Source organism: Dipteris shenzhenensis, chromosome 18 (genome assembly GCF_047967505.1).
Source record: "Dipteris shenzhenensis isolate YYH24624 ecotype China chromosome 18, Dip_SZ_1.0, whole genome shotgun sequence".
Classification (NCBI taxonomy): domain Eukaryota; kingdom Viridiplantae; phylum Streptophyta; class Polypodiopsida; order Gleicheniales; family Dipteridaceae; genus Dipteris; species Dipteris shenzhenensis.
The window spans coordinates 26,996,679-27,068,767 of record NC_141613.1 but is presented as its reverse complement, the minus strand read 5'-3'; the positions used below and the strand labels follow the sequence as shown (position 1 = coordinate 27,068,767).

General features: G+C 42.6%; 1 protein-coding gene across 2 annotated transcripts; it reads left to right on the top strand.

The window, feature by feature from the left end:
* Nucleotides 1-31,050: 31,050 nt before the first annotated feature.
* Nucleotides 31,051-60,966, top strand: LOC147891028 (uncharacterized). 2 transcript variants are annotated; one of them, XM_087389580.1, is made up of 9 exons: nt 31,051-31,108; nt 42,368-42,544; nt 42,628-42,746; nt 42,937-43,012; nt 50,547-50,575; nt 56,959-57,052; nt 59,584-59,691; nt 60,056-60,242; nt 60,363-60,966. In XM_087389580.1, exons 2-9 carry the CDS (start codon nt 42,401-42,403, stop codon nt 60,890-60,892), a joined length of 1,287 nt encoding a protein of 428 aa, XP_087245706.1. In that variant the 5' UTR covers nt 31,051-31,108; nt 42,368-42,400; the 3' UTR covers nt 60,893-60,966. The 2 variants fall into 2 exon arrangements, with proteins under 2 accessions (XP_087245706.1, XP_087245705.1); XM_087389579.1 differs by lacking the exon at nt 31,051-31,108 and adding an exon at nt 31,349-31,427.
* Nucleotides 60,967-72,089: the final 11,123 nt, after the last annotated feature.

The window sequence follows — 72,089 nt, the reverse complement described above, 5'->3', positions numbered from 1 at the left end:
AGTGTTAAGTTAGCACTGACAACAACCATGCAAGGATTGTCCTCTATACCGAGGTTGAGTTCTTGTGTTGACTCAGGAACTAATTGGTTAGTATCAAGTCGAGTGAGGGCAATGGGTGTTTTGGTAATTTCCCTTTCACCCACATTATCTTCCATGAAATGACTTGGATACATATCCTTCTGTATTGCTAACTATTTAGCCTTCATTTTACCATGACACTTGGAATGGTTTGCTTTTTCACCTTAACAACGATCATAGGAACCTCTTCATCTACCATAGATGTGTCAATGATAGGCATAGTGACCGAAGCATCCACATCCTTTTGTTTATTCTCAGATTCTTTGAGCTGTTTATGAAAAACTCTCAATAATATTGTGCAAGTCATATTAACTCAACAAAATTCAATGTTACCTTCATATTTCTAAAGGTTTCCCATGCTCGGGCTAGCTCTGTGCTAGTAACTGCATCATTTTTCATCTTCTCTACTTGCTTCTGAGACTTTGAAGATTCACCTATCTCGGTGATAGTAATTGGTTGCTGGGGTGACTACTCAATTGTTAGAGCTTTAGCCTTCAACTCGAGAGTAATTTTAGTTGCAGTGTCTTTTTGTGCCTTCCAATCCAAATCAATGGGCATTGTTTCATCTTTGAAAGAAATTGTAGGCCCATTTGGCCAAGTAAATACTTGAGCATCCATTGTGTCAGGAAAATCTACTTCAATGCCCTACATGCACATGTTATTTTTTAGAAATTTAACATGCTCAGCCCATATGGGTCAATCATTCTTGTAATGATTTCCTCCACAGCAATAGCATTTAACCTTTGAAGGATCAATCTTTTCCTTTCCATCTTTCCCTTTACCTTTGTTATCAGGTCAAGGTGGCTTTCCACTAGTAGTTTTTGCATCAGTGGTCACTTGATGTGCAGGTACTATGCAATTCTTTACATTGAACAAACATTCAGAGTCATCATGCCCATATTTGGTACAAGTGTTGCAGTACTTTGTTTCACACTGATCTTTCGTGTGACCAATTCTGCAATACTTACCACACCATTTCTCATCAGAACCCGGCTTTCCTTGAATGCCCAATTCATTCAAGGATTTCTTTACACCCTTCATGACTTCATCTTCATTATCACTATCAGCATCCTTTTTATTAGTATCCATTTTCTTTGATTTACCCTTGAGACCTTCACACTTCTCCAGGGCAGCTGGATCAAGAAATTCTTCATAAGTTTAAGTTGGATTTACAATTTCTAGCTTCCTCAAGTCAATCTGAGTACATCCAGTGATCAATCATGCTTACATATATTTATCATCAGGTATAGTTGACAACTGATTGATGAGAGCTCGCATTTGTAAAACAAACTCTTGGACAGATTCTCCCTTATTTTATTTTAACTTGCTTAATCGAGTTCAAAAATCTTCCTCATTGATTTCTCGTCGGAGCCTTCGTAAAATGGCTTCAGACATAGCATCCCAATCAGCAAAGTATCCAATGGGAAATCGATTAAACCACCTCCGTCCACCCTTAATCAAAGTACAAGGGAAATAATCCATTTTGTAGTAGCACCATTAATATGACAGACTCATAAAAAGATTTGTAAATGGCTGTACAAGTCTTCATCATCTATACCCTTGTAATTTTGAAGCTTCACCTTGATGTTTTGAAATTTGAGCCTTCCCACTCACTCTGTAGTTTTGCTACTCAGTTTGCTCTATACCCCGGGTAAGCAGATCATCCACTTGCTAGCATGAAGTCAGTACCAACTTTGTGGCCTGAATGTACACAACAATCACCATCTTGATGCACTACATGAGGACGCCGTCCGAGGACGTTCAATAGGTACATCCTCAAGAGTATCATGCAACTCGTCCTCATCCCGAGTCCCCATCCACTCGGTATGTAGAGGAACTCGACTGAACCGCCTCAACTGCTCCATATCAACTTTAGAAATTCGGCATCTTTCTCCATCCAAAGCTCACCGGTCTTCTTTCAAAATTCCTCTTTGACCATCTCCTATAGTAGCTGGCCGCCTTTGATTATGATTTGCTCAACGATTCCTATCTAGAAACATTGAGACTGAGACAATCTCTCATTTAGTTCACTTTCATTATGTTGGCTTGCAAAAGAGAACGCATCTACTCCAATTCCAAGCTCTCAGTAATAGTCAACTATTACCCCTGGGGTAGTGAGGTCAAGTCTCTCATCTCGTGCGCAGGTCGCTCCTATTAGGTAGTCAAATGCTCTACTAGTCTCCTTTGAAATTCCATCTCGGGTTATGAAACCGCTCAGGGCACATCCTGATTGAAAATATGCCGGAGCAGTTACCTCTCAAGTATAGGTTCTGACAGTCACCAAAACAAAAGGACCAATTCAAGAGAAGACACAAGCTAAGAAAGAAGTGAAGCAGAAAGGGCTGAAATGGAAGGACCACGAAAAGGTTTGGATAGCATCAGTGAGAGAAATGTAGAAGGCACAAACCAAAGAGACAAAGAATAACATTTTGGCAATTGATTGACCCACAAGGAAGGATCAATCCAACAAACAATCTAACAAATTCAAAAACCAATCCTCTTTGATAGTAACCCAATCTACTATGCACTATCACAATGGGTGACACCTAGTCCACACGCTCTATCTCACAAATGAATCCCGCATCTATGAGTTTTTGTATTTCCTCCCTCACTATGAGCACATATTTGGGATTCAAGGATAGGGTCATTGCCGCACTGGCCTAATATCATCTACCATGCATATAGTGTGCTACGTAGGCACACCCTTCATGTCTATATACTTCTAGGCCATGCAATCCTTGTACTCTTGAAGGAGAGCAATTAAGGCTTGCTCCTCATTGGGGGTGAGTTCGTCTGCTATGTATATCGGCTGTGGCTCCAGCCCCTTCTAGCCATGGTCACTTCGGTAACTTTGGCCGAGCCATCGTATCCTTGGAAGCAACATTCTTCTTGGGTTCTCTTGGCCTGCTACTAGTAGAGGATTTTATGGTCCTCTATCATGTAGGCCTTATAATGGGGAGGGACCTATCATAAGTCCTCCTCTTCCTCCATGTTGGGGGTTAACTTCTCTTTGCTTTTGGTGGAGGCTTTCGTGCTTTTGGATCTTCGGAGCTTTAGTATAGAGCCTAATGGAGTAGTAACCCTACTCAACCAGGATCCCTTGTTGGAGGAGAACTCATGGTGAGAAGTGGTTGCTCCTACATATGTCAGCCAATGGAGTTCTAACTTGACTTTAACTTTTCCCTTGCTCACCTTGTGGGGTTTGAGCATGTTAAAGATAGGGGTACTACCGCTTTTAATTCTTCACGTTCGGGGGTTATTTTCTAGAACCCTATTCTTTTTGGGACGTCAATAGTCACCGGAATGTGTATTCAATTTTGAGTGAGCTCAAGCATGGGGAGATGGGCATACCAAAACTCATCTACCTCCTTCCTGTCACACTCTCACAAGCTTGAAACAGTTTCAAGGATTTTGTCATGTCCATTGTGTCAAATTCCATAGCAAATAGTTGTCTTGATAGTGGGTGGGCCTTGTAGGTGCGCAAGTACTTGCTCCTCATGGTGTACATAAATGTTGTTTGTGTGCCAATCGTGCACCAATCCTAACATTCATAGGAATGGCCTACCTAGGATGACTTTGTATCCGAGCTACTGAGTGAATTCCATCACCACAAATCGGACGGGGTATGTGAAGACAAACGCCTTGATGTTAATTCCCTTGAGACCTCCTAGGGGTTCAATAATTCCGTCATCGACTAGATTCACTACAAGATGGGTTCGCTCGAGGGAAGGTTTCCCCCATTTTTCCCAACATTCTTTGGTGCATACACTTACGCTTGCTCCCCCATCCACCTTTTGATCCTAGTAGGTTATGGGATAGCTGCGTTGGTGTCATCACCTTCTAAGTTTTGGTCTAATTTATTGATGGAACCTTAGGTAGGTTCTGGACCTCTTCTTACAGTTACTTTTCTTCAGGATTGGTAGGCTCTTGTGCTAGGATTTTCCCATTCATCCAGTTTGAGAGGTCTCTCTAGAGGGTGAAATTCCCTTGTAGCAAGGATGCAATCAGCATCTTGACCTCTGTGGGGAGCAAAGTTGCTAACCCAGCAATATCATGTGGTTCCTGGGAGGGTTCCTGACCAACCAATAGTGGCTCTTCAAAGCCATAGAGGGTTAGTTCATCCTCCTCTCTTAGGTTTTGCAACACTTAAGTCCTCATGAAACATTTGTTGCATCAGATCGGGACCCTTTGTGTTAGCTGGTTTAAGTGGTTCCTCTTCTTCCACTCTCCCTTGGATAATGTTAATCATCTTATAGTTATAGGTCTTTACTGGTTTTACACTTTCATTATAGACTGATCTAGGTATATTAACAGAGAGTTTCTAGATGTATGTACCATAGAATGGGTCATGACCCAGAGGGGTGATTGGTTTTCCTTGTGGGAACGCTATATTATCGATGTGGGAATGACTACAAAGTAGGTTCTCAATCTTATTATATTATACATTGTGCAAGACGGAACAAGGCATAGGAAATGAAATGATGCTAAAAGTTTGTAGTGCTTACGTGACTACAACTTCCAATTGCCTTATGAAACGTTGGTAGTCTGTAGCATGAGGGAGTGAGCATGGCTCTTCTGTTTGTTTTGTAGTTTGGCTATGCAATAGAGTGCAAGAATTCGATGTTTTTCACCTTCTAAGTTCCACCGATTGCCTTGCCTACTACTTACCTTACTTTCACAAACGAGTTTTTCACCTTCTAAGTTCCACTAATCACCTTGTCTACTACTTACCTTACTTTCACAAACGAGTTTGAGTCATTGCCAGTTCAAGCTCTGCTAGGTCGTTGCCAGTTCATGCTTGTTCTACTAGATCGTTGTGCCAATCACAATTATAGTTTTGGGTTCCTTGATTGGGGACCCTTGTTCCTTTAAATAGCAGCCCATTGCTTCCCTTCCCTAGATCCTATACGAGATTTGATAGCTCAAAAACCGTATTGACAATAGATGTATGCTCATCTACCCTTGAAAATTGTTTGGTGGGATTGAAACTTTGGACATAGGACAAGACCATATAGTTTCACATAGCAATATACCTCTATGGGCATATGCTAGATGAATGACCAAGGCTTTGGAGACTCAATGTGGGAATTCACTTGGGAGACTTGTGGGCATCATTTGGAAGCTACCCATTCATAGAAGAAACCACTAGTTTGGGAGATTTCCATCCCCCTTATGAAAAGGGGAAATTGTCTAAAAATTGCCAAAGTTTACATATGGGAAGATTTCTTTTACCTTGAGTAAAAAAAGAGATTTCTTTTACCTTGATAGAGAGGAGATTTACATTGGAGTTTGTTTAATTTCTTTAGATGGGGAAAGCTCTCTTTAACTTTTTGGAATTTTATACACATTCCCGTTATTTAATTGGAATGCTCATATACATACATACAACATACATACATACATACATGCATGCATGCATATATATATATATATATGTTTATAAAGAAGAAAAGCTACTTCTATATGGGCACAAGGTTGGTTAAAGGTTTCACCAACCTTTTATTTGGATTTCTGGGCTCAATGAAGGTAGCAAAGATTCTTGTGCTCATGCACTTATGGACTTGGATTATACCTCTATAACAAGTGCTTTAAATCATGTAGAATATATAGTATACTCCCTTCCATTGGTGACTTTCCTTGATATATAATATAAACCCTATCTTCTATCTTCATGGTATAGAATTTGTATATTCATTTCCTTATCCTTGGAGAAAGCTCTACATGGAATAGTCCTCCAACCATGATTACAATGAAACACCCTAGGAAAAGGAGGAGGGAAGAAAAAGCAATTTTATTTTTGGAATTGTATGGAATTCTTTCCTCTTGGTTTTTATTTGGATCTATTCTTTCCTCTTGGTTTTTATATCAGATCTATTTACGTAGGCTATTCCGGATTTATGAGATGGGATGGAATTCTTTGGGACTATGGTTAAGGTTATGACTTGGCATGATGCCATGGCTTAGTATGATAAGGCTAATTGTCCAAGGAGATTATATATTTGGACTCCTAGGGGCAATGGTTTGACAAAAATATAGAAAATTAGAATACATTATTTTGAAATTTGTATCTTAATTTGCTAAAAGGGAATTTCAGGCACAAGGAGAAAGAGTAATATCTTGGATGGGTATTATTATTGAAAGATTTATTTTTGGTATTATTTATAGTAAAATTTCCTTTATGGAAAATGGTATTTATGCTTTAATGTCTCACTCTTCTTGCTTCGATAATTTTTGCCATCCTCCTAGCCTTGATTGGGTAAGGATAACCACCCATGAAGATTCCCTTAGGGATGTTAAAAGAGAGAGATTTTATTGGTTGTGAGATTGTATGGGAACTAATTAGAGAATCTCTTTTCTAAAAGGTTTATGAGATCTCTCTATACTTTGGAGTATCTACATTAGGGATACATTTTATGGTTGAATGGAGATACTAGAGAATTTTTATTATGAAGGATCGATTTAGGTGTGGGGTAGAGAGACTAGAGCATTATCATTTTAAAGATTTGTTAGAATTATGGAAGGAAGGAAGGATAACTATGAATTATATTAGAACTAAGAAGGATTATTGGCAAGAGTTGGAGTAAAAGAGGAAGGAACTTCCTTGGAAATTTATTAAATATGATTTGGTACCTTGAGTTTTCTTTTACATCTCACTTTTTGAAAGCATTGACACCCACGGTTCCAACTTCAGGAGTATTTCTTCACCCTCGTTTTATTGAACACTTCACTTGTTGTATTCTACCTTTCTGCTTACTGCAACTTACTAGAACTTTTGACATTTTTTGCCAACCTATGTTTTATAAGAATACCGAGATTTGATGCTAATCTAGATAGAGTGACAAGGATAACAACTGTGTGCCAGCATTGAAGCTTGGCTTCCACAACTGAAATGGATTGTTCTAACTTTCATTTGGTTGTGATGGTGCCAGGTGAGTTGGCATACCTCTCCATCAAATTTGCATTATAAAATATTTGGTGTGATTTGATGAACCCTTATGAACTTTCCCAAGTAAGGCATGCATTGGTCAACCCAAAAGGCATCACTCTATAAGCAAAAACTCCCCAATATGTGACAAATGACGTCTTCTTTTGATCTTTCTCCCAAATGCGAATTTGAAAAACCCAGAATACCCATCACATATGGAATACATCTCATGCCCTATTACTTGGTCTAGTATTTCATCTTGGAATGGAAAAGGAAAATGATCCCTCTTAGTGCATGCATCTCATGCCCTACTACTTGGTCTAGTATTTCATCTTGGAATGGAAAAGGAAAATGATCCCTCTTAGTGCATGCATTCAAAGGATGAAAGTCCACACAAACCCGCCACTTATTTCCTTTCTTTGATGTGACAACTACAAGAGATATCCATTTTGAATCATCAAGAGGAAAGATGAATCCAACCTCAAGTAGTTGTGTTACCACTTTCTTTAGTGCCTCAGCTTGGATCACCCCCAGTCACCTTAAGCGTTGCACAGTTGGCTTCCTTTCTGGCTTCAACTCAATCTTGTGCTCCATAAGAGAGTCGAAGGGTAATCCCAAGAAAAAGGAAAGTCCTAGCAGTGGTGGGCATGATTTTTTGGCGAGCATGTACAAAAATGGTGAGCTCGCTCTCTCTCCTCTCTCCTCTCCTCCATGACACGCCCATCTCCTCTCTCTCTCTCTCTCTCTTGCCCATTCATCCATGAAGTTTCCTTTTTCTGCCTTTGTGTGTGTGTGGATGTGCACGCATAGGCACGCCGCGCGTGTATGCATGCTTGTGCATGTGTGTGTGCCCTACCAAACAATCTAGCCTATTACACTACTGGACTGACTTTCAATGTTTAAATAAACCAAATGCAACCATTTATCATTGCCCTTTTTAAACCACAAGTAGGGGTAATCCATTATTAGTCAATCCCTTCAGATAGAGTATCAAAGTGGGAGTTAACATAAATACTCACATTCGGAGTCAAAGTGGGAGTCAGATAGAGTATCAGAGTGGGAGTAAAATATCCAAAATACAAAGAGAGTCAAGAATATTCTCCAACAATTAATTCAATCCTATTTTACAATAGTTGGAGATAATCTGCCAAAAAGTACTCCTCGAAGTTGACAAGATTATTTTTGCATTTATTCTCAGCACATAAATCACATGGAGAAGTCAAAGATAGCCTTAGCCAAGATTGATGAAGCAAAAGGGTGTCTAAATGCTAGCAAGTGTCATTTGTCTCAAACAAAAGTAGTCTTATTAGGGCATATTGTGTCTAAAGAAGGCTTGCAAATGGATCTTAACAAGTCAAAATCCTAACAGTGTGACTGGTGTCATCAAAAAATACTTATTACACCCAAGTGCAAACACTAGTAACACTAGAGACATTAGTATTAACATGAATCACCCACCATCTTTTTTTGTTGGGAGCAAAAAATGTATATTTTTATATTAGTTTGTCAAAAGATACATAGTTTTGAGCCATTACATTCAAACCTCTACAAAGATAAAGGGAACACAGTGCAGCATCTAACAAATATATAAATAGCAGCTTTGGATAGATCCTTTGTGTTGGCATTCTCTATGGTGTTTCAGCTGCTGCTGATAACCTACTTCATGATCCTATATTTCTTTGAGCAGATGGTCATGGTCCTTCTTGAAGGTTCTAATGGCTTGAGCCAATCTTTGATGATCCTGATAGCTAGTCCACAAAGAAAGTGTTAGGATTAGTAACAATTTTACTAAATTGGAAAGCATTTTTGGAAATCCAAATAGACCAAAGTGCATGAGCTCTGACAAGCGTCAAGACATAGTATTTAACTTTAGTGGACTCTCCTAGAAGGATAGACTTCCAGTTCAGAGGTCCACCCAGTTGTATTTGAGCTATTTTCCACACAGTGTTTTTCTCTTCTTTCTATTCCTGGCATGTGATCTCCACCATTTCATCCCCGGTTCTTTCTATTTTGGGCCTGGCTAGGCCTCATGAATGATTTTGATCATTCACCTTGTTTTCAAAAGTGTCCCTCCACTTGTTTTAGGCCATGTTGGCGGCCACTTTCTATTCTAGTGCATTCTCTCTCTCTCTCTCTCATTCCTCTCTCTTCCCAAATCAACTTCTCCCCCCCCCTCTCTCTCTCTCTCTCTCTCACCCTCTCTTCCCAAATCAACTCGTCTCTCTAAAGGCAGTGCTCACTACTCGCTTGTTATTGTACTATGTCCAAAATTTGTGAAACTTAACAGGAGCTTTGACTCTTGAGCCTACTGTTTAGGGAACTCATTATTGTGAGTGACTAGCTCCCTTGCCACAGAAATGTACTTAGCCATACCACAATCTCCAAAGAACCTATCAACATCTCACACAGTGCCTCTCCGAGCGGCTTCAACATTACAGGATTTCTATTTTCACTAGTCTGTTTCACCATCAAACTCTATTGAAGCATCTTCAACATCTCTTTTCGTCTGTCCGTCGGGGTCCTTGGTCGTTTGTTTGCCAAGCCATTTATCATTTGCAATTGGTGAGTATACTAAGAGACTCAACTGTCAGCACTACCCTTGCTAGTGCAATGATAGACAGATTATTGCCTAAAGATATGGTGTATGATCGCCTCTCAGTTTCCAATTCAAACGAGTAACCTGACCCGTCTACGACGGGCTAGTGACCCGCTCCGCCGGGTCTCAAGATGTCAATTGCCACCCAAGAAAGTCTCAAGAGGGCTTGAAAGAGCAATGTCATACTCCTAGGCTCTTGCTGTTGCCAATTGCAAAACTTCCTTGTACACAGCATTTGTGGTAGAAGTATTATCCATCTCCTCGCCCCTGGCATCAGACGCACTCTGCAAAATGAAAACCTTAAGTAACAACGTTTGATGCTCGGATATGTGAAAATGCCACGTATAGTTGGCCATGATTGAATACCGGTGTCACCAAGTACAGCCCCAAAACAAACAATGTTTGGCCCTGTGGCTTATGGATTGTCATGCCAAATGCCAATCGGATAGGAAATTACTGTCTCCTCATGTCGAATGGGAGTTTAAGGTTGGTCGGAATGAATGTTATCCTTGGAATAAACGTTCTATCACCAGCATTGGTACCAGTAATGATTTCAGCTTCTAACACTTTCGTGTGAAACTCTTTCCAAATACATATCCGCAAACAAAGTCATAACTGAACATACAAAATCTACAATAGACACACAAACATCTCTAAAGGGAAAAGTCTGCGGCCATGTACTATAGGGAAAAAAGCCTGCGCTGACCATGTACTCCACATCTGCCATGTCCAAAAAAAATTTCTCTATGACAGAGTACTTCAAAAATATCACATCCAAAAGTGCAATCACATGTCTGAACATGCAATAGCTACATCAAACAACTGATTGATATATATCCAGATACACAGCCGCAAATAAAGTCATAACTGAACATACAAAATCTACAACAGACACACAAACATCCCTGAGGGAAAAGTCTGCGGCCATGTACTGTAGGGAAAAGCCTGCGACGTTCGCCACATCCACCGCGGCTATGAAAATACAACGGGGTACCAACAATCGTATCTGGGCTAGCATCACACAGAAAGATAATTTGGGAACTATAATTATTGATCCGACAATCTAGGACAGTGTAATATCCCAAATGGACTCGTCCATCCAAACGATTATGGGCGTGGAGATTCATTAGAAACCTTGAATCAGGAACAGTCCTAAAAGACAAACAATAGCATGTTTTCCCGCTCAAATAAAAACTTTTGTTTTAACAAAAATAAAGCAACAAACAATGTATACAGTTCTTACCCAAGGTAGCTCTCCAGCTCAAGCAAAACCAACAACAGTTGCGTGCTCTCCAGAGATCCCGAGTGTTTGATGCTCAGATATGTGAAAATGCCACGCATTGATGGCCATGACTAAATACCGGTGTCGCCAAGTACAGCCCCCAACTCATTGATATGTCCAAATACACATCTGTATACAAAGTCATAACTGAACATACAAAATCTACAATAGACACACAAACATCCCTAAAGGAAAAAGTATGCGGCCATGTACTATAGGGAAAAGCCTAAAGAACTGATTGATATATCCAAATACATAGCTGCAAAATAAAGTCATAACCAAACATACAAAATCTACAATAGACACACAAACATCCCTAAGGGAAAAGTCTGCGGCCATGTACTGCACGGAAAAGCCTGCGACGGCCATTCACTCCACGTCCACTGCATCCGGCGCATCCACCATGGCTACGAACATACAATGGAGTACCAACAATCGTATCTGGACCAGCATCACATAGAAAGATAATTGAGGAACATTAATTATTGAGCCATAAAGCTTTTATACATGTATGTTGGTAAAACCCAACTCATTCTTTAGAGTACTTACTCAGACGCAAAGGGCTGTCAACAATGCTCACATAGGTGTACGTGTAGTCCCCATTTTGCCCTCGATATAAAATTCGTGTCCCCATACATTCATAGTATCCCAGCCAGCAAACAGTGATGGTCTGTGGTCCATCATCCCTATGAAGCCAGCAAGCTAGGACAGCGTAATATCCCAAATCGACTCGTCCATCCAAAGGATTGTGGATGTGCAGATTCATTAAAAACCTTGAATCACGAACAGTCCTAAAAGACAAACAATACCATGTTTTCCCACTCACATATAATCGAAAAAAAACCTTTTGTTTTAACAAAAAAATAAAGCAACAAACAATGTACATGATTCTTACCCAAGGTAGCTCTCGAGCTCAAGCAAATCCAACAACAGTTGCGTGCTCTCCAGAGATCCCCAGCCTGCAAGATCTGCAATTTTCTAAAAGTGAGTGACTATACCATTAAACATGTCAACATAAAACATGGTTGTCAAGCAACTATGTACCGTGCACCTGCGCTCCTGTCGTCTCCTCATGTCGAATGGAAGTTTAAGGTTGGTCGGAATGAATGTTATCCTTCGAATAAACATTGTATCACCAGCATTGGTACCAATAATGATTTCAGCTTCTAACACTTTCGTGTGAAACTCTTTCGAGTAACCTGACCCGTCTACGACGGGCTAGCGACCCGCTCTGCTGGGTCTTAAGATGCTAAAATGTCTAAAGCCAGCAACATATTCTAACCAAAAAAAATATCTATGACATAGTACTTCAAAATATTACATCCAAAAGTGAAACCAGAGAACTCATTGATATGTCCAAATACACATCCGCATACAAAATCTATAGTAGACACACAAACATCCCTAAAGGGAAAAGTCTGTGGCCATGCACTATAGGGAAAAGCCTGTGCCGGCCATGTACTCCACATCCACCACGTCCAAAATAAACTTCTCTATGACATAGTACTTCAAAAAATATCACATCCAAAAGTGCAGTCACATGTCTGAAGATGCAATAGCTACATCAAAGAACTGATTGATATATCCAAATACACAGCCGCAAAATAAAGTCATAAACTGAACATACAAAATCTACAATACACACACAAACATCCCTAAGGGAAAAGTCTGTGGCCATGTACTGCAGGGAAAAGCCTGCGACGGCCATTCATTGTACGTCCACCACGTCCGCCGCGTCCACCGCGGCTACGAACATACAACGGAGTACCAACAATAGTATCTGGACCAGCATCACATAGAAAGATAATTTAGGAACTATAATTATTGAGCCATAAAACTTTTATATATGTATGTTGGTAAAACCCAACTCATTCTTTAGAGTACTTACTCAGACGCAAAGGGCTGTCAACAACGCTGAGAAAGGTATACGTGTAGTCCCCATTTCGCCCTCGATAAAAAATTCGTGTCCGCACACATTCATAGTATCCCAGCCAGCGAACAGTGATGGTCTGTGGTCCATCATCCCTATGAAGCCGGCAAGCCAGGACAGCGTAATATCCCAAATGGACTCGTCCATCCAAAGGATTGTGGACGTGGAGATTCATTAGAAACCTTGAATCAGGAATACTCCTAAAAGACAAATAATAGCATGTTTTCCCACTCAAATATAATCCAAAAAAACTTTTATTTTAACAAAAATAAAGCATTAAACAATGTACACAGTTCTTACCCAAGGTAGCTCTCCAGCTCAAGCAAATCCAACAACAGTTGCGCGCTCTCCAGAGATCCCCAGCCCGCAGGATCTACAATTTTCTAAAAAGTGAGTGACTATACTATTAAATGTGTCAACATAAAACGTGGTTGTCAAGCAACTATGTACCTTGCACCTGTGCTCTTGTTTCGGTGACAAACGTGAATTGCCTAGACATCCTATCACATTGCAAAAAAAGAATGCACGTGTCAATCTACATATACTGAAAAAAAACAATAGGCTTTGAAGAGAAAATAGCCTCTAGTGTATTACAAACCCGTAACTCAAATGAAAAATGAAATCCAAACATTATCAAGGACAAAGTCATGAAATATTACGTCTCACTCTATCTTTGTATAAATAGCCAACATTCCCAAAGACCTATGATAGTTGGAATATTGAAAGAACTTAAAAAAAGCTATACAAAGATTACCGAAATGAAGATTTTCCACCCAAGAAAGTCTGAGGAGGGCTTGAAAGAGCAATGTCATACTCCTAGGCTCTTGTTGTTGCCAATTGCAAAACTTCCTTGTACACAACATTTGTGGTAGAAGTATTATCCATCTCCTCACCCCTGGCATCAGACGCACCCTGCGAAATGAAAACCTTAACAGCGTTTGATGCTCGGATACGTGAAAATGCGACATATAATTGGCCATGACTGAATACCGGTGTCGCCAAGTACAGCCCCAAAACTGACAATGTTTGACCCTGTGACTTATTGATTGTCATGCCAAATGCCAATCGGATAGGAAATTGCCGTCTCCTCATGTCGAATGGAAGTTTAAGGTTGCTCGGAATGAATGTTATCCTTGGAATAAACGTTCTATCACCAGTAATGATTTCAGCTTCTAACACTTTTGTGTGAAACTCTTTGCATATCAACCGTGTCCCATTGCACAAACCCTGGCGAGGATTCAAATTACGCAACAAAATTATAGGAGCATTCCTTTTCAAAACCAACCGATGCGGGGGATATCCACCACCAAGATCAAGACTATTCAAATACTCGACTGCAAACAAAAAGGAATCTCCCCCTAAGTTGTCCACTGAGTCTGCACTTAGGTACTCCCTTTCCTCACCGGGCATTGCCTTCAATGACATAGCATTAATTGCATCAACCTCGGTGTTTCGAGGTGCAAGAATAGCGCGCTCTCGAAAGTATGTTGCACAGTCCAAAACAGTTGCAAGCCCTCGATACACCCATCCAATGAGGCCTTCCATGGACTTTGTCTCTAAAAGCATATGCGATGGAATCACAACAGTATCTTCTTTTGTACATCTATTTATCCCATTGCCAATGTCCAGAACCCATTGCATGAACTCTTGCTCAGCACAATTATCACCATTCTGAAGGACCCGCATATTCTGCGTCAACTTCAATATTGTAGTGTGACCCCAAATCCTTGAGTGGCATAAGGTAGCATTGATAATGTCCTCTCGTCCTGCCTTTGGAAGAACTGGCAAGACTTGCCTAAAATCCCCCCCCAACAATACCACCTTCCCACCAAAAAGTTGCTCATTGGACATGATATCTCGTAAAGTTCTGTCTAGTGCCTCGAAAGCAAACCGGTGAGTCATGGGTGCCTCATCCCATATTATCAGCCTAGCCATCTTCAAAACATATGCGAGTTGACTATTAACCTTAATATTGCAACTGCTAGTACCATCCAGCTCCAACGGTATCTTGAATCGTGAGTGTGCCGTGCGTCCATTGGCTAGTAGCAATGCAGCAATCCCAGAAGATGCACATGCCAAAGCGATGAGCCCCTCCCCACGCAATCGAGAGAGCAAGCAATTGTAGAGAAAGGTCTTTCCAGACCCTCCTATACCATCGAGAAAAAAGACCTCACCACCATCTCCATAGACCCTTGCCAAAATCCGATCGAATGCAGCACGTTGACAGTGATTCAAGGACATTTCCATTTGCTGGGCAGTCTGTGCTTCTTTCACACAATCAAACATTCTTTCTTCTTGCAATAAGCCATTTCCAGCTTCTAACAAAGATGTTCTATCTACAACAGGCATTCCGTCAAACTCAGCCAACCTTCGCCCATGTTGTTGAAGAATGTGCTCCAAGTGCAATACAGCCTTCTTTATTGCTAGTTCACGATGACCAATTAAATTCCCCATACTTGATTCCAATATATTAAAAAAATCATCCGAAAGCTCAAGGGAAAATTTTTCCCACAAAAGTCGAGGAGATGTTGGCTCACAAAAAACCAATATTGTCACAAATAGGTGTCTCAGTTGTGCACTATTTTGATAAAACACAGCCTCTTGCATACACACAAACCATTCTTCATCACTCTCCAACAATCCCCGTGCTATGCATGCTGCCTTGAAAGTAGGGTACACTTGGCTGTCAAAAGTACGTAGGTCATCAAAGGACTTGCATCCCGTGCACACATTAAGAAGCATACGCATGAAGTAGAGCTCACCAGCTGAGGGGGAAATATTGTACATCCGACCTATGGTATTCCCCTTTTGTCTTCTAGTCCACCGCTTATTGGTTTTGTTCCAAACCAACTTGTCTGGCAAGTCACCATACAGCAAGTTGCTTGCGTCAGATTGCAACTGATTATAAGTGAACCATTCTGTGAGGGTGGTCTTTTGATTTTGTTCCCTGCCTACAACATTTTGCAAATCATCATCATCTCGAAAGATGACATTATTGCGCATTGGAAGATGAACCTGCAATCTTTGCACATCGGGTTTTTCATCGTGCGTGGCATACTCATAAATCCGCCAACATGCTTCTGATGCTGACACATAACGTGCATCTAAGTAACTACTAATCTCATCAATGCCACCGTCAACTATGTTGTGCAAATGCCCTTGCTCTCCTGCATTATTTACTTGCATCTTGATAATGGCTCTATCATGACCTTTGTACACATATTTATACAAATACTTAACTGCAGTGATTGTGGAGCATTTATGTGTGCCTTATACTTCACGGAGAGGAAAGGATTAAATGGCACAATCCAACGATTATCAATCACACCCCCTTTCACTTGTATCTTTCTACCATCATCACGACGCATGTAAACTGGATAGCCATCATTGCCAACAGTAGTCGTCTGTGAGAATCCACGTGGATAATGACGAATGCATTTTCCATCAACCATGCAAGCTGCAGATGGATTTAGTGCGCCACACGGACCATGGACATTACATTGCACAATAATATCATGCAACTCTGGGAACATAGCCTTATCTGGCAACTCCGCACACACTAATCGGTCATAGTGACCGATCTCCACGGGTTTGAAACCACTTTCTAATATCAACAATATGTGTGAGTGTGGCAGACCTCTCTTTTGAAACTCTATGACACTCACATATCCAGCCACCTTCCCAAACAAATTATGTTTTGTAATTGACTGCATCATGTCCTTATGCTTTTGGAAAAACACACGGGCTGTCAAATCTGGACGGTCTTGCGCAGTTTGCCCCGGCAACAATGCTATAGATATTTCAGGCCATTTGGGATTACAGGTGAATGTTATGAATAAATCAGGTTTGCCCCTTTTTCTGACAATTGCCATAGCATCTTGGTATAGCTGAGACATATACCGAGGCCCTCCCGTAAAAGAAGAAGGCAACACCACCCTACGCCCTGCAGCATTGCCAAGCACAGTACGTGTCCCATCAGCTGTATTCACCATGTCCATCAACCCTTGATAGACTTCAGCGCGTAGGGAAGCTTGGTTGTTTCGTATCCACACCAACCTGGACTCTTCCATGCTACTGTAGGCATCAACCATGTATTGCTGGAACAATCTACCCCCACGCAAAAGACATGCATTTGTATCATGTCTCACTTGCAAACGATATGCGTAGTATTGTCTCTGGGTGACACAACTCTGTCCACCTATCTCGTGCAATGGTGTGTGATTAGGAACATCACTATATGGGATATATGGATGCCAACCATCTTCCCCCCGAGGGAACAAAAGAACATACATGAGAGGCATGTATGATCGGTGCAAATTAGATATTCTACGCACAAACCCATTGCGGCTAAAAATCTGAATGTCCCGATTTCCAATATCGAAGTCATCCCCTTGTCCTGGCATGATTGCAGCAACCTTGCTAGCCATAGGAGCCAAGTACTGCCTTGAGGTGGAGCGGCTCTCACAAATAACCATCCTCAGGTTTGTATGTGGATTTGTTCTTAGCACTTGCCCAATAGCCATCAATGCACTGGCATATGGATTGCACTCGTGCATCATCCTCTGCAACAACTCCAAAATGCCTGGATCCAAACCAGGCATCCCATGTAAACGGTGTTCTAGTTCATGATCAGTGTCATACACGTACAACTGTGCAAAACGTGGCATCTCTTGCCTAGCCTCATCGGGCAATAAATTTCCAATCCGATGATACACACTACCATGGACCCGAAAGTTTTGTATACCCCCATTCCCATGGAACATTTGATCAACATGAGCTCCCAATGAAACAAATGCCATGGCACTATTATAAGCCCTAATGTTTTTCTTAAATAGTTTGCTTCTAGCATCATGTCCATGCAATAGAACTCTCAAAATCTCTGGTGGTTCTTCTAACGGCAACAATGACACACGACCAACTTTGCAACAGTGCTTGCCCACAACTTGATGCATATGCATTCGCGTCTCTTGTTTCCACAGTTGAGCTTGGCAAAAGCTGCATGTATGATCCATGGATCCAAGTGCATGAACAGAAGGAGCATTGAAGACCAGTGGATACAAAGATGGATGCTCTACATTTTCCCTTAACGGAAAAGTATGCAAGATAGAGAGGCTCCCCCCTGCACCCAAAATCACAGCCCTGTTGTGAACAACACGCCTTCGGCCTCTTAAATGAGTAGCATCCCTGCTTGCATCCATTTGAGTAGTTGTACATACTACTGGAGCAGGTTCATGCTCATTACGTACTGCATTACTGCATCCATGTGTCTGATTATGTTGACTGCAAACTCCTACTTCTACACCCATAGATTCCACAGCCACCCTCATCCTTCTAGCACCTTGTGTTTTAGACCTTGTTCTTTGTATAGCATAAGCACGACGGGCCGCCCGCGTTGAATCCAACAATCTTCTCCTATGAGAACGTATTGAATGTAGCCTCTCTTCTATTTGTCTTGCCATCTTCTGTATCCACTCAACCAACTACATAAATATCTATTCCTCAAAGGGAAAAATAGCTTAATCAAAAGACTTATGCATCATCCCTAACCATGACAAAAATTGATGGATCTCAACAAATGTGCCCTAGGAAGAAAATAATTTAGAAAAGCAAGAAGCAAGGTTAATTAGCAAAGCCATCCCTTTCCCATCTATCTAAAATTGAGAGCGGACCATCTATGCATTGAACTCATAGTGTCCCATGACCAAGTTTCAGTGTCTCACTATCTTTGGTAAGAGTAATGCTCATATTTTTTCAACATGTGAGCAAAATACAATACCATATGTGCAACCATCATTTGAAACATAAAAACCAAAGCTAACATATCTAAAAAAACTCAAAGTTGACCATCTCAAAAAAGTATAAGCATTGCATCAGCATTTATGCGAATACATGATTCAAAAAAATCACAAATATTTGAGTATATCTTAAATAAAACGAAAATGGGAAGGAACAATAGGCAATTCAAATATTGAATTAAATTAGCTTCCATTGCCATATATACGTCAAATGAAAGTAAATATAATCATTTGCAAAAAACTTGTCTTGCCAAATAACATAAGGGCAACTCAACTACATGAATCCCATAGAAGCATTTGGGATTCCAATACAAAAAGTGACATAAAAGTCTCAGGAGTCAAACTTGTCTTGCCAAATAACATAAGGGCAACCCAAGTACATGAATCCCATAGAAGCATTTGGGATTGCAGTACAAAAGGTGACACAAAAGTCTCAGGAGTCAAACTTGTCTTGCCAAATAACATAAGGGCAACCCAAGTACATGAATCCCATAGAAGCATTTGGGATTCCAGTACAAAAAGTGACATAAAAGTCTCAGGACTCTCTTAATTGTCATGGGTTGCGATCTGCTCTAGTTTACGGCTCATCCTGGTCATCAAAGCAGTTAGCCTATTTAAACCAACTTTGAACATTGACACCTCAGTGGACAGTAGCTGAACTTGTTCTTTCAGCTTATCAACTTGTAGTCTACACCCATTCTCACATACAACTGCCCCTTCTCCACCTCTCCCCAAAATCTGTTGCATCCATTGATTAGAGTCCTTAACGCTATTCTCAATTTGAGAAATCCTTGCAATGAGAGTTCCAGGAAATTCTGCCATGCCCTGCGCTATTACTGCAGCACCATCTGAATGGATTTCTCCCCACAAAGAGCCCAAATATCGTGTGTTCATGGCACATGCATCCTTATTATTCTCGCACATGGCTTGAATGGACTTTAAAAGATTGTAATGACTTGAATGCTCAGTTGCATGGGTTGAAGCTCTCCCCCTTGTAAGTCGTTTCATTATATTAGCAGTGCGACGTTCGCGGCTAGACTTAAAACGCTTTGAAGGCAACTTGGGACCGTGATTTGCTCCATGGGTTGAAGTCTCGGCCCTTGCAAAAACTTGATTTATCACATGAAGGCTATCTGGCTCAGGAAAAGATGACAACACAATGTCAGAAACTGCAGAGCCCTCCACCCTTGCAGCTCGCTTTATTGCTCGAAGGCTTTGTCGCCCATGGAAACTCGACTCCCCAAGATTTGAAACAACGGTAGAAGCCATTTCTGGAGCTGCATCCATAATAAAATACAAAAACCTTTTCAGGTATGTATTGGCTCAATTGTATAATTGGATCACATAGATTCCATAGAATAAACATGAGCAGAAATCAATTGGCATAGGAGGTAGATACCCAAAGATTGTAGCCCATCTCCTCTCAACAAAGAATTTGGAATCAAGTTAGATGGATTGAGATATTTGTGAATGAGCTCTTGCCAAGCACTCGTGCAAATATTTTCCGATTCAAAGGCGGTAAGTTGCTTAGAGTGACCAAGGATATGGTGGTAGGAAGTAGAAATCATAGGACATATTAAAAGGAGAAATCGACATGGAGGGCACATGGCCCTAGCGTCTATTTCGAAAATCAAATCCCCCTAACCTCCCCTTGCCATGCATTAGCCTCCTCTACCCAACCCTAAATCTGAGACCTTAATCCTATGATCATCACCAAGAAATCTTACTGCAATCTTATTGTCTACTCATGAAGGTGTATCCAACCACATCATGGACTTATTTCACTTCTGTCCACCATTATATTTTGCTCTGTGTGTGTGTGTGTGTGTGTGTGTGTAGCCCCATCTATCATCCAATCGTCTCACCTCTCGAGCTTAGTTCTCATGGCTATAAAGCACATGACGTGAAACACACTTAATCCTTTACTCTCCTTGAGAAGCAAGGCTAACTTCTGAAAGAGGTTAGATTAGATCACTTAGGGAAGAGGATGCTGGCTTATCTCTAGACATACTGCCAGCTCGATGCTCCTAAGAAAAATACAAATACCTTTAATGATTACTGGTCCAAACACATCATGGCCTTGTCTTATTTCACTTCTGGCCTACCATCATATTTTTTCGTCCCCCCCCCCCCCCCCCTCTCTCTCTCTCTCTCTCTCTCTCTCTCTCTCTCTCTCTCTTTCTCTCTCTTTCTCTCTCTCTCTCTCTCGGTGTAGCCCCACCTATCATCCAATCGCCTCACGTCTCAAGCTTAGTTCTCATGGCTATAGTCCACATGACATGAAACATATTTGATGCTTTACTCTCATTGAGAAGCAAGGCTAGCTTCTCAAAACGAAGGTTAGATTAGATCACTTAGGGTAGAGGGTGCAAGCTTATCTCTAGACATATTGCCAGGTCATCAAGATGCTCCTACGAAAGATACAATCACATTTAATGATTACTGGTCCAACCACATCATGGCATTGTCTTATTTCACTTCTGCCCTACCATTATATTCTTTCATCCCCTCTCTCTCTCTCTCTCTCTCTCTCTGTGTAGCCCCACCTATCATCCAATCGCCTCACATCTCGAGCTTAGTTCTCATGGCTATAGTCCACATGACATGAAACATATTTGATGCTTTACTCTCATTGAGAAGCAAGGCTAGCTTCTCAAAACGAAGGTTAGATTAGATCACTTAGGGTAGAGGGTGCAAGCTTATCTCTAGACATATTGCCAAGTAATCAAGATACTCTTAGGAAAGATACAATTACATTTAATGATTACTAATATCCAATCGCCTCACCTCTGGAGGTTACTTCTCATGGCTATAATGCACATGACATGAAACATACATAATCCTTTACTCTCCTTGAGAGGTTGATTAGATCACTTAGGGTCCAACCATATCATCGCCTTGTCTCTAACTAATACACTAACTTAATTCACTTCTGTCCATCAATATATTCCCTCTCTCTCCCTCTCTCTCTCTCTCTCGCCTCTATTATCTTTTAGTTCTTCCGTCTCAATAATATAATCATCTAGAAACTATAAGATCATAATGGTTTGGATGATTTTAAAAATGTAGCTTACATTTAATGATTACTGGTCCAAACACATCATGGCCTTGTCTTAATTCACTTCTGGCCTACCATTATATTTTTTCGCCCCTTCTCTCTCTCTCTCTCTCTCTCTCTCTCTCGGTGTAGCCCCACCTATCATCCAATCACCTCATGTCTCAAGCTTAGTTCTCATGGCTATAGTCCACATGACACGAAACATATTTGTTTGATGCTTTACTCTCATTGAGAAGCAAGGCTAGCTTCTCAAAACGAAGGTTAGATTAGATCACTTAGGGTAGAGGGTGCAAGCTTTTCTGTAGACATATTGCCAGGTCATCAAGATGCTACTACGAAAGATATAATCACATTTAATGCTTACTGGTCCAACCACATCATGGCCATGTCTTATTTCACTTCTGTCCTACCATTATATTCTTTCGTCCCCTCTCTCTCTTTCTCTCTCTCTCTCTGTGTGTGTGTAGCCCGACCTATCATCCAATCGCCTCACGTCTCGAGCTTAGTTCTCATGGCTATAGTCCACATGACATGAAACATATTTGATGCTTTACTCTCATTGAGAAGCAAGGCTAGCTTCTCAAAACGAAGGTTAGATTAGATCACTCAGGGTAGAGGGTGCAAGCTTATCTCTAGACATATTGCCAGGTCATCAAGATGCTCCTAGGAAAGATACAATTACATTTAATGATTACTGATATCCAATTGCCTCACCTCTGGAGGTTACTTCTCATGGGTATAATGCACATGACATGAAACATACATAATCCTTTACTCTCCTCAAGAGGTTGATTAGATCACTTAAGGTCCAACCACATCATCGCCTTGTCTCTAACTAATGTGTCCTAAGGAAGCAAAGAATTCATGAATTATCAGATCGGAATGGTTTCAATGATTTTGAAAATGTAGCTTGTCTTAAACGATGCAAACACACACACACACACACACAACGTATCCTAAGGAAGTAAAGAATTCCAAATAGAAAGCAAAGTCAATTGAAAAGCAAGGCTAGCTTCTCAAAAATGAAGGTTAGATTAGATCACTTAGGGTAGACAGTGCAAGCTTATCTCTAGACATATTGCCAGGTCATCAAGATGCCCCTATGAAAGATACAATTACATTTAATGATTACTGGTCCAACCCCATCATCGCCTTGTCTCTAACTAATATACTAACTTAATTCACTTCTGTCCACCATTATATTTTCCCTCTCTCTCTCTCTCCCTCTCTCTCTCTCTCTCTCGCCTCCATAATCTTTTAGTTCTTCTGTCTCAATAATATAATCATCTAGAAACTATAAGATCATAATGGTTTGGATGATTTTAAAAATGTAGCTTCTAAGCTTCTCTCTCTCTCTCTCTCTCTCTCTCTCTCTCTCGCCTCCATTATCTTTTTGAAAAAAGATGGTTCTTAGTTCAATTTTCCCCTCCCAAGAATCTAAGCGTCCATGAATTACGATCAGAATGGTTTCATGAATGTAACAGAGAATTCATGAATTATCAGATCGGAATGGTTTCAATAATTTTGAAAATGTTTAAGATGCAAACACACACACACACACACACACACAATGTCAATTGGAAAAAAAGTGATCACCTACCTGGATAAACAAAAGTTGTGGAGAGAAGCTAGTGCTAGTCCAACAATAAATTGAAGCACCTGCAAGAAAAACAACCCCAAAAAAAAGTAAAGCTAAGCGAACTGTACATCTCTCTCTCTCTCTCTCTCTCTCTCTCTCTCTCTCTCTCTCTCTCTCTCATAGAAATACGTAATGACATACACCCCCATGTATAAATTAAGCTAATGCCTTACACCTTTATCCCCCCCTCCCCATTTCCTTTATATTTGATTTAATACATATTCTTTTGTTTTCGACGCATGCAATGAAATAGTCATTGCACCCCTTCGCCTCACTACATGGGCCCTCCATGGTCTAGATTCCATAAACTGAATCACACTCCCTCACCTTTTTCTTTATGCCGCAAACCTCCAATGTACCTCCATGAGTGAGGGGATACTTTTCCTTCACTTTTGGGCCGATGATGCTCAGTTACGTCTCAAAGTGGATGTTTGAAGTGATTTTTGTTATGTGCTAGAGGAGCATGCGATGAGGCAAGGAAGGGAAGGCAATAGATAGAAGATAGATGCTCAAGGGCACTCGTATAACTGTACATCTCTCTCTCTCTCTCTCTCTCATAGAAATACCATAGCTAGAGAGAGAGAGACAGGGGAGGGGGGAGGGGGAGGGTTTATCAAATGACTAACGACACACTATCTCTCGAAATGCACATCTCAACACACACACACACACACACACACAAAAAAAACATAGCTAGAGGTGTTAACACATACACATACACACACACACATACACGCACACACACACAAACAATTGATTAGCTATACATATAGCTTGTAAGGATTATAAATGTTATGTTTTTACATTTGTGTGTGAATGTGAGCGCCATGCAAGATTTGTGAATGCGAGAGAGAGAGAGAGAGAGAGAGAGAGAGAGAGGGGGGGGGGAGGGGTTTATCAAATGACTAACGCCACTGCCTCTGGAAATGTGTATCTCAACACACACACACACAAAACCATAGCTAGAGAGAGAGAGAGAGAGAGAGAGAGAGAGAGAGAGAGAGAGGGGGGGAGGGGGAGGGTTTATCAAATGACTAACGACACTATCTCTCAAAATGCACATCTCAACACACACACACACAAAAAAAAACCGTAGCTAGAGGTGTTAACACATACACACATAATCTCTCTATCTCTCTAAAAATGGCACGTACACTTCTATGCATGCTATAGATAGAGGCTAGAGGCACAAAAATACAAAACTTCACATGCCACTATCTCCCAAAATGCACGTAAGATTGGCGCCAGCATGTACCCTAACTTAAGGAATATGGTAAAATCAGTTAATTAGTTGAAGGGAAAGGAGGGTGTAGCATATGTGTCTACATGCAAGGTTGCACGATGGCGATTGATTGACCTATAGTAGGGTGCACACTACCTCTTTTCCTTCAGGAAAATCTCTCCTTGCTTGCTCAAATCTACCTTCTTTTCATTCCTCCATTATCTTCATTTTCTTTCATCTCCTTTCTTTAGATATTCATGCCCTTTCATCTTCCCCTAGCATCGATCAACCCCTACACCTCTCTCTCTGGCGTTAGTCTCTCAAAACCACATACAAAAATTCTACCCCCCCTCTCTCTCTCTCTCCCTCTCTCACAAAAACACAAAAGCACACACACACACACACACACACACACACACACACACAAACACACTCTCTCTCTCACACACACACATATAATCTCAATCTCTCTCTCTCTCTCTCTCTCTCTCATAGAAATACGTAATGACATACACCCCCATGTAGCTAGAGGTGTTAACACATACACACATAATCTCTCTCTATCTCTCTAAAAATGGCACGTACACTTCTAGGCATGCTATAGATAGAGGCTAGAGGCACAAAAATACACATTAAGAAAACCCGTAGCTAGACGTGTTAACACATACACACACACACAACACACACACACACACACATACACTCGCACACATACACACACACATAATTTATTAGATATACATATAGCTTGTAAGGATTATAAGGATTATAAACGTTATGTTTTTACATTTGTGTGTGAATGTGAATGCGAGAGAGAGAGAGAGAGAGGGGGGGTGAGGGGTTCATCAAATGACTAACGCCACTGCCTCTGGAAATGTGTATCTCAACACACACACACACACAAAACCATAGCTAGAGAGAGAGAGAGAGAGAGAGAGAGAGAGAGAGAGAGAGAGGGAGGGGGGAGGGGAAGGGTTTATCAAATGACTAATGACACTATCTCTCGAAATGCACATCTCAACTCACACACACAAAAAAAAAACCCGTAGCTAGAGGTGTTAACACATTTCCACCCAAGTAAGTGTGTCGATAGATAGAGGGTAGAGGTACAAAAGTGGGTGCTTTTCTACCCAAGTAAGAGAAAGATAAGTGGAAGAAGGGGGGGGAGAATCTCTCTCTCTCTCTCTCTCTCTCTCTCTCTAAAAATGGCATGTACACTTCTATGGATGCTATAGATAGAGGCTAGAGGCACAAAAATACAAAACTTCAAATGCCACTATCTCCCAAAAATGTGCGTAAGACTGTGTGTGTGCGTGTATGTGTGTGTGTGTGTGTGTGTGTGTTGTGTATGTGTGTGTGTGTGTGTGTGTGTGTGTATGTATGTGTTTTTCTGTGTGTGTGTATTGAGATGTGCATTTCGACAGATAGTGTCGAAAGTCAAAAGTGCGTGCTTTTCCACCCAAGTAAGTGTGTCGATACATAGAGGGTAGAGGTACAAAAGTGCGTGCTTTTCTACCCAAGTAAGAGAAAGATAAGTGGAAGAAGGGGGGGGAGAATCTCTCTCTCTCTCTCTCTCTCACACACACACACACACACACAAACACACAAACATAATCTCTCTCTCTCTCTCTCTCTCCCCCCCTCTCTCTCTATCTCTCTCAAAAAAAAAAAGAAAGAAAGAATACAATGCTTAAAAAACCTCTTGACATATGAAACTTTGCATAAAAATGCATTGAAGCTTTACATCCAAGGAAGAGCCGTCGAACAGAAACTCCAACAGAGAACGGAGCACGGAGAGCAATGGAACGGAGCGCGGAGCACGGAGCACAGTCTGATGGCCGTTTTGCTCTCCCCTCGCGACACGTGGCTCCAAGGTTCGTTTCTCCCTCCAAGGTTCGTCCTCCTCCCTCCTTCTATACTATGGGAGGGCAATGGAATGGGAGGGCAAGGTAACGTCCTCCTCCCTCCTTGCAGAACGGAGCGGCAGCAGAACGACAGCAAAAAACGAAACGCGATAGAGCTGGAGGGAGCCGCAGCAGAACGGAGCGGAACGGGCAGCAGAACGGAGCGGAACGGCGAAAGCAGAACGGAGCGGAACGGGCAGCAGAACGGAGCGGAACGGCGAAAAGGGAGAGGGTGATGTGAGGAGGGAGCCGTGAGGGAGCCGTGAGGGTGGAGCCCAAGACCTGTGGCGGCTGGTGGCGTGCTGAGCATTGATGGAGATTCAAAATTCGCTCGTTTTGCTCTCCGTCGCGCCGTTTTGCTCTCCGTCGCCGTTTTGCTCTCCCCTCGCGACACGTGGCTCCAAGGTTCGTTTCTCCCTCCATAATAGATAGTATAGATGTATTTTCCAATTGCCAATGAATGTAATTCATCTAATTTCTGTGTGAGGTAGCATTCTTGACGGATTGCAATCTCCGTCATCGAACAGTCTCGCTCTACTCGTCGGTCTTCTCGATCAATGTGCTATAAATCTGCAATGTTCAACCACATTGCACGACAACCCGCTGAAAGAAGGATTACAAACTGGTAATCTGGATTGGAGCACATACTCTGGATTCGGACAATCTGAATCCTACAAATCTGGGCCAAGACTGAGTAAGGATCTTTTCTCGATCGAGAGAGCAGGAGGCTTTTCGACTCTACAATTCAATGCAATCACACACACATCGCCAGTTCGCAGACACGAGATTGGAAAACTGTTCTCAGCAGCAGGCGACTAACGATGGATCATTAGTAAAATCAACCGGACCCCATTAGAAGCAGAAAGCAGAGCCGCAGATGAAGAGCAGACTGGAATCCGAGAAGCTTCCTCATTAGCAGGGATGGAGCTAGAAATGCGAGAAGGAGTCCTCTAGATGGCCATGGGATCGAGGGAGTGGAAGAAAGGGGAAGCAGCAAGGGAAGAAATGCAAGGAAAGCCAACGCGATTTTTAGGGGAACTTCGGTTAATTTAGTCTGAATGATTTAAAGTCATCTCGTAACTTGGTTTAATTGGGAGCTACTTTATTGAATTTCCCCCAAAAGTTCATAAGAGCAGATTGTAGAACCCTAGTATGGGCGCCAAATGTCGAAGATGCAATCAAAGAGAAGGTTTGAGATTCTTTGAGCTGTGAGTGGCTTCTAGCGAATGGAAGAGGGAAAGAGGTCTACAAGAGGCAATAGACTTCGCAGCCTGTGGTATTCTACCTTCTATTATCTTTCAATCAAACAATGCTTCTTGAATGCCAGTCAGAATCTATATACTTTCTAATAGGCAAGGGTGGCTCGGGGCAGCCTCGAGGAGCTTCGGGGGGTGTGGAGTTTCCCGACCGTTCGATCATAAGGGCAGCGCGATGACCACACGTGGCAAAGTGAGGCAGCCCTAGAACACTCCAGTTATAGAGAGTCCACTCAGTGGACTGACGGGACCCGACAGGTGGATCACCACATGGCATATGGACTGAAGATAGTCTGGCGGCGCCACATGGTCATCACTACGCAGTGCGATGATGTGGCAAAGCAGAGGCTGTCGCGAAGGCAACAGAGAGGTTAGGGACAAGCCCCATAGCAAAGATGACACGGCAGACATAGCGGGGGCAAAGATACGATGGGCAGACTGCCACATGGCTTGGGACCAGACTGTATTCGGGACAGACTGCCACACGGTGTGGTGGTTGACTGCAGACTGTGTGGACTACATTGATTGCGCAGATTGCACTAGCAGAGAACAACCTCCAATGGCCAAGATGACATGGTGGAGTAGAGGAGAAGGCAGCACATGGCGCAAGATGATGTGGCGAAGCACAGGATGGCGCATGCATGTGCAACATAACGTGTCTGACACACGAACACAGAGAGAGAGGGGGGACGTGAGAGAGAGAGAGACCGCAAAGAGCTAGAGAGAGAGAGACCTAAAGAAAAGATAGAGAGAGGGACAGGAAAGAGAGAGAGAGAGAGAGAGAGAGAGAGAGAGAGAGAGAGAGAGAAGGGGGAGAGAGAGAGAGAGGGGGGGGGAGAGGGAGGAAAGAGACAGAGAGAGGTAGGAGGGAGGGAGAGAGAGAGAGAGAGAGAGAGGGAGAGAGGGGGGGGGAAGAGAGAGAGAGGGAGGGGAGAGAGAGAGAGGAGAGAAGAGGAAGGAGAGAGAGAGAGAGAGAGAGAGAGAGAGAGAGAGAGAGAGAAGGGCAGGGAGAGGGGGGAAGAGAGAGAGAGAGAGAGAGAGAGAGAGAGAGAGAGAGAGAGAGAGAATATATATATATATATATATTAGATACATAAAATTTTATATAAATATAAATAAATGTATGATAGAGTATAATATATAAATATCTATAAGTAATATATAAATATCTATCAGTAATATATATAGTTACATTTATTATAAATACTTATTTATATTTATATAATATTTCATAAACACATAAATATTATATATATATAAACACACACACACACACACACACTTTTTTTTTTTGGGTAAAATCCAGTGCAGTGTATTTATATTGTCATAACTTTACAAGAGGAAAAGTCTCCAAAAAATGGAGAGTATCCCACAGATCAGAAGCATAAAAAGAAAAGCTCAATGCAAGATGCATGCAGATCACCCTCATGGCAGGCAGCATATAAAGATTGCCGCAATGAGGCTCTAAAATATTCATATGACTTTTGAAACTGGCGGCCCAAGTATGCCAAATTGTGCTCTTCCCAGATTGTCCAAAGCGTCCAATATCTCACCCATGAGAGAAAGAGGGAGTATTGAGATAAAGGCCTTCTAAATCTGCCAAATAGCCAAAAATGTTTCCCAAATATGTGACTCGGGAAACGGAGGCGAAGAAGATCTGAAATTTTCCCCAGGAGATTGCGAGTAGACGAGCAATGCCAAAGCAAATGAGGGACAGTCTCTGAAGGAGCGTGACACCGTAAACAGGTGGGTGGTGCAATGTGACATTTGGCAAGTGTGATTCCCACTGACAATGTGCTGGTCATGCATCTCCAAAGAAAGAGTCTTTGTTTCAAAGGCATTTTACACCTCCATAATAGTCGGAGATTCTTCCGCCACCATGAAAGGGGCTGCCTGATATGCCATAGAGTATTAGCATATTGATGAATCCAAGGGGCAGGTTGAAGAAGCTTGTAGACTTTGATGGAGGTCAAAACAGGCAGAGGTATAGGACGAGAGCATGTAGCAAAGGGGAACAATTGCCAATCCATTAGCCTGTCTGTGTCAGCCACAGGGGGAATAGGTAGAAATGGATGCAAGAGATCAGCAATTTTCTTCCATATCAATCTATGATGCATTCCCAAAGCATAAAGGGTAGTGGCCTGAGGAAAAGGTAAGACATGGCCGAGACACACACACACACACACACACACACACACACACACACACACACACACATATACATATATATACACACACACACACAACAACAACGTGGCGTGGAAGATCACCGATGACATGGTGCAGCGGCCGATTCAAGATGATGTGGCGGCAGGACATGGCACATTAATAATAGAGAGGGAATATATATATATATATATGATACATAAAATTTATATAAATATAAATAAATATAGATATAGATATAAATATATTTATTATAAATATTGATTTATCTTTATATATGACTATATAAACAAATACATACAGTTGGCGTGCGGTGAGGTGGAGAATGAGAGAAAGTAGAGAGAGAGAGAGAGAGAGAGATTCACAAAGCTACCCAAAAAGGATCTCCAATGACTACTAATTGCTCGAATGATGCCCTAGCTTTACATAAGGCTTTTTGACAGCCATGAAAGCTTGGGCTTGATCTTTATTGGATTGAAGGAATTGTGCAGGTGAAGGGGATGATTGCCACTGACAAAGAACAAAAGAAAGAAGGAAGGAGATCCTACAAAGGCGGTGGGCACATCAAGAGGAAGTTTGGACCTTAGCAGACTCCCAATAATGACTTAGATTTTATTACTAAACAAGAAGATAGGAGGTAGACAAGCAATTGACAAAAAGTAAGGGGAAAGTAGATGCAACAATCAGGGAAGAGTCCATGCAAGAGAGGATGAGAGGCAAGCCCATTTAAGCTTATAGTTTAATTGACTTTAATGGGAGGGATTTGTGTTGCAAGGTTACAACAACTTTGGTTTGGCCTTGGATGAGTGGAGAAGGAAGTAGACCGTAGGTAAAGCATGATCACCTAAGCAGCTTCCAAAAGCAACTTGAAGCATGTGCACTAGAGCTGGATGCCAAGTCACCATTAATAATTTCTGATGATGCATACCTTCACATGGCTATTAAGATCATTCATAAATTGGAGGATTTATAAATATAGTTTGTCATTGTTTGCCCCTAAAATTATGCGCATATATTAGATGATCTCTAAAGTTTTAGTGCAGCTATACGTTGATTCTTTTTCTAACCAAGTGAAGTTTGCAAGATCTAATGTCTACGTGCAAGAGGAGATTGATGATGTGAGAGATCTATTAAACAAGCCAAAGCTTGGGTTCGTCCGTTTTATAGGTGAAAAATATAAGATCTAACCTTTTGGTGCTGCTATGTAGGTAGACCGGTTACCTTAGATCCCAACCTTCAGACCTGGTCAAAATACTCGTAAGATTGATAACAAATCACCAATCGATACTTTCTGTTTTACATGCATGTAACATTGGCACGCTCTTCATTTGACTGATCCCGAGCTAGGAAAGCAGTAGAGGCTTTGTTCAACTTGCATTCACCTTATTTCTCTGACGAGTGATTGAAGCAACAACCAACGTAGCTGGGTGATGTTCATAGCTTGGCTGCAAGTTTTTACGGCAATCGGATAGTTGTTTAGCCAACGAATATTTTGCAAAGAATCTGAGCCATCTACGGCGTATTGGCGACTGTATGTGGGGCAGTAGTGGGTTACGGGCAGGCTGGATTGGCTAAGGTCTTCTAAAAGGACTGGAATGATGTTTTTTTTGTCTGGAGTTTTTTGTGTTTGCAAAGCATACCTTTAGGTGACCGCCACTACGATCCTTTGACATAAAAGATTTCTTTTAGTAGAGATGTAGTGGTTGCTGAAAAATCAGATCAGTCCATGACTGGGTTTGAAAAACAGTTCCCTACTCTCCCTCTCTTTCCCCCCTTCTAGCTCCTTTCTTCATTACAGTACTCAACTCATCCTCAATCCGTGCATACAGCTAGGGCTGTCTACGGTTTAAGCTCGCAAGACCAAGTGTAGGCCTGTACATTAGCCATTGTGCTTAGTCGTCGTCTGTCGGCTCGGATAGTATGCTGTTGCAATGTTCTGCAACTTGCAAGTCCGCTCCATATACATATGATCTTTCCATGGCAATTAGGGCAACTATCATACGATATTTCCATGGCAATTAGGGCTACCGTTGAGACCAGTTGATCCAATGTGAGCAGCATTGTAGCAAAGGGCTTTGCTATCCTGTAAATGCGTACCAGCAAAGTACAGCACCTATGTGTGGGCGCAATCCTGTAAAAATGCATACTAACAAAGACGAGTTCGCTCCTCATCATCCTCAGGATAGAAGCCGAACTAATTCCAACTTAAGGGTTTGAGTATCCCTTTTAAATTTGTGTATGGCGAACTTATCCTGGACACCCTTCCCAGCAGAATCTCTCATGTGGCACCACCAAGACGGTTCGCTACACCAGCGTAATAGTCCCACGCTTAGGTGCTGCACTGTCCTGCCCTGGAGATCCTTTTGAACGGCACTAAAGGCCATTTTTGGGCCACACATCTAAAGGAAGGGGAACAGCAGCAGAACAGCTGGTGAAGCCATTGGTTTGGGGCAAGGTGGAGCAACAGAAAGCTGTCCATGTGGCATGCATGCTTTGAGCAAGGTACTTTGTATATGGTTATGTCTCTTTGGGAGCATAATATATATTCTATTGGTTGTCTACATGGCTCTCTATTCATCTAGATGTGTGTCTGCGTCAGTAACACTTGTGTGCACAAGACGGAGTGAGATTTGTTTTGGATTGTGTGAACCTTGGGACAAGTCTTTCGCCACAGGAAGCCGGCTGCAACAAGTGGCTCTCTATTTTTTGACATGTCCCAAGGGAGACTCACAAGTGCGTTGCTGGCTGAAGGAGAGAATGTTTGCTTGAAAGGAAGGTGAACTCAACTGAATGTGCAGAATTCAAAATCGCCTCCAACATTTGAGTCAAATTCCTTTGCGAGAAGGAAGGTGACCTAGATTTAGATGAGTGTGCCACGGTCAAGTAAGGTCTGTAGGGTTTGTATTAGCTGCATTGTACTTTAAGGTCTTTAAATCCACTGGCTTCATGGATGCCTTTTCTGTTCTTTGGGGAAGAAAGCAAATTAGATAGAGACAATTAGCCAATGAAGGAGCCACATTGTGGTGAGGAAGGCCCTGCACATTTAGTTGGTAGATCTAAAATATGAAGGACCTGAATGAGACAAACAACCAACTCTATGAGGATCTTGAACCCCTTGAGATTCAATTGGTCACCATGAGGATGGAGGATGCATGACTACCTCATAAGAGTAAAGGTGGTCAAGGATTTGCTAGCAGCAGTTGGTCACAAGGTGGACCTAGTCTAGTTTCCAGTGCTGGTGTTGAATGTGTTGCCAAAGAGCTCCAAGGCCTTTGTGACCCCATCCTTTGCTTCCATTACCAAGTTGGCTATCAATGCTATCTCCTCAGCGATGAGGAATAGTTCATCGATGATGACATTAGTCTCCTCCTCGGTCCTTTTGCTACCGTCCTTGTCAGTTGCTTTCTTCCTACATTCCTTGGCATAGTGCCTCCGCTTACCAAAATATAAGCACTTGACCTTCCTCTTCTTCTTTAGTCAGAAGATCCATCCTCTTGTACATCTTTGTTGGAGATGTTGGCTTTCCTTTGCCACGGCCCTTACCCTAGGCATTCAAAACTTGGTCAGTGTTTGTGCCATCATACATTTTTATCAGGAGTTGCTCTTCAAGGATCGTGGCACCGAGCTCTTCAAACGTGATTGGGATGCTCCTTTGACCTGTAGGCAATACCCTAAGGAACCTTGGGTAACTTCGAGGTAGCTTGCTCAACACAAGCCTTGCTAGGTTCTTAGTGTCCAAGTTCTTTATTAGGGAGGCTAATTGGGATCTTGTTGAGGAACTCCTTGACTTCATTGCTCTTTGCTAGCTTCAATGCTCGGAGTGTGTTTTGGAGATTTGGGATCTTCATGGAATTGTCAATCTCTTTAGTATTGTCCAAGCAGAGTGGGCACTATCTCCAAGATGGATCAATGGAATCCCGGAATGGATATGAGAGGGAGGGGTTCAAGGCCCAATATAGCCAAGGTCCCCAAGAGGACGTCTTTGCTTATGGGATTAGTATACCCAAATCCACGTGTCACAGCCACTGGCTCCCCTTGCCAATTTACCATGCTTCAACCTAACCACGCTAAGTGAGGGGTGAAGGCCACCACCTCCAACAGCCCCTCACTTTCATGTCATTGGATGCTGCTGCCAGTCCCTCTTGCAGGCCCTTAACCTGCCCATAGATTAGCTCATCCCAGGCGCCTCTGGCCTGGGATACTCTTCTTTCATGCTACTCCAGATCTGCCTCCTTCCAGGCCAGCTCCATGCCTTGTTCTTGGTGCCATATGTTGCAGCCTTCTTCTCCTGTGAGGTGCTGCCTATGTGGCAGCCCCCTCTCTTTCTTTTCTTTGGGCATATCCTGCCCTGGGTCTCCCTCCCCCACGCTCTCCTCATTTGGGGGCTTATAGATGGGGACGTGACCTTTCCAACACCCCCTCTGACGGGCGCATCTCGGCCCAATGCCAACATGTCAATGACATTGCCCAAGCAGCTCCCATGATGGGACCCTTTGGAACAAGCCGGTGTCAATTCTGGTTCCTGGCTTTTCAACCAGTGGCTCCTGCTCCTCCAGATCCGATCCTGCACAAACCAACCATCCTAGTACATAGGCCCATCCCAGGTAGCACCTAATGGCACCACCACCTTTAGTCATGTTCCCTCCTTCGAACTCTGAGCAATCCAGATGCCACCATCTTCCAGTTGTCCCCCTCATAATGAGTGAACAACCTGGAGTCTTCCTAGGCACCATGCTCTCAGGGGCTATTTCAACACGTCCTTCCTCTGGCAAGGTCTGTAATAAACCATCTCGAGAAATGAAATCCCAAGAATATATCTCCAGATGACCTGGACCACGAACTCTCACTGAGCTCTCAAGCAAGTACTCTTCTAGCTTCAGTACCCCTTGTCCATAGCAACGTGTGTCCAAAATTTGAAGAAGCACCGACACTTCCCCTTCTGCCTTTGAAGAAGGCTCATTCTCACATTACATGAGACATATGAAGAGCAGATTCTCTCCACAACATGCTATAACGGCATAAATTAATAACTTGAAGTACATAGCAGAACCTCGTACTGCCTATGTGCTTGCTCTTAAAGCAAACCATGCACCTCATCGAGGCACATACCAATAACCTGTGTAATCTTGTACTGCCCCCTTCTGAATTATAGCAATCGTTTGAACTTGAAACCCTTGTGTCACATCAACAAACACGCACTTGGAAGATTCTAAGCACTCCATGCTGCCCTTCATCTTCACAAAGGTCTCTCCCCGTTGGCCCACATCTCAATGTTAGACATCTTTACTATGGCTTCTAGGTTGGCATATCTTACCTTAGTAACACATGGAGATTCCACGAAGAACAGTTCTCCGATTGCCACATTAGCTTTGGCCTTTGTATCACCATGTGAATCTGAGTTGTACTCCTTGTTCTTCTGATCCGCCGCCTTCTTTCTGCAATCCTTCGTAAAATGGCCTGGCTTATCGCAATAGAAACACTTTTTCTTTTGCTTCCTCTTCTTGGAAGCGTCCTCTTCATCTCCAGAATCATCTTTCTCGGGTTTGCCACCATTAAGATTGCCCTTTCCTTTGCTAGCTTTGTCCTTTGCTAGCAATGCTTTGTCATTGTTGTTGTTGTTGTAGAGCTTCTCCCTAGCTTCTTACTGGAGCAGTAATGGACCCAACTCCTCAAAAGTCAGAGGTTTGGTCCTTTGTCCTGCTTGTCACAGTCGGAAGCTTTTGAAACTCCATGATAGCCTCCGAAGTACCATCAAGGCTAACTGTGGTCAGAGTCTACCTTTTGACCAACCGATGCTAGCTGATCCCTCCCTGACCACCTTGACCTTCGTCAAGTGGTCGTGTACTGATTGTCCCTCATCCATATCCAAGTTGTAGAGCTGATGCTGAAGAAGCAAGATCCGAGATGTATTATTTGTCTCATACATATCTTTCAGAATGGCCCACGCCTTTGTTGACATGTCGGTCATCTGGATGTGAGGAAGCACAGAGTCGGCCGTAGTCCCTATGATCAATGCCAGGGTGTGCGCATCTCTAACTTCCCATGCTTCAAGTTCCTCTCCATTTACTGGTTTAAGTATCCTCCACTTGTTGTCCACCATATCCTCCGGCTTCGCCTCCGCTCCCGTTCTAAGTTTCCATAGTTTTTGAGCCACTAAATGACTCCGGATCTTCACCTTCCAGGTAGGATAGTTAGGCCCATCCAGTTTCCTAGACTCTCCAAAGATAGGGATGGTGAAAGGAAGAATTCGACCGGAGGAGGACGAAGGGAGAGAAGGGGCTGAAGAGGCTTTTGCTTCTGAAATTGCCATCTCCGCTACTAAACCACACAACAAAATCAAAAAAGCAAACTCAACTGTTTGTAGACAAGAACTCTCTACACACCTTTCTGAACCTAAGTCACCCTCCTTCTCGCAAGGGCACTATCCTCCACTCGCGGAAGTGGATTCCCTAGAGCCTCAGAATCAGGGTCGTCCTTCAGCAAGGTCCCTGTCTTCAAGTTCCCATAGAAATTGACCAACAGAGGGTACCCACAACGAAAGATTGATAGAATAGCCTAGGAGCTCACACAGTGTGTATGGGGCGTGGAATCACAAACTTGTTAACCTATGTGCTTCAAATAGATGTGAAGATAAGGAAATAGACAGTAGACAAAGCCAGATATAGAATCCACCAAAACAATATATTTCCGTCCAAAGCTATGGACACAATACAAGAGATAGATCCAGAGTGCCACCAAGGTGTGGTCCTGTGATCTTACCAAAAGATCCTTTTCTATCTGCAAGTCTCCTCTAGAGCCCAAAGTCTGCGTGCTCCTCGTCGAGCATATGTAGACTCTCCATCCAGATATCTTCCACCGTAAAGCCAGCCTAGGTGGGCAGCAGCTTGAGCTCACTCTGCAGCTCTATGTCAGCCTCCTTCTCTTGCTGTGTGTAGGTCCAAGAGAGGGCTTCCTGGTGCTCATGTCTGCTCCTCAACTGCTGCTCCAAGTGAATGATGAAATGGGGCCTATGGCCCCTCCTTTTATAGGGCTAGGCAGCCCTTGAACCAATCGACCCAGCAGGAGGATGAACCGACCCCCTACTGGCTGACTTGTGCTGCAGCCTATAAGTGGGGGCCCAGCCCCCCTTGTTGTGTGTGCCAGCTGACTGGCTGGCCCCCTCCACTCCCCCCTATTTCGGGGTTGTGTGCTGGGCCATATGGCTGACCAGCCTGGCCCTCCTTGGCCCGATATAAGGGCAGGGCGCTGCCCTTTTGCAGCCCCTCCCTTTCCTGTAGTACCTGGCCCATTGGATGCTGCTGCCAGTCCCTCCTGCAGGCCCTTAACCTGCCCATAGATTAGCTCATCCCAGGTGCCTTTGGCTCGGGATACTCTTCTTGCCTGCTGCTCCAGATCTGCCTCCTTCCAGGCTAGTTCCATGCCTTGTTCTTGGCGCCATCTGTTGCAGCCTTCTTCTCCTGTGAGGTGCTGCCCATGTGGCAGCTGCCTCTCTTTCTTTTCTTTGGGCATATCCTGCCCTAGGTCTCCCTCCCCCCCGCTCTCCTCATTTGGGGGCTTATAGATGGGGAGGTGACCTTTCCAACATAAGGTGTCACCGACATCCCTTCTTCATGGCTTCGAGACGAGGACGGACCCTGTAGATCCCACTAGAGTAAGGAAAAAGTTTTGAAGGTAGTTCCACTCCAGGTCAATCATTCCTTGATGTCCCGCATCCTTAAAGACAAGGAGCTTTTGAATGTTCGGGAAGCACTCTCTTAGACACACTAGAAGCAAGCCATGGAACTGGAGTTGGATTCTATTGAAAGAAATAGGATCTGGGAGTTAGTACCGTGCCCCAAGCGCTGTTCAGTCATTGGTGTCAAAGACCAAGTATGCCTCGGATGGTATTGTGGATTAGCACAAAGCCTGACTTGTGGCTAAAGGGATACTCACAGCAATCGGGGATTGACTATGATGACACGTTTGCTCCTACTGCTAGGATGGCCACTCTTCGAACATGTTAGCAGTTGCAGCTCATGAGCAGCGGCCCATTTACCGGATGGGTGTTAAATCTGCATTTCTCAATGGTGATTTAAAGGAAGAGATTTATGTGGAGCGTCTACATATAGGTTATGGAAAGCATTATATGGGATTAAGCAAGCTCCTCAAGCATGGAATCTGAAAATTGATGAGTTTTTTGTACGGAAGCGTTTTCATAGGTAACACGTCGATCCCAATCTGTACATCTTCCGTCAAGGGGGTCTTCTCTCCCTTATCATCTTGTATGTTGATGATCTGTTCATTATAGGGAGTCATGCTGCCCATATTTCCGAGACCAAGGCGGCTCTTTCCCCAGGCCTTTGAGATGGCTGATCTCGGTCTCCTACACTTCTTTTTGGGTTTGGAGATCTCACAGGGGCTGGAAGGTTATTTAGTGTCCTAGAAACGTTTTACTCAGGAGCTTCGAGAGGCTTTTCATATGACGGAGTGTCGTGCCATCTCATCACCCATGGACCCCAGTACCAAATTGTCCAAGCACGACCCTAGTGATCCAGTGGAGGCAAACAAATATCGCTAGTTGATCGGCTCCTTGATTTGGCTACTCGATACCAGATTGGACCTATGTTACTTTGTTGGTCTATTAAGCTCCTTCATGCAGGTGCCTAAGAAGACCCATAGGAATGTTGGTATGCAGATCCTTCGCTATCTTCAAGGGTCTCGCAATCAAGGGTTGTTCTATCAGTCAGGGCAGCATTCCAGGATCCAACTTTTAGGCTGGATTGATTCCGATTGGGATGGAGAGTGAGACACTCGTTGATCCACCATTGGGTGCTATTTTACTCTTGGCTCAGCAGCCATCACTTGGATCAGTAAAAGGCAACCCATGGTAGCCTTGTCTTCGACCAAGGCTTGGTATCGTGTTGCAACTTGTGAGGCAGTTTGGCTCCGCTTGTTACTCAGGGAGATCACGTTCCCACAGATATCCTCGACAGTCATTCACAGTGACAATCAGAGTTGTATTGTACTTGCTCGAAACCCCGCGTCCCATGTTCGTATCAAGCATATTGAGATCCAATACCACCATGTCTAGGAAAAGGTGCTTGATGACGTGATCCAGCTTACGTACTGCAAGACGGAGGACAACAAGACGGACCTCTTCACCAAGCTCCTGGCACAGCAACTGCTTGGCGATCATTCCAGCTCACTCCAAATGATCCATTTTGTTTTTAGTTCGGTTTTGTGAGTGGCTTGCTCTTCTTTCTTCACTGTTGCTCATTCTTGTTGCACTTCTCACAAAGAGGCGGGTAGAAGTGGGGTCAGATGCTCAGGTTGATAGAGATGGCAAATTGCAAGAGAGTTTCAGCCAGAGGAACCGGTAATGATGGCGAAACCTGAGAGAAGGATGCTTGGTTACTAGGAGTGTGAAGGAGTTAGAGATTTCAGTAGGGTTGCGATGGAAGAAGCAATATGGTGAAGAGACGTAGCTGAAAGCGTTGTCTAGAAGCTGCTGGCCTAAGCTTTTGGCTCCAAGAAAACTTCCAAGGGCTATTTTCGTTTTTTGCTTTTCACCCAAAAAGCATATGCTATTTTGGAAAGCATGGCTTACTGAAGAAGCTCTCTCTTCTTTAGCCAACCCAGGCTAAAATAGGGCTCCTGCTTTCAGCAATTAAGCGCTTGCAAAAAGCAAAGTTCCAAAAAAGCAAGGCCATCCCATTATGCATCATCCTGCCTCCTCCTCTCTTTGGCTTAATACCTAACGCAGGTCTCCTTCCGCCTATGATTGGCCTATCCAGGCCCTGGTCACTTCATTGCAACACCCTTTCACTAGGGATTTATCATTCTCCATTGCTCCGCTTCCAAAGGTGGTTTCAAATCTAGAATCCACCTTTCCAGGACAACCAATCTTCTCTCCCGCTAATCCCCAATCAAATTTCTCAACGATTAAAGGCTATGGCTCTTCTTTCCCCAAATTCTTGGTGAATTCCTCTCTCTAGTTCAATCTTCCTCGCCACGAGGTGTTCTTGCACTATGTTCAGGATCCTCTCTCTCCAATCATGACGAATTCATAAACCTATAGTTGACGGAATCAAAAAGTACTGCAAAAGTCCTCAGCAAGCTGCAAATTGGACCCATACCTCGAGGATGATCCATCTGCATTTCTTTCTACAGAAATTCGCACTAGAAGCTGGCTCTGATACCAACTGACACGACCTCCCAAACTCTTGGAATCTTGAACCCGCAAACAAACACAGACAAACGACCATAGAAACATCAAAGATGGGTGTAGGCTAGCTCACCGTCCAACCATGATGTCCGCGAGGAAACCACTCGTGAAATTGGGCGTCCCCTCCAAGCCATGAGCTGAGTTGTTGGCACATCTCCCAACTAGATCCCAACCAGCCTACCAGGTGGTGCTCGAGGGCCTTGGATCATCTGTTGGGCCTTGGGCTACACTAGGAAGCAAGTACGGGTCTGCAGCATGATCCATGATCCAGACCGGCAAGGAAGAGCTAAACCTACTTGACTTGTGTCACTGAAAACTGAACCCGTGGGCTCCTTATATAGGCTTGAGCCCAAAGCGCTAAAAATAGCAAGAACCCTAATTCAAACCCTAATCCATCTGTGCCCTTGCAACTCAACTCAGGAATTGCATGCCTAGTCCCAAGCTTCCCCAAGCTTCTTGGGCTAGTCCTATAACCTAAAGCACACGTCAAATACGGTCCATGCACATGACATGGACCTAGTGGTTGATAGGGTTGTGGTGATATAAGATCAGAGATAGAATGTTGGCGGCTATCTACGGATGCTGTCCGGCATGGCTTTCTGGTTGTGGCTTTGCGTCTGACAGGGGCCACAGTAACTTCTGTAGGCCGCGCCCCGGTCCTGAACATGGAGGGGATGTCTCAAAGCATGATGTGTGCGTTCGTCCTTTGCCGGGTGTGTCGTGTCACTGGCTTTGGATCCCTACATTGCAGACTGCCTGTGGAATGGTGGTCTGTGTGACCTGGCTGGAAGAACTTAGTGATCATTCTTTGAGATGAGTCGGCTTGTGTGACCCACCCCCTGTCTCTGTAATCTGAGTAAGCACTCTCGATGCCTAATTGCCTCATGGATGAAGGTGGCTAGGCATCTTTGATTTGGATAAGAAAGGAAGCGGGAGATCAGTCCGAAGCTATGTGTGAAGAAACAATTGTAGGTGCCTAGACTCTAGGCACTTGAAGATGAAATGTTTCTTTGACTCAATCTCCTGAAGATCACACAAGGCACAAATCCGCCTCTCCTTGGGTACTCCCTTTGCTTGCCCAATCTCGATGCGCAGTCGGTGTGATGAAACCTGAAATTGCCCAATAGAGGTCCTCAATGAATGGGGGAGGTGAATCCAAGTATATCTTGGAGGATCAGTAAAGCCCTCATCAGAAGTTCGCAAACAATGATCTTTGTAGAAGTTGAGCTTCACTGGGAGCTCACTTGGTGCAACCCAGGTTCTAAACGTGTGTAGCTGTAGAAGGTTCTTGCGTATGACTTGGTTGACCTCATGATATTTGAGTGGGAGAAATGGCGCATCAATGCTGTATTGGAAGGGGAATAATATGTCCATGTGGAGCCCTAGTCTCTCAAACCACCTGCATGTCTCCATCCGGTTAATCTCTTGCTTGTAGAATTCCATTTGTTTTGGGCTCTTGCCATAATTTCTGTAGCACATTCAGCACGACTAGCTCTCTGATTTCCCCTTCTTCCTTTGGGATATCTACAGCATGTAGTCCCTATCTCTCCATCCACTTGACTCTCTCTCTGCCTCCATGGCTGTGTGTGGGAGTTTGCTTGTGTCCTCTTCATTACCTTGTGAGGGTATGCTATAGGCACTTAGATATACCTATTGTGCAAGGTCTAGGCCTTGGGCTCATGCCAAGCACTTAGATATGCCTATTCTGCAAGGTCTAGGCCTTGGGCTCATGCCAAGCACTTTAGTAACTCGAGTACATGAGCTACCAATTTTCTGAAATTTTTGCTCACTCAAACAAGGAACATGGGCATCTATTGCAAGAGCTTCATTATGAACCTCAATATCACTTATGCACCACGTTTTTGGACTGATCAAGTATTTCATGCACTTGCTTGCCCTAAGAAAGCTTGAAAAGCATGCATGTATTCAAATTTCCTTTTTGCTTGCTTTAAAGCATCTTTTTAGGCTTAACCTCTCCACAGCAGGTAGATAGGTAGATATAGGCTAGCATCACTCTTTGGCACGCCTGTGTATCCTCCTTTGTGTAGACTTGACTCTCTTAGACAGTTTTTTGTGCTATACTAGCAAATATTTTTAATCTAAGGACACTATCCAAATTCCCCACCCACAATGTTCTGAATTGTAGATTGGGGATAGTGAACATCGTAATTTCTTTTCATAGTGCATGTTCACCTATATTTGGAGTTTTGAGTTTTACTAGGCATCTTTCATTTCAGTCGTAGTTTTGTTTCCATGTGGGATCTGAGGTTTTCCAGTTGGTGAACTAATATGTTACTTCTTTATTCACACAGATTGCCAAGGAGCCAAATAGTAAGTCTTTATGTATGGAATCACCAGGGAAAGAAATAGAGCTTCGTATTCAGGACGTTCTGATTCAGCTGGGAAATGAAATTACCATCTTTGAACGTTTGATGTATAAGAATACCAATCAACATCGCAGGGCCCTGTACTTCAGACGGCTTTGCCAGGTTTGCCCTTGAGAAAAATGCTTTTATGGTGAATAAATGATATGGTTGTAACGCAGTTACAGAGTCTGTGATGGATTTAACAGGTGCGCAGGGATCTACGTCTTTTGCAGTCTGTTCAATTGAGTGAACTAGTTCAAAGCTCAACCTACCTTCTTGGGAAGGCATCTGGGGAATGTCTATCGGGAAATGGCTTTAAAAACGAGTAAGTCTCTTTTGCAGTTCTCTCTGTCAAAGTGTATTCTATCACTGGAATTTCGGCTTGAGATTGCATTTTTCTTTGCAGCCACTAAAAATGTAGTACACCATTTTTAGCACATCATGAGCGTAGCAGACTTGGTATATTACACATTGTTAATGTCAAACCTCTCTGAGATTTTTATATTTGCCTACAGTCAGGGGAACTCAGTACTGGTCAAGATCAGATCATTAAGAGGACGCTTATTTGGAATAGCAAGATTTTTGGAGCAGGTATAGGAGGCCATATTTCTCTCTATGCTGTTTTGTAAGTTTCAATTGTCTTTGCTGTTGGCCTACATGCACTTAGCATCTTTTAGCTGAGACGTTAGGGGACGGGTAAGGCAGCTACCTCCCCTGTGACCCTTCCGTTGTTTGAGGCTCTAGAGCAGGCGTACAATGGGTGCTCTGTCCCATCATCATCTTGGTCGTGGTGGTTCTCAGAGGCACCACTGCCTGGGATGAGCAGGTTGTTGAGGCCCAGCCTTAGAGGGGGTGTGGTGACCATTGTTCATGGCACAAAGCATAAAACACAGATGTGATGGATTTATTGTTTTCTTGGAGGTGCTTGCAGGATTGTGAGGACACATATGTTGATTCAAAATATGGATAGAAGATCCTTGATGAGGCAATATGGTATGGTGGCTGCAAGTATATTTTCAATGTAGATGGGTCTGCACAGATGAGTTGGCCTTGGGGCCCGTCTCAGATTGAAGATGTGTACTAGCTTGTTGGAAACATCTGCAGCGAGAATGTAATTGAGGAACAGAGGAGAAAAGCTGGTGCCTAACCGTACCCCCGAGCCAAGCCAAACTGTCAAAATCAGACCAACTGTAATGGAATGTCCACAAGGACTAAGATGCACCAGAGTATGTCTGTACAAGGACCCAAATGCACTGAATAAATGGCACACATAGCTCAGCAGTAGCTGCAACCAACTGCTCAGTGCACAAGCACAAAAATGCCAAAACTCCACTGTGCAAATCCTGTAAAAACACGTAAAATATCCTGCAAAAGCCTCAAGATCAGCCTATCCTCAGCTCCAAGAGCACAAATGCAATCACTGGCAATCCCCCAGGCATCCAACTGCATCAACCAGAAGCTTCACAGGCTCCTAAGCTTGCCCGCACATGAACTAGTGCCAATGGCCATGGATAATGCCAAAACTGGTTACAAAGGAGAGCCAAAAATGGCTATGTTGCCATTCTTGTACTCCTCCCAGAATGCATAGAAGTGCTCCCTGCTTGTGCAAGGCCTCTTAGCAATGCTGAATGGGCTTGGCAATGGGCAAGCAAGCAAGTAATGGCAAGCAAAATCGGCTTAAGGAGAGCTCCAATGGCGCCTGTAGCAAGCTTGAATGACTTGCAAGCTTCTCACGTTCAACCGGCCAGTTTCCACGTCCGTCTCTGCGCCATCATACAGCTCTATGACAATGCATGCCCCAGCCTTCGCACAACAACGGTCTGCAATGCCAGCCTACGTCTCCATAAACAGCTCCATAGCCACTTCTCTAGCCAACCAATGACTCCAGAGCACAGCAAGGCCACAGACCTTGCAAGGCCTCCTCTCTACAACAAAGGCAATAGCCTACAACAAAAAACTACGTAGCCACCAACGACCGCATCTCCGAGCTCCTGCGCAGTAGTAGCACATCAACAAAGATAGTGCTCACGAGCCAAGTTGCCTTTGAGCTCCGAAGCTCTATCGTCCAGCCAGCAACGCCCGTGGATGGGTTCTGTAGGTTGTTGGAGCACTGGAGCGTTGGAAGATGACCCAAAATGATTCTTGCAGTTGTGTTGTAGAGCGAACAGATTTGGATGATGTTTACCCAAAATCTCCCCATAAATGAGAGAATCGAGCTCTCCAAAGCTCTTGGTAGATCTCTCGAAGCAGTGCCTGTGCTTCTCTCACGGAGCTCCTCGTAGATCAAACGCCGTGGGCTCTGATATCAGTTGTGGGAGAAGAGGGAGCACACACAAAGGAATAAGGAGACACCAAAAGTGGTGGAGCAAAAGCTACTCCAGTTTATTCCTCTATCATATATATATGAGTATACATGGGCACTGTACAAGTGGGTGCGCACACTGCCCTTTACCCCAACATTGCAGTCTCTCTCTCTCTCTCTCTCTCCCTCCTTTACCTTTTTTGTTCAGATTCTGCCGCACTTCTCACGTGCTATCAGAGCCATGGTTGGCTAGAGACTTGAGATGTGGAGGGAGCCTGTAGCCAGCAAACTGAGAGGAGTTTAACGGCTGTTGTTTGGAGGGGTTTTTCAAGAGGAGTGTGCAGAGGTGTGGACAATTTGGGTATCAAGGAAGGTGTGCTGTCTTTGAAGGGTGCTCACTATCTTCTCCAGCTCTCTCCCTTTTTTGGCCATCAATCCCCTTTTCTACCTTCTTTCCCAACCACCCTCTCTTCTTAGTTTGACTCTCTCTTCACTCCAACATGGCTACTTCGGATGAAATGGTGAAGAGTCAGGTAAAAATACCCATGTTATCCATGTTGTCAATTGGAGGACTCAATTCCGGTGTGTGGCGGGTCATGATGGAGGCCATATTGCAGTCGTATGACTTATATTGGTGGGGGTTGACAGGCCTGATCCCTTGCAGAGAATTTAGGGATCCTGTAGCAGGAGGCGGAAACCATGTCTCAACTCTGGGACCGAGTCAATGCAAGGGTAAGGCCATTTATTTTCCTAAATTGTACTCCTTGGGTCTCTTTGTGACACGACCCCAGCACTCTTGAAACCTCTGATCTACAAGCAAACACAAGAATACACCAAACGTGAGGAAACTGAGGAGGCTGCTCACCACCCAACCATGACATCTACGGGATGCGATCTTGAATCAGGAGATGTCCCCTCTGAGCCACGAGCTCAGCTACTGGCACGAACACCCAACCAGATCCTAACCAGCCTGGTGTCCCATACCACCAGGTGGCACTGTGAAGGCTTGGGATTTGCTGCTGGGCCTTGGGCTACGCTATGATGCAGGCGCGCATCCGCAACTCAATCCAGGATTAGACCTAGCACCAGGGGACGAGACTTGCTTCCATCGGCTCTCTGAGAACTGAACCTCTGGGCCCCTTATATAGACTCGGGCCCCAAGCGCCAAAAATAGCTAAGACCTCTAATTGGTTCGTACCCTTGCCACTCAACCCGAGAATCAAGGGTGCCTAGCCCTAAGCTCCCCCAGGCTACCTAAGCTAGTCTTGTGTACCCAGTACACGTCAGATACCAATCTGGGCACATGACATACTTCCCTCCTCTAAGAACTCACTACTGAGTCCGCTAAAAAATTCGGGAATGTCCTCTGGAGGTTCTTTAATGTCTCCCATGTTGCATCCTCCTCAACATGATCCTTCCACTTGATCTTGTATTCCGTGATAGTTCTATTACGAATCAGTCTTTCACGAAATTCAAGAATACTGTCAGGTTCGTGTGGAATAAAAGTCAAATCTGTAACTTCTATTATTTCTTGAGGAGAAACAAGTTGATCATCCACACCCAATAACTCTTTCAGTCTACTGACATGAAATACTGGATGTACTTTAACATCAGGAGGCAATTCTAGTCTATATGCAACTGGTCCAATTCTTTTAATAACCTTGAACGGACCACAGTATCGGGGGGAATAACTTCGGAACCAAACCAGTACTTAGGCTCTTGGATTCCTTGGAAATACGCAAATATACCATTGTTCCTTCAGAGAACTCTCTAGGTGAACGATGTCTATTAGCATAAAATCTGTCTCGATCTTGGGCACTTCTAATAGACTCCTTGGCAAACTGCAGCATTTCTTGCATGTCTTGCAAGAATGTCTTTGCAGCATCATTTTGTATTCCCTTTAACCCAACCATAACTGGTGACTTAGGTTGAAACACGTACATAAGCGTAAAAGGACTGTAACCAGTACTTGAATACTTCGCTCTGGCCAAATGGTCTATCAAATCATCGGAACGAGAAAGAGAGTATCGATTCTTAATTGTTAGTTTATTCAATCGTTTATAATCTATACACATTCTCCACGAATTATCTTTCTTCTTTCTTAATAGGACAGGCGCTCCCCAAGGTGATTTACTTGGGCGGATATAGCCCATATTCAGATAATCTTGTAGCTGTGAAGCTAACTCATCCTCCTCAAGCTGGCTCATCCTATAAGGTGGAACACTAATAGGTTGAGCCCCATGGACTAAATCTATGCGATGGTCTACTGCCCGTTCTGGAGGTAAACCTTCCGACAGTTGAGCAGGGAATACATCCATGAAATCATCCAACAATGTTCTCAATTCACGGTGTTCAAACACACTTAAATCATTTTTGTTATTAACAGAAACAACAAATGAAGAATGCGGAATTAAAACACACTGATACACATCATAATGAGAAGTGTTTATTATATTCCGAAGCTGCATCGCAAATACAATAGGTCCCTGAGAAGAGGGAATATTATCACACTAAATACAAAATTGGGTTTCCTTGTCCAAAAAAGAAAGAGTATGCTCTTTCCATCCAATCCGAATATCGTGGGTTTTAAACCACTCTATTCCGATTAACAACTCCACATGTTCCAAGTGCATGACATAGCACGTAAGAGCAGCTGTGTAGTCTTGAATCCGAATAGAAAGTGCTTCAATCTTGCGGTCCCAAAATTGCTTTCCAGCTGGAAGCTGCACCTCGTAGGTGTGATTGCTAGGTATCGTGGACAGCTCCATCTTCTGCACAAGTTTGTAATTAACAAAGTTGTGAGAGCTGCCCGGGTCAAAGAGAATGTGAATTCTTTGGTCCCTAACTTCTCCATAAACTCGGAAAAGATCAGGGGAACCAAATAACAAATTATTAAAAGTGCAATTACAAGAAAGTGGGCAGGTAATCACATTTACAGAAATACCTGTCATTGAAACTTGATTAGCTCCCTTAGCTTTGGAGCTTCGGTCCTGGCGCTTGCTTCTGGTTCTTGCGCTTAGGACAATCATTCCTAGTGTGGCCTCGCTTCTCGCATATGAAACAACGCCCTTCTTTCTTTAGCTTCAAGGTACGAAGGAAATGGACACGGCCATTCTTCGCCTGAGTCGAATGTTTCTTGGAGGTGTTGTCTATAGACTTCGACTCCTCGGTACCAGTGGTAGACTGGAATAACTTCCTCTTGTTCTTCCTACCCGTGTCGGCAACTGTGGTTCCCTTTGCGTTGGCCATGGTATTATCATAGATGTGCGCGTAATTCATGGCCTCTTGCAAAGTGGTACACTTGTTGTTCTTGATCTGTAACTTGTACGAGTCGGGCAAACCATCCACAAAGAAACCTAACAAGTTCACTGGATCCATCTTTGTAGCTCTGGTCTGCAAATCCCGAAACCTCTGAAGATAAACCTCAAAAGTCAGATTCAGCTTGGACATATCGAGGGCTTTGTGCCTGGGGAGGCTTAGGGCTAGGTAGGCTTGATTCTCGGGTTGAGTGGCAAGGGTACGAACCAGTTAGAGGTCTTCGCTATTTTTGGCGCTTGGGGCCCGAGTCTATATAAGGGACCCAGAGGTTCAGTTCTTAGAGAGCCGATGAGAGCAAGTCTTGTTCCCTGGTGCTAGGTCTGATCCTGGATTGAGTCGCAGACGCGCGCCTACATCATAGCGTAGCCCAAGGCCCAGCAGCAGATCCCAAGCTTCTTGAGCTAGTCTTGTGTACCCAGTACACGTCAGATACCAATCTGTGCACATGACACTTTGAAAGTCCAAATGAGGTTGTTGGATCCCACGGAGTCTTCATCGATGCAGGAGCACATCAACCAGTTACAAGAGCTTTTGCAAGAGATTCTCTAGGCGGGGAAGCAGATATCCTCTGAGGACATGGCCATAGCGTTGCTGTCCCACTTGTCTTCCAGCACTTTGCATTCTATTTGTCCTTGGTTACTAGTGGAAGGATGAATACATTAACTTCAGAGGAATTGGTACCGATGGTGCTTGACCAGGAGGAATCCTTCTCAGGACATTCACTTAAAGTCTTTCTTAGCTGAGCAGAAGGGAAGGAACAAGATGATAGCTGAGGAAAGGGAAGCATTGTAGGCTTCACATACATGCAACCATTGTGTTAAGAAAGGTCACTATTGGCAACAGTGTCCTCGGAATATCAGTGAGAGGACTAGTGAGTAGAAAGAGGGTTTTACAGCCGTCACGTCGATTGTTCCAGCTTTCCCAGCCTTCTAGTAGCACGAGGCAAGATGCGATGCCTACAGGAATTCTGGTTCCAGATGGAGCATCGCTTGCTTGTATGTGGCAGCTGACCTGCCAGACAGGTGGCAGACTTTCAGGTAGGACCTCGAGCCATGAGGAGTTTTTTCTGCTAACTCAGGTGCCAATATGTATACCAGGCTGTATTTGTTTGGATGTCATGACCTGACAGACCTAGAGGGGGTTTTCTTGTGTTCCGATGCGCTATCAGAGATCCGAATGGGCCAGAGGATTGCGGTGCAGGAATCCAGACATCGGAGATTGATCCTAGTGAGCAGTTTGATGCCCATTGTTTCTGGGGTATCGATCTAGTGTCAGTCTATCAGCTAGGACCTGAGAGGGGGCTGTCTAAATCTGTGATACAGTGCCCATGTAGGGAAGCACCAGTGGCAGTATCGGTTTTATTGTTGTACTCGAAAAGTACCACGACCAAAGGAGTGCTGCCTAGCACTCGTGGCCTGGGAGTACAAGTTCACATGACTTCAGTTTGTTCTGGTGGCACACCCAGCTCCCTGGAGATGATGTTACATCCAGGAGCTGAGAGGGGGTGTTGGAGTTGAGCATCTCCTAAGGAGAGAGGGCCTTTGTTGTGGGTGTGCCTGCCTCATTGAGAGGCTAGTGCAGGGTTGGGCATGGACCCTTGCCAGTAGGGAGATCCAGGGCGCGATGGGCATGTGGGCAGGATGCCTTGGAGATGCGCTGTCTGCTACGGGTCATTAGCGGCACTGTTTAGGGCCTCTTTGTGGCTTGCTTGCTGCTGTGTGGCAGTTCCCTTGGAGGCGCATTGGTCAGGTCAGTGCAGAGGTCTGTGTGGCCACCCTTGAGGGAGCATACCCGCAGGTTACCAGCCCCTAGAGGCTTATTTATATGCAGAGGTGGGCTGACCTGCTGGTCTACTGCCTAGGCTGCCTGGTCGGGCTGTGTGAGGTAGGTGGGCAGGCCCCTATATGGCTGCATAGCAGCCCTTTATAAGGCAGGAGAGGGTCGGCCCTGTGGAGCTTTCAGTCGGCCTGTTTGAGGCAGGGGGTCATCCCCTTATAGGGCTGCGTGGCGGTCCCCATATGCTGTATGGAGCAGCAGGTCGGCCCACATTGGGCCTGCTGGTCAGCCTGTTTGACCAGCCAACTAGGGGGGTGGTGTGCCTATATATAGGCCCCCTCCCTCACTTGTTGTATCATCTCTCACAGTGGAGGTTTTCCCCAGCAGTTCAGGGTGTTTTGCCTGAGATCCCTTGGCAGTCTCTCTCTCTCCTTTCAGTTCAGTTTGTGTGGGATTGATTGAGAGATCAGTGGAGTGATTTGTGGATCTGGAGATGCTCTCCTTTGGGGCACATGCATTGTATCAGTTGCCCTTATAAGGGCCTCTCCTCTTTTGAATAAACAACTCTTTGCTTCATTTGTTGATTCCTTGCGGTTGTTCCATCAGTTATGCTTATGCAATAGGAGGGTTGATTATTGGATTGTGGGCCTTTTTTTGTCTTTGGTAATTCAGCTTAACCCAAAGATGGTATTTATACTAAATTTTGATTTCTTCATGGTTTGCATGCAGATGTCCGAGCCAATTCTCATTGCCAGCTCGTATCCTTTAAATTGGACATAATTTGTGTTGGATGCTTCTTGCCAAACTGTTTTCAATAGTTTCATCCTGTCTTTGAAAGCTTGTAGCACATTTATGTCTCGTTTTAATTATCTATTTTTTACTGAAATTGTTATCAATTAGCTTCTTAGATAATCTCTCATGTCACTAATGCGCTTGTCTTAGATTCCAATGTTTTGCATGTTGGTGCACATGTATGTGTTTTTTTGTCCAGACCAATAGTAATTTCTCCATATAGGGAGGTCATGTATGCTGAGGATTTTCTACAGGTTTTTGTGTAGGCTGCCCTTACTCATGTGCATCTTTATCAACCCTTCTCTTAGGCTGCGCTCCACCAAGATGTTTTGTGTGGGTAGGCAGACTCATTGCTTGGTAAGAAATTATGCTTTCACATGGAAATAGATGTTGATGAGGTTTTAGTTTCCTTAGGCTCAGATTTTGTTTATTCATTCCTCTTCTGTAGCGGACCTCTTTAGTTGCTAGCCTTTTAAAGGAATTTTCAAGGGGTGAATGGAGCGCTTAGCATCTGTCACCTGCATCCTCTAAACGAGGTCCTACACCAGGCACAATGGGCAGTGGCAGCAGCAGGCAGCCTAAACCAGGCCTAAGTTGGATCATTTCAAATAAAGCCTATGAGGCTCTATGCAGTCGACCACCAGGGATGCAATCACCTGATTTGCAGGGATACCTAAAAGCATCCTACGAGTCGTCCTACTTCAGTAGCTCACCATAAAGCCATATAAGTGGCCTCCTTGACTCAGCCCAAAAGATCAGGAAAGGCCCTGAGCAACAAAGTAGACTTCGGCCCCTAAGAGGAGTAGGACCTCCCTTCCAACTCCACAAGTACAAAGGCCAAGATCTAACCCTTTCAAGGAGCAGTCAGCTGTCATGAAGCACCATACTTGTTCAGTGATTTGGCATTCAATTATAAGTACTCTCTAGACCAGGCGGCAGGGTGCGTAGAGGTGCAAGTTGCACCCACACCCTATGCTTGTGTCTGTTGTTATCGCTCGCGTGCACTAGTCTCTCATTCTCATAAAGTTATACACTTCTGCTTTCAATTAGCAGCTCGTTCATGTGGTATCAAAGATTTAAAACTTTTCTTTTCCATGGATGATTGAAAGCATAAATGGTGAAAGTGCTTTATCTTGGATGCCTAGGGGGACTCGATATAAGAAGACATTTAGTTGGAAGGCCAAAAGGACGTAGGAACAGAGATTGTGATAGACCTACACAATAAGGCTCTAGCTCTATGAGTTACCAAGCCCACAAGAGGAAATGAACAGCCTGAGTTCAACAACTACAAAGAGATAGAGGACAGAGCCAAAGTGAGTCGAGTCTTGACCAAGTTTAGTAAGGCCTATAGATGAGAATACTAAGAATAGTGGTACAAGATTACCGAGTATGGGTAACATGGATGGTAATGTAGGATTGCTCAGCATGGGTGAAAAGGAAACATAAGAGATGGAGCAATTGAATGCCAAGGGTGAGGAAGCATGGGAACAAATGAAAGAGCTTAAGGTGACCAAACTTTTGTCTTACAGCACGTGTTTCTTCAGGGAGTTGTTGCAAGTAGGAGAAAAGACCTAAGACAGTTTGGCTTCCTTAGTAAATGATGTGCCCACCATAATGGCAAAAATTAGAAACACAACAATCTAGAGAGTAATTATTGATAGAGGATCAGGTGTCAACAACCTTTAAAAGGATGTCATGAATCAGCTGAGGCTCAAATACTTCAAAACCATAACCTTTTCAAGTACAGATGTGTGCGGTTGTGTGTAAGCATTGGTGATGTATACAGAGTTAGCATGAGTGTTATTGGGAAGAAAATGCCTATGACTCATTATTTGGAAAAGATTGAAAAGAGATAAAGGTACTTAATAAAAAATTTGAGATCATGACAATTAGGATAGACAACAATGTAGTGAAGATACCCACAAACCTCTAGAGGCTAGCAAAGGAACACCATCTGAGGGACATTGAGGTGGACGATCAATTTTCCCATGATATTGAAGCTTACAACGTTGAATATCGTGTGGGCACATGAAATTGACTTGTTTTGAGTTGGTTTAATCTTTCTCCAGCAACAATGATTGCATGCTTTCCAGGTTCCCCTAAATCAGGCATTCGCTCTATACAAGCATCAATAGGCATCTCCTCTTGAGGGGGAGTAACCCCTAGATGAGTTAATGCTGAAGCTAGCAAAGATAGCCAAGTAAGGACGGATGTTTAAAAAAAACTTCATCGAATATCGTGAAGGAAGTCGGTCCCTCGTTATAAGATCCATGTATTTGAGTGCATCAACTTGGAAGCACCAAGGAAGCCATACCTCGGTCAGCGTAGATGCTAAACTTGCGATGCCAGACTCCACCCAGAGTACAATCTTTGACTTTTTCCAGTCGAGTAGCACGGACCAGCAGGGCCCAGGGAGACAATGTAGTCGAGGCCTAGAGCGAGAGATGTGACAGATGCGTTAGCGTGTTGATGCATGGATCATGCCTGGGGAACTCATGTTCAATAGACCAAGGGTGCAGTAGGTGTGTGTGACAGTGGCACTTGTTCGACGCAGAGCCATGGTTAGGAGACCACAGCGGACCATGCATACTGATCGACATTAGTGCTCTATCACGGGTTGCATGTCAATGTAGCCTCGTCCACTACTTGATCCTTTCTTGCCTAGTGGACTGAGTTCCTCAAACAACATACAAAGGATCAAACAATGATGCCACACCGCAGTTCCCATCTACTCTGTGAGCTTAGACACTTTGTACAAGTGTTTATGTTCATGTTTATATTTGTCTTGGGTGTGGATGTCAGCTTAGAGGCTCCACCCATTCAGCTCATTTTATCTCATTTTCTTAGTCTCATAGGCCTTTCGGTCATTCTTTAATAAAGTCTCTCTCTCTCTCTCTCTCTCTCTCTCTCTCACACACACACACACACACACGCGCGCGCCCGCGCGCACGCGCGCGCGCACGTGTGCTTTTTTTTTCTTTTGGGTAAAAGAGATTTTTCATTCAGAAAAATATACAGTCATAGCTGTCTAAAGTAGGACAGCTAGTACTCCAAACTAGAAATAGTAATAAAAATCTTCCAATTGGGCCTGAAAAAGGTCTCCATATAAATGAGCATCTTGAAGAGATTGGAACAAGGAAGCTCGAAATAGGGAAAGACATCCACATAAGAGTGCTCATACAGGAGCACGATACAAAGACTAGAGCCCAATAGCAACACCAGGAGAAGAAATGATCATATTTTGGCATTGGTACATGTCAATAAGGTAGTAAGGATGCACCAAATAGGCCTGTGATGCAACCCCATATGGTACTGTCTTCTGGCCTGTGAAAAGAAAAGGGTGCAACCCATTTTGACGAGATCGGAACAAGGAAGCTCGAAATAGGGAAAGACATCCACAGAAGAGTGCTCATATAGGAGCACGATACAATGACCAGAGCCCAATAGCAACACCAGGAGAAGAAATGATCATATTTTGGCATTGGTACATGTTATTAAGGTAGTAAGAATGCGCCAAATAGGCCTGTGATGCAACCCCAAATGGCACTATCTTCTGGCCTGTGAAAAGAAAAGGGTGCAACCTCGATCATCCATAACATCAGCTACTATGGAAATCCCTATCTGATGCAGAAAATACGCCTTTCGAGGCTGTAAGTGAGCTAAAGGATGTGGAAAGAGCTGGCTCCATTGAAGGCTTTGCCATCGAAAAGTATTACCAGGATTTGGAGGTCTACCAGTATATTGTAAATAATCCCGAAGCTGCTACTACCAATCATGAAGCAGCTGAGAAGAGAAAGGGCAGCCAGGAATACGACCACGAAAGTGTCCAAAGATCACATCAGAAATAGCCGGAACCCAATGGCTGAAAGCTTCTGTGTACGGAGAGAGGAGACGAAGCAAGACAACGCAAGAGTCGATGGCTGGCTCTGCTCCAAAAGAGTGATCAAAAGCATAGCCTTGCGGGCAAGGAAAGAGTGTGAAGATCCAGAATGTTCAGACCTCCAATCAGCTTGGGCAAACAAACATATTTGCATTTGAGAAGGTGAAGTGCCTTACGATCATGCTTGGTGCGCCAAAAGCATCATAACCTTAGTGATGAACTTTTGAATATGTCGAGAAGACCAGGGAATAAGGAGCAAATAAAACTGCGCATAAGCCATAAGTATAGACTGCACAATTCGAAGGCGAACATACAGTGACGAAGTAGATAACTTCCAATAATCTAACTTGCAAAATAGCTTTTGCAACACCCAAAGTTTCTCTTGTGGTAGAGAAATATGCCACCCAATAGGATAGCCCAGAAATATGCCACTCAATAGGATAGCCCAAATGACGCACCACTTGATCCCCAAAAAACATAGGCCCAGACCACAAGATACTATGGCAATCAAAATAGATGAAGTGCATGCATAATGTGTCTGACATCAGCCTCAGCGTTTTGTATAGAAAGAAAAAAGAATCATCTGCATAAGTTTGGCTGACAAAAGGCCGGCCTCTTGGAAACTCAATGCCATGTAAGTCCTGCAGAGAAACCAAGGCATCTATTTACATCAACAAAGGATGAGTAGCAATTGCAAAAAGGAGAGCACTTAGATTATATTCTTGCTTGACAAAGCGGCCTAATGACCAAGGCGCGCACACACACACAGTTCCTTTGTTTCTCTTCTAGAGTTATGAAGGTATGTGTCCCTCATCAAGAGCCAACTTATTTTATTAATTGGCCTCTACATCTAATTGCAACATCCATGGAATCTACAAGTCAACCAATTATGAATCAAGTTTTATAGGAGGAGAAATGAAGCTAAACGATATTGAAGGTGTGTTTGGGGGGTGGGGGAGTTCCAATCTGTGCTTGTGTCTGTTCGCAACACCAATTGTACAAGTGCTCTAATATTTCGTTTCATCAAAGTGTTCTTAGTTCTATGCTTCTTCATTCAGTCAGCATCCCGTGCATGCATGTTAGAATAGAAGAAGCTTGCTTGCATGTTTTACTTATTTTAGGAGGCTGATAAATCAGGCTGATTAACTTCTAGTCATCATTGCACTTCTAGTGAGCATTTATAGATTTTAGCATGCCAGCTACAATAAAGATGGGGTATTTTTTAGGAGTTGTAATGCAAAATAACGGAATCTTCAAGCTAAACAATCAAGGATTCAAGGTGTATAAGAAGAAAAAATGAAGTGAAATGATATTGAAGGCTTTATTGTAAGTCCAAGAGATACCCACCATGATCTCTGGGACAGACAAGTTTAAAGCACTATTTTCAAAGTAGCTCTAAAAGACAATTTCAATCTCACCGTTAGACCTTTGTGTGACTTGTTGTTATAAACAAAAACATATGATGGCTGTGAGGTAGGCTAATTCCAAATTGTTCAAGAGATTTTTTCCTTTAAGATAGATGATGTAGTCTTCCATATGTTCGGCTGATTGCTCTATGAGGATGTTGATGTCCGTTGGTAACAAGTTGTAGATCGTGTTGAGCTTTTATTTCAGGTCTTCAAAGTTCATATTTCTCTCGGTGTAAGAGCACATCTCATCCTCAAGGGTGGGTTGCATACCTCATGAATCCTATTCTTTATGAGTGTGTATCCATATCATATCCCAAGTTCATGGGATTCAATCCACCTTTGAGCATGGAGGTCTCCAAAGTACCTTATGCCAGCATGGGGGATTAATGTTTCTTTAATAGAGTGTCATTCTTCTCCTAGAGCTTGGTCAAAATTTTGTATGGTACTCATGTTCCTATCACATGGAATGTCCCTCTGGCAAATCAGTTTGTTCTGCCCTCCCCCCCCCTCCCCTGTAAAATCTCCAGCCATTTTGACCCTATTTGTGCAGTTATGTTTCTACTATAACTGTCATTGTCCTGCAAGGGAGTCTCTAGCTGGCTAATATCATTGACGTTTTTCATGTATTGGCATACAGCTTCTTGTTCTAAGGGAGAGAACCTTTTTCAATTAATACTGTTGGATAGGGATTTAATACTTCAACTCTAGCAAACATAGCATTTTCACTTGTTATACATTCTTCCTAACCCCTTGGACATCCATAAAGGACAACATGCTGGACCAAAGGTGGGTTGACCTCATGCTCCAGCACCATCGGTGGAGTTTTTATTGCATTTTTTTTCATTGTGTGAAAAGACCTTCTCGGCCTCCGAGGAGCCACTTTTAGTGCATGATTTTTAATACACTGTTTAAGTCCCTTCCTAATCGTTTAACTTGTAAATAAGAGTATGTGGCTACAAAGGTTGAGTTAAATCTTCCTAATTTACTGGTAGTGAGTTTTGGTTCAAGCAGCTTCTGGCTAGGCAGAATGAGTGCATGTTTCCTCTTGATTTGTGGTCAGGCAAGTTGCAGGTCTACTTGGGCAAACTTTTTTCATGCCATTTGCGCTCACTGCATTTTCCGCTCTTGCACGCTTTCGAGTATTACTACAACAGGTTCTCTCTCTCTCTCTCTCTCTCTCTCTCTCTCTCTCTCTCTCTCTCTTTCTCTCTCTCTCTCTCATCTGGCCTCTTGTTTTCCCCTTAGTACTGTACCCCTTTCTGCCTCCTCCTTCTCCCCTCCTTTCCCTTCTTCCCATGCCAAACTGTTTTCCTCTTCCATTTGCTACATGTTTATTGTACTTTTCAAAACCCGTCAAAATGTACATGTTAATTTGCATGTAGATGATAAATGGGCTTCTCACGTGTTGCTGGTGTTGCTGAATGTATTTTATCATGTTTTGCCAATAGTGCATTTCAAGTTATGAAAAGCCATGGAAGCCGCCTTGCACACCTCTATTACTTTTGCTTGTGTCGCTGCATTCGAACATGGTATGTGCAATGGATTTTCTAAATTCAAGTATGATCCAATAGAAGTAGAGCATGGAGAAGCCCAGAGAGGAGACAAAGGGAATCAGCAACGCCGTCATTGACGAACTAGTCCTCATCACCAAGGAGATGTCACTGATAGCCAACATGGTAATAGAACCAAAGGACTTTCAGTATGTTGATAGCATTGCCACCCGACACATGACCAACAAGAGGGAGTACTCAGACCAGTGGATCCCAAGTCATCAATCACAGTTGGTGGCCACTCAAACTGTCCAGTGGAGGAAATAGGGAGTGTTTTCATCATTACATGGAAAGGTGGGACCAACGTACTTATAGATGTGTTTTTTGTTCCTAACCTTTGTAAGAATCTTCGCTCTATTCTTGCTATTATGAAGAATTGAATAAAGATAGAGTTTTGACCACCAATGAATCAGGATCCTTGATCAGAAAAGGAAGGTGGCTCATGGGAAGTATCAAGCAACGGTCTCTTTAGGATGAGAGCTTTGACAGCTCAAGCTAATATAGGATTTAACAAGCTTGTGGCACAAGAGATACGCTATTTAGCACACATTCTAATACAAGCTTTAACAAGCTGTGGCACGAGAGATACGGGCATCGTTACATGATGGCTCTACGACATGCAAAAAAATGGTCTGGTGGATATTTGTGCTTCTTGCATGATGACCAAGTAAGCAAGGTAACCATTTCCCAAGGCATCTACATTGAGGACAAACGGTGTCCTCCCAACTTGTACACTTAGATATTTGTGGAGACAAGTTTACATCATCACTTGGAGGTTTCTCATTTTCATAGATGTAAGAAAATGTTTGTAACATTCACCAAATTCAAAGAATGGCTAGAAATGGTGGAGAATGAAACTGGAAAGAAGCTGAAAGCTATGGGGTCAAATAGGGGATGAGAAGTCCAATCGATTGAATTCAATCAGTTATGCAGCTTAAGGGGGATCAAGCATGAGCTTACTGCAACACCTACTCCATCTCAGATGGGTTAGTACAAGGCAAGAACAGATCCATAATGGAGAAATGATGGTGAGGTTGATGATGGACATCAAAGGAATTGTACTACAATGTATGTACTCAACTAGAGTTTGATAAAGGCAAGAAAGGGAAAGACTCCACATGGTGCCTACTTAAGTAAATAGCCATCTACTATGAAAGATTGAAAAGTTTTTGGTTCTAAATGCTATGTGCATGTTGTCGATGAAAGAAGGACAAAGCTTGATGTGAAGAATCAAGAATGTACCTTCATCGGATGCAATATGGAGTCGAAGGGATACCGGCTCAACAATCCAAGATTGTGGTCAGCATGGGCATTGTGCCTGCAATGCAAGTATACAACTTTTAGCTCTTTTTTTAAGCATTGTGCATCTCTCTCATCCTTCATTGCTTCAGTTGCCTCTTGAGTGTGACATGATCTTCCTTCACAAAACCCTTTAATGACCAAATCTCAAGATAGGATGATGTGTCCCAGCATTTCCATACCTCAATGAGACACTTGGCTGTGGATGTCATGACGTCTCGGAGCAGTTTCACCTGGCGTATGGGACAAGGCATGTGGTTTTGGTTGGTCTCATGAACTATTTTAGTTTTTGGAGATATTACTAAAATCTCTCCTCGCAACCAAGACTTGCAACATTGACTTAACCTTTTTCTTGATTGGAAAAAGTTTATCACTTGTGTGTGAGAGTTTTGCATAGCAGCTTAAACTTGCATTTCCTTGTTTTGTTTTGGATCGGGTGTACCTTTAGCTCATTTTATGTACGGTATGGCCTACTTCATGCCTTGATCCACCTCTTGTAACTTTATTTGTTGGCTGACTTGAGCCTAGGCTGTAGTTCTGATTTTTCTCTGATTAATTGGATTTTTGTGGTTGAGTGTTTGGACAATTGTGGATAGAAATTTACTTCCTTCAACAAGGGTTGTAGATGTGCTCTTTTTCCTTCATTTGGCTACATCTTTCTTTTTTAATAATGTTTCTCCAAAAGGAAGGAACTAGAAGCGAATGTTTACCTGCCATGTGAGAATTGTTCTAATTTTCAATGGGTTGATATCATGCCGTATAATGTCTGCACACACATGAGAAGATGCCCAATTCCTTGCTAACCTCTGAACACGCCTGATTGGTTATCATCGCAGGTTCTTCATGACGTGGTTCTCATTTTCAACATGCTTTCCACACAGCAGTTCGAGAAACTAGCAAGTTCAAGTAGCATTTTTGAAGAAGCTTACGGATGTGATGGAAAAGTATCTCTCTCTTTTCTCCCGTTTACAACGTGTCTGCTGTGTGCGGGAATTTACAATCTCAATGCAAATGGCTGTATGCCAAAGAAACCTCTTCTGGCTTGGAGGAGGAGATCAAGATTTAAATCGTTTCCTTTTCTTGTGATTTCTCATTGTGTCTGGAACTTTGAATTCTTCTTTCTGGATGGATCCTTTTTCTTGGTCTCTTCCATGTATTGTTCAGCTTATTTTGTCCTTTTGTTTGATGAAGTAGCAGAAACAGATTGGGATAGCTATGCTATCTCAGAACATGTGGAATGACTAATGAGTAGCTTTTTGGAGAGGGAGAAACAAAAGAAAACTCTTAATGTACTTACACTTCCTGTAGGAAAGGCAAGGTAATACTGCTGACGATACGCCTAATTATTTGGAGTGCAAATGGGATGGTGTGAAGCTTTGTCTTTTCAGTAAATTTGTTCACCAGCACGGAAGAAAAAGAGAGGAAGATGCCTTGCAGTGGTTTGCTGAGGACCGCAAGAGCAGAAAATACGATGTGTTTGGCACATTACAATCAGGTATGCTCAATTTCTCTCAATTCAATTAATTGAAGATGAAATTCTCTGGATCTTAGCTATTTTGTGTCAAATGCATATGTGTCCCATACCAATTGATATGTTTTTGTAAAATATGCTCAGGCCAAATATCATCAGGAGATGGAGAAGAAACCAATAAACATGGTAGGTCGCTTCTTGGCAAAGGTTCTGCATATGCTCTCCAATCAGCAGATTCAATGGGAAACTCGAATGTGGATGCTTTACCACATTTAGATGACGTGGTCTCGGCATTGGATGCCAAAAGTGGATGTGGACAATTAGCTTCTCAGCGGCATGAAGGTCTGGTTACAAAGCAGTCTATAGAAAATAGGGACCTTTGCGGCAATGGAGAGCAAGCAGAACAAGAACTCTCTGTTGCTGAAGTAATGCAGGCAAAAGAAACAAAAGACTCCTTGAAAGAGAATGATGTGCGTATTGGATCCACTGCATCAGTCTTGCGACCTAAGAGAAAGGTTGCATATATATCTGTAGATATGAAACCGGCACAGGCAATAGATAATGAGATGGAGAAATCAATGGAACAAAACCCCGATTCTAAGAAACAAAAGAAAGATGCTCTCTTTGATATGCTCACAGGAATAGGAGGAAACGCACGTGATACTCTATTTTGATCATGCGTTGGTCATAATAGGAATGTTTCTTTAATTTAATTTTTGTATTGAGGAATGGCAAGTATTAGATAATGAGAGAGTCCCTTTCATAAGGGAAAATTTTTTCTTTATTAAAAGAGACCTGTCAACATTTGTATTTGCATGATCCTGTAGGCTCAAAAGGACAAAATAAAACATTTCATTTCATTTGATGTCTGTGTGTGTGTGTGTGTGTTCCCCCCTGCCCCCTCCCCCCCCTTCCAGCCCAAAAGATCAACCAGTGATATTGTTCAAGGGGAGTCACGTCAAGACTACAGGCACCATGGTTTTGATGTCTCTTCCAGAAAATGGGTGTTGACGCGTGGTGGAGGCACTATAACGTACTTTTGGATATAAACAGAGAGGAGGGTTGGAATGTTACCTCTGTAATGTAATGGCTATCGGAGTACCATGATGTGATGTCTCTTCCTTAAATGGGTGTTGACTAAGAGATGAAGCTAGAATGCAGCCTAGACACAAAGGGGATCTAATGTTACCTGTTCAATGTACTTGTTATCCTAGTCTCTTTATAGAGTAGAAATATGTGGAGAAAGCACATCAGTTGACACATGGAATTGGAGAAGGCTTATTAAACAAATCGGAAGGATTAAAGGTAACAATACATCATTTTTTCTTTTGTGGACATTTTATCTCCTCGTGGAGATTGTGTGGTGCTTTTGGAACTTTGGGACTCTGGAGACTTTTGACATAGCTTTACAAAGCCTTCAAGATGCCAAGCCTTGTGCTTGCAGTCTGTTTTGCAAATACTTGAGAGTACTCTGGAAACTGCAGGTCACTATCCCAATTCCAGGGCTATGCATCATCAGTCCTTCAATGTGTCAGAATAGTGGTTGGGTAGTTGACAACAAGGAATATAGGAGTAAATGTGCTGTTAGCAAAGTTCTAGAAAGGCAGATGTAGTGGCACCTTGAGGACGTCACTGTGAAACAAGAAGCCATTTTTAAGCAGAACATTCAGTAATTATGCACTATGTAGTACATTCAATCCTCGGGGGATGAGACAATAACCATCTGTCTACATACAAGTCCGCCCTATCAGGAGATACGTATAGAGTGATGTGTGGACTAAAGCTTGTAGAAGTGCAAGCATGAACGGTCACAGATTTTTAACAGGTGAAGGAGATAGCATCTTACCTGTACGATTGATAAATATAGTGATGCTATTACTGGGCAGATGCACGCGCTTAACATGTATTTTAAAGAAAATCTATAAGAAGACATCTTTTGTATCGTGGCTGTTGTATTGTGGACAAGGATGGCAACTTAACCAAAGAAGACATCTTCCTTTTTCTCAGTGCCCTATATTTTTTTATACTGCATTGGATGTGCTCCTTTGTTGCTCATAAAGTCGTGCCCCTCCACCTTTAGTTCAGCTTTGGTAGTTGTAGCTAGTGTCCAGCTCTTATGTAGTTTTATATGCCCTTATTTACATCTTTGGCTTGAGCTCCTTATGTGTGTGAAATGAGTGCTCCCTTGCAATTAATTAACTTTCCCCCAAGAAAGCCACAAAACCTAATAATGTTATCACTGCAAAAAGACATCTACATATGTGGAAACTTCGGAGTTGCAAATTCTTTTCCGTTTGACTTAAGAGATCGAAGAGAGTGTCTTTTCGAGATGCAAACATGCTGCCTCTTGGTGGTTGAAAGATCCACGAGGAAATCGATGGAGACAGATTTCCATAGCTGAGAAGAAACTAGCAATGAATGATGAAGACTTTGTTGGGCGTTTGTGCTTTTGTTTTGTTGTGAAGTTTCACACCATGTATGAGGCCAAAAGAAAAATGTCTTTGCATTCGAAGAAGGGTTTTTAAAACACCATTGTGACCTAGAGCTTGTTGATATTCACGCTGTTGAGATTCTAAATAAGCTAAATTTGAGTTGAACACAAATCTTAGTGGTTGAAGACGAGCAAACCAACTCCATTGTCAAATATCACTACTCACTCACAAATCACTACAAAACCTCTCTCATGATCCTTTCACAAGGAAACTTACAAAAACATAAAGCTTTAAAACTCCGTAAGTCAAGCTCGAGATGTCATATAGCTCAAAGAAGAAAGAATACAATGCCTCAGTGGAAGGCAAGAGACAACTCTGATACCATGATAGCACATGCAGAGGGAAAAGAGAAGAGTGGAGATGAGGAGAGAGGGCACAACTAGAGAGCACATCACAAATGACTAATTATACACTAGATTACTTTAAAGAATCAATATATACAAACTTTTTAGGATTAGGGTTAGGGTTAGAAAATTTTATCCTTTTTACTCTTTAGCAATCTAATGTATTATTGCTTATCCTTTTTACTCTTTAGCACTCTAATGTATTATTGCTTATCCACTTTATACAAGATGATGTTGAGATGAATTTTAAATACTCACTTGGATTGGTGGAGCTTGATCTCCTTTAAAGATATTCTATCCTACAACTAAATTGTATGTCGATAAGAGAAAATAGCTAAATTTTATTTTCTTTGTTTGTTTTATGTGTTGATTTGAAGAGGCTACAATGAATTAGGACAATAAGAGTGGCATACATTCACATCCATGTGATGGGTGGATGTGGATGTGGATCATGGATAGGCTTTGGATTAGAGAATTAGGACTTGGTTCCTATGTAGTGGGTGGTCATTCCCCTTGTATTGTGAGGATCACACTCTAGTCTTCACTTAATAAGGTTGATAGTCAATATGATTGATATGTTGACTCTATCTCATGTTTGTGGTTCTCCATCTTTCTCTCTATCCTTGTGAGCATCTATCTCATGTTTGTGATTCTCCATCTTCCTCTCCATCCTTGTGAGCATTTCCCTCCATTGTTGAGCACTCTTCTTTAGTAACATGGTCTCAGAGCACCAGGTGGTTGTCCTCCCCTTTCTATTCTTACAAAGTTTATCCCTCTTTGAGTTCTTTCTATTCTAATGATATCCTTGAAACTGTCAGTTGTGACTTTGGAGAAGCTAGCTCTTTTGGCAATTCTCGTAGGGGATAGGTGGGGTAGGATAAAACCACACTGAACATCAATTGTGTTGGTTCATTGGTTGCAAAGAAACTCTATCCTTCTACTATTCATAGGTTTTATTGGTTATATTTTCTTTTGAGGATCTTTATTTCTAAGTGGTGGGTTGTAGAAGGTCTTCTTCGTAGGATTTTTGGTTCAGGTGCTGCTATTCTGCTTGCCATTTTGTGGGTCTTCTTAGCAGCCAGCAATGTGCAATGGATGACAACAATCTAGAAACTCCTTTTCTTTCTGTTGATCATAAAAGCCTTTGTTGAAGTGTAAGATTTTGTCTTAGCTATTGTGGGTCAAAGGCTTCATTCAACTGTAGCAAGGAAGGTGTTTTTCCATTTTTTCGCCAACTGCTAGTTTATGTTGTGTTTCTTAGTCATTGTTGCTACTGGTGGCCAGGAGGCTTAAAAAATTTCTCTATTCTCTGTAGCAAGTTTGTCTTGTGTCCACTGATCCTAGCCACCATCATTTTAATAGGATCTTTGTAGTTGAAGCTATGTTGTGGCTGAAGACCCCTTGTGTCTACAAGACTATGTTGTTGCTATTGTGGGCATTCAATGTAGTTTTCAATTGTTTGCCAAGACAAAATATTGTATATTGTTGAATTCTAGGATATGATTTCTTGGTTGATAGATAGTTGTGCTTTGTATGTAATCCAACACATTTCTTTTGCTTCGTTTACAGAACCCCTTGCTGTTTTGTTGTTGCCAATCCCTTCCTTGGAAAGTTGTGAGCTTGTTTGCTGCAGCTGTCATGATCCTCTCTGGGGGAGTTTTTCTCACACTTTTTGATGTAAGGAGAGTGTCTGCAAAATTACCATTACTCTGCAAATCAAATGACAGTTTGATCATGGAAGAAAATCGTGGTGCTAACAATGGAGATTTTGGCCAACTTTGTTTTTTATAAGGTTATCGAAGACCTTCTTATCTTGTGACATGTGGCAGTCTGATCGTTTGCCCCTTATCATTTTTATCCTTGCTAAGGGTTTATAGATAGATGTAGAGTTTTTGTGCTAATCAAGTTCATTGTTTAGAAGTTAGTTCATTTGGTCAAGTTGACCATGTTAATGGGGTGTTTAGTGTTAGGATTAGTGGTAGTTTAGGCCATTGTAATGAGTTTTAGGTTTAGTCTTTTGTCTTTGTGAGGATCCTAAATGATTTTATCACTTTGTGTGAATTAAGTTTTTCAACTTACATGAGAGGTAGTGAATTATTTTGTCATTTGGCTTCTATAACACCACCTTTATTTAAAGCATGTGAATTGAGGGCCTCTTGCCAAAATGGCCACCTCCCCACTCATATTTAATGGCCTATTCCCTCTTTTATTTGTTCTCTCTCTCCGGTCTTTTCACTCATCTATCTTTCCCCATATTCATTCACCTTTACTTGCTTTTTTCTCTTGCCCTTTAGTACACGTTTCATTTTCCTTTTATAAGTTATTGGAAAATTTATCGCAATATTAATCCGAGCTACTTTACATTTTCTATAAATGGGGACTTAGTGATTGTGCCACCTTGTTCAAAGCGAGGCCATAGTGGTGACTTCAGCAGAGATACCTCTCAAAAAACACCACAATCAACAAATCTACAAACTGTGATGGACTACTTTTGCTTCGACTGAATTTGAAGAACCTACAACTTACTCATTTACATACTGGATAGACCATTGCATTGCATACATTTACGCATAATGCGCACTAACACTTACACCTATTATAACATTCCAAAAGGAAGGGCCTTAGTGGGATTCCCACCTTGTTTTTCAAAGGTCCATTTGGCCAGTCAACTTATGAGTCGACCTAGTAATAGCTGGTCAACTAGTGGGTTGATTGGGCTGTTTTAGGTCTTGGAACCATTTTCTAAGGAGTTGGTCTTTGCCATCTTTCTTGTAAGTATTTTAATACTTTGGCCATCATGCAATAACATTTTTTAATTGAAAAATGATTTCTAATATGATAAACGTTGATTTTAAAAATCTCTTATTCATCAAGACTCTCTTGTCTTATGTTTCAAAGAGTGAATTTGAATGGGAGGTAGATGATCATGCTCAAGCTCACATTATACTACGTATTGGTAATAGACTTCTTCATCATTTTGGCAAAGTCTCGACATCAAGACATTTGTGGGGATTCTATGGGGAGGTCACTAATCATAGTGACATTAACGGTCGAGGATAAGATGATGAGGTGGTAAGGTGCCATGTGTCAAGGTGAAATGATACTTATCTACCATGTGGCTTGTGTGGAGACACCTGATGGATGGACCTTATGGAGAAGGAGATGAGGAAGAAAGTGATGCTACTAGAGCTTGTTGCTTACTCTATGTGTTGTTGCCTTGTTGTCGTGTTGGTTGTTATAGCTTGTTGATGCTTGCACTTTTATGTGTCAACAGAAGTGCTCCTAGTTTCTTTTGTCACCCTTACATATTATACATTTTTATTATTTTGAAAATACTTATAGTTAGTGGTTCCTACAACTAGTCTTATATTATTTTAAATATTTTAAGAAGTACTTGTAGTTGGTGCCTCTTGCAATCAATCACATCATTGAATATATCAACAATTCATTCGTCACTATCTGAAATTCTTTAAAGTTCAACAAGAAAGTTATGACAATAAGAAGATACAAGAAATTTATTATAACAAGAAGACACAAGAAATTACAACAATGTGAGCTAATGTCAAAATGTCAACATTCATCCAACTCTAATTAGAAGAAGATCAATCATTACCTCAACATGAATCAAATATTTGAATAAGTTAATTTTAAAAGGCAAATTGCATTGATGTTTTATGGAGAGATATGTACGTCATTCGCATCTAGTGGATTTATTCACAATGTCAAATCAAGACAAAAAATACAGGCATAACAAAATCAAGTTTCACAAAACAAAATATTTAAATAGTTAGCACATGCAAATAGCTTGAAGAAAAGAATATGACATGTAGTTTGAGCACTAAATCGTGCTAATAGTATCAGTAATTAGTGATAGTATCAGTAATTAGTGATCAGTGGCCAATATCTTGACAGATATTGTACACACATTTGATGGAGGATGCAGGGATCTTGTAGGCCTGCTTCATCCACGAGAATAATTTTTCTAAGAGGGTGGATTGGCTGTCCTTTCTTTTTTGAAATAATCACAGGCATGGTATGGCATTTCCAGCCACAATCGTGGCCTTATCAGGTTTTTCATTTGCTCAAGCTTTTTTGTGGTATATTGCCATGGGTTTTTCATGCTCTACATGATGTATCTATGCCTTGAGTTTCTTGTCTCGGTTGTTTTTCATACTTAATAGAAGTCTATTTCAAGAAAGGGGGAAAAAATGTGTGAAAATTTATGTGTCACAAAAAATGATTATTTTCTTCAAATTCTTTGATGTTTTTCGGTCCATTGTTTTTCCAAGCTTGATATGCATGCATGAGAGCATAAAAGGGAGACAACCAGCCTCTATGGAAAGGGAAACAGCCAGCTTCTAGGGTACCAATCGGTGTGCATATCCTTTTGAGAGTAAAACCGGTGACCAAAGACCAATTGTGGGGGGATTTCACGCTATGTAACTCCTACTTATGTATCCTTCCTACTTCCATACTCATATGGTGCAACAGTATGAGATAGTGTTTGAGGAGGGGAAGACAACAAGACTTACCACTTACATTTGAAATCATTGCGTTCACACAAAATTTAAATGAAACTTATCTAGTACATTTGCATTACACCATAGATTCCACCCCTAAGAAGGTGAGAAATTAGGAGGGAATACCATTATGGACTGCTTTTTTGGATGCTTTTTGGGATTGATTTCAATTGATTGGTGAATTTTGGGAGGTGTGGATGCCAATATGAGTCATCTACTTTGGATGGTCATTGTGACGCTTGATAGCAAGGTGAGCACTCTTGTAGGGGTTGCGTGATGGCTGTGGCGGTCCAAGAGGAACTTGACAAGATGAACACTCTTGTAGGGGGTGAGTGCCCATGCTACAAGAGTTGCCTCTAATTTTATACCATAGTCTACCCCAAACTTCAACCCAAGGCAATACAAAAGAATAGTCATAAAAAGAAACCCCTATTACAATGGTCATTTGGCTCATGGCTGTTAAGGATGGCAAACCTCACGTGGAGGTATTGACACAGGGTGCAGATTGGCTTGCATGCATGGCAACTCTATGTGGAGGAGTTTATAACCTACTGGCTGTGATTCTTGCTCACTCCACTGACTATTGTTTTGAGCCATACTTCCCAAGATGCTCGCCTGTGATATCTTCGCTGTTGGCGTTGATATCTCACATGGATAGCTCACCGCTGGGCTCAACAGATCCTGGTCGTGATCTACATATATGGCTCAATCCCGAGGATGTTGATAACAGCATATTCTCTTTCACGATTGTATTAGCTTCAGTCATGTCTTTGTAGAAGGTTTGACCCTCCAACAAGCCTCGTAGAGATAAGGAGAATCCTACATGGACTTCTTTGTAGTGCTTTGATTCACATGCAATAATAGGTTTAGTGTTGCAGTAGTATTTTGTCTTGAACTGTCTTTCAACTAGTAACAAAGTTGTTTGTTCTCTAGACGTTTGTAATAACAAAGTTGTGTGTTCTCTAGAACAAGACATTTTTCATATTGCCAAACTATTTTCTAAAGGCTATCCTTCTCCACCTTTGACTGTCAATGGTTGCTGCCATGGACATCAACTCCTTGTGATGTTGCTTTAGGAACTTGATGTGCTCCTCTGCTTCTTGTATTATTTGTATCTCCTTGATATCTAGCCTTTTAGCTTAACTTTCTTTTGCCTAGGATACCTCAATTTGTAGATGTGGTTGCAATTCCTTGTGTGTACTTCAAGTGCCTTAGATTGTGCCAGCTCTACCTTGGCTTTAGCATCCTCCTTTAGATGTTACTTGTATAACGCATTCGATTCTTCTTCATCGCCTCTTCTTTGTACTTTTCTCATGTCCTCACAAACTTTGTGCAAGTGATTCACAAGCCCCATGCCCAAAAAGGGCATTGCAACCTCGTTGGCCTGAGGTGATAGTGGAGACTTGCACTCAAAATGATTCTTTAGTGAATAGGAGACTTGAGCTCCATGTAGATGGTCTCTTGCTACCTAAAATTGCTAGTAATTCATGGTTACTTGAGTATCTAGAAAGAAATGCCTCATTTTCTTTAGTTTTTTTGAACTTCTTTTGGTAAGTTCGAAACCTTCTCTCCACCAGCATTGTTGCTAAACTATGCAAGGGAAACTTCCTTAATGAGGTCCTGCTTCTTCCATGAATTCTCTAAGAAACCATCCTGAGGGAGCTCAAAAAAGCAACCTCTTGTAATCAATGTGGAGACAACCCCCTGAAGGATAGGAGTCTTTGAGATGTAATCTATGTAATTTGCATGTGATCTATTGAATTATTAATGTTCTCCAAAGTTTACTTAGGCAATGTATCGGTTTTAGGATAGCGCTTTGCAGTAATGTGATCTGTATGTAATCTATTGAATTATTAATGTTCTTTGAACTTTACTTGGGCAATGTATGTATTTTAGAATAGCACTTTGTAATAATGCAGCAATGGAGCAATGCGATTTGTTTTAGTATAGCATTGGTTGATTATAACTCGGAGCCCTAGGATTAATTGCCATAACTCCGGTGGTTGGTTGCACACTAGGATTAAGTGCCACCAGCGCAGTGGTTTGCTTCTATTATTACAAGATGGAAGGCATATGATTTCAGTTGTTTAGGATTAACTACCACCATTGCGGTGTGGTTGGTTGCACACTAGGATTAACTGCCACTAGCATGGTGGTTTGCTTCTATTATGACAAGATGAATGGCATACGATTTCATTCGTTTAGGATTTTTGGTCAAACAATAGATAAGGAGAACCATCCTATATAGGACTATTTTATCATAACACTTTGCACGTTTTAGGATAGCATGGCGGTAGTGCAAAATAAGTGGTCGCCAATGCGGTGGACTATTGCACACTAGGATAATAATTGTCACTAGTGCAGTGGTTACAATTCATTTGTTTAGGATTTGTGGATTTGATAATAGTTAAAGAGAACCAGCCTAAAGGGGATGCCAGAAACAAATGCATTTTCTAATAGTTAATTGTATTTTTCATGTATTGACTTTTACTGGGATTTACAGTTTAAAAAAGCGTGTGATTTATCATTTGGAAGGTCTCACCATGAGCTTAGTTTTACTTCAATGGTAGAGTCTAATTGCTAAGATTCTGACTTAACAAGCGCGTAGACTAAAAAAGACTAGCACTTTTCCTTTTTGGAGCACATGCAAATTCTTTCTAGATTGACAGTTACAGCTGGTCAAAGCTTTTATGAAGAGAGAGGCCTTTGATGATGTGCACAAAAGGTCGTATGCATCTTACAAAGTGTGCTTATGAAGGGACAATAGTGCTTAGAAGGGGTTCAATGCTTACATGTTGCCGTGGAATATTTACTAACCTTTAACCTAACCATGGTTATTAGGGGTTCACTTTGACCAGACGAGAGTTAGGTCCTATATGTATGCCACATGGACAAACTCTGACCCTAGACCAAACCTAAGGTCAACTCTTGAGCTTATCTTGCCACATGTCCTTTGAAGAATTCTACAGAGAAGAAAACAGAGCTGGAGTCGCTTGATCTTGTCTGGTTATGGAGGCACTGAGGTCGATGATGAGGCCTTTGTTGTTTGAGTTTGCGGGTGTTGTAAAAGCTTTTGCTTGCAAATCATCCGTTACCTTCTTCTTCACTAATAAGCTTTTGTAGTGCCATAGCTTGGTGTTTGCCTCCTCGTCCTCTGCAAGTGCCTACGCGGTCTCGCTGAGCTGCACTAGTCGCAATATGTCCAGTAGCTTGGAGTGCTAGTATAGCTGGCTAGGCCGCAGGAGCTGCGCGTTGGAGCGGGCGGCTACGTTGGAGCAGCATGGCTAGTCATTCGTGGAGGTCATCTGCTAGACGATGGCAGGTGGTTTTGTTGGGGTTATTCCGATGGGGTCTGTTTGTTGTAGAAGGTCACAGCCACCATGTGCTCTCTGTAAGTCGCCTCGTTTGAAGAAGGGACGATGGCGCTGTGTTGCTTTGTTTCTAGTCGTTTAGCTATTAGTGTGTCAGCCACAGTATCATTGCCGCTTGTCAAAGTGCTGCTTGCTGAGGCTCTATGCGACGATGTCTATAATTGCTGGAATGACGCTGGTGTTGATGTTGTTGAGGCAATCTACATTGTTTTTCCCACATTGATTAGTGTATTCACTGCAACAGAGGGCTTTGGTTTCACCTTATGCACATTCTCTCTCCGGACAGGTGCAGACACCGGAACCATTGACGTTAGCTTGGGTGTGTGTTGAGCAAGAGGCGTTTTCATGACAGTTGGAGTTGCTGATTTCATATATGAAGGTTTCAAACCCTTTCCCGATTCATCAATTGCATTTCCATCATGTGCCTTTGAAGCCACTGTCGTGGCAGAAAGAATTACCAGGTGGCCCTGCAGGAGCCCGCCAAATTCTCTCTCTCTCAATTAGAAAGTAGGACTCGTCTCTAACAACTTAAATCTCTCTACTTTTCTCAAGAGAATGTACTCAAAAGAGTGAATGGAAACTTCTAAACTGAAGTCAAGATCACTCAAGAGAAAGTATGAGAAAAGCATAAGTACCTAAGGTGTGCCTAAAACTAATCAAGGAGAGCTGCTTTGAAAACGTGGAAATTCTTGTCTATTGTCGAGTTTGAACTATAATAAACTTACATTAAGCTCCTGGCACTTCCTTGCATAATCTAATTTGGGTTTTCTCCTCTTTTCTTGCTAGATCTCCAACTTGTTTGCCCCCCCTTTAATTGTCTCTTATACTACCTACTCCTCCTTTTCCTCCTTTTCTTTTTGTGCTTCCAATGCTTAGTAGCTTTCTCCAACGACATTGCCCCTTTTCATTGCCTCCTCCAATATGTAGGTGCTTTATAAGAACTTTGGTACCTAGGGCATTCCCTACATAAAACTCCAATGCATCAAGTGCGTTCAATAAAAGGGGTACCTAAAATCCCTAAAAGGCCTTATTTATATATATTTTTATAATTCCATAAGAGATTCAACAAAGGGGTTTTAGGTACCCCTAAAAGGCTTTGTACCTAAAACCCCTTTTGTTGAGAACACATGCTATCTTACATATT

Excerpts from the sequence above, each read along its gene's own strand:
- LOC147891028 (XM_087389580.1), top strand. The coding sequence starts at position 42,401 with ATGGAATCACCAGGGAAAGAAATAGAGCTTCGTATTCAGGACGTTCTG. Across the intron at positions 57,053-59,583 it reads TTCGAGTATTACTACAACAG|GTTCTTCATGACGTGGTTCT; the intron begins GTTCTCTCTCTC and ends TTATCATCGCAG. Across the intron at positions 60,243-60,362 it reads GTTTGGCACATTACAATCAG|GCCAAATATCATCAGGAGAT; the intron begins GTATGCTCAATT and ends AAATATGCTCAG.